Here is a 71,516-nt window from a genome sequence, read left to right on the forward strand (position 1 = left end):
ATATATCAGAGGAGCATGCCTATTATATTAGGTGCTGTGTGGAACACAGGCAGGATGGTGCTGCTGCAGTCGTCTTGTTTGGGGGCTTCCTAGAGGCCCCTGGTTGGCCACTGTGTGAACAGACTGCTGGACTTGATGGGCCTTGGTCTGATCCAGAAGGGCTTTTCTTATGTTCTTATATTACCTTTTTAAAAATTGAACACGTATGATAAATTGAAGCCTGTGAACAGCTAAAAAGAAACAGGCAGCAGACAAGCAGAATCATTACAAGAAGGAGAGAGAGAGAGAGAGAGAGAGAGATCTGAAACACAAAAACATATAATTTCCCTTGGAATAACAATAATTATTGCTAAAAAGGATAAATAAGAGGAAGATTCAAAGCTAGTAAGAAGACGTAGAATGGAACCCTGGGACAACACCCAAAAGCTGAGTGAAGACAGCACCATCATCTAGGATAATTAGAAAACTCAAGTTTTCTAGTGATCAACAAAATGCAGAATAACAGGTTAAAGGCATTGCGGCTCAGAAGTCAAGAGAAAATCAGTAAGAGAAAACTACAGTGATGCTGGTTCCCTTTCTGTAAGAGCACTTTAATCATCACTCAATCATAATGGCAGAGGGGAGGGAGGAAAGAGAAAAGCTTTCGACAAGGAGAAAAGCCTGTTGTGAGTCTTTTTAAAAGGGGTCTGAGAAATGGCTGCGCTAATCCAGTGGAGGAGGGAGTTTACAACCTTTAAAACTTAAAAGGGGGGAGGGTAAAGCAATGAAAAAGAGACATGTGCTTGAAACAATATAGTTGTGAAGAATAGCTAGCTTTACACTTTTCCTCCTTTTTAAAGGACAATGCAAACCAGTGCATTATTTACTTACTCAATTTACATCCCCCCTTTCTCGCTGGATCTGGAGACCCAGGTTCAATCCCCATTCAGCTGGTTACTCTTGGAGCCTAACCTACCTCACAGGGTTGTTTTGTTGTGAGGATGAAATGAAAGAGAGGAGATTGATGCACACTGTCTTGAACTCCTTGGAGGAAGGGCAAGATAAAAAATGCACTAAATAAATAAAATGTGGGAGAGGAAGAATCTATGGTGTTCTGAGATCCTTGCAAAAAGGGTGGGATAAAAATGTAATAATAAAACATAGGTAATGTTATTAACGAGGAGCCCCGTGGCGCAGAGTGGTAAGCTGCAGTACTGCAGTCCAAGCTCTGCTCACAACCTGAGTTCGGTCCTGACGGAAGTCGGTTTCAGGTAGCCGGCTCAAGGTTGACTCAGCCTTCCATCCTTCTGAGGTCAGTAAAATGAGTACCCAGCTTGCTGGAGGTAAAGGGAAGATGACTGGGGAAGGCACTGGCAAACCACCCCGTAAACAAAGTCTGCCTAGGAAACGTCGGGATGTGACGTCACCCCATGGGTCAGGAATGACCCGGTGCTTGCACAGGGGACCTTTACCTTTACTTTAATGTTATTAATAAAATAATAATGAGTGCTCATGCAGTACAGCACTTCTTTACCTTTCCATATATCTATTTATCAGCACCCTTACAAACAGATCCCTAGCTACACGGGTGCGGCAGAGGAGGAAACTGTACCTCATCAGCTTCTTCAACAGCTAAGGGCCCCACCAACAGATGCCAATGGAAGAGGCACCAAAACAGACTTCTAGCAGAGAAGTGCTTGCTCCGTTTCTGCAGGGGAGGCTTCCCATTTTAGGAAAGAAATTCCTCCTGAGGTGCTATGAAAACATAATGCAAAATTTACTAGTAACAAATAGGGGGGGGGAGAAGAAGTAAAGATTCACCCCACGCAGCTAAAACAATAAGAACGCTTGCAGCACTTTAATGATTAATGGCTTTGTTGTAGCGTCAGCTTCCAGGGGCTACAGCCCACTTTATCAGATGCCCAGTATCATCCATCATGCCCAAGCTAACCCACAAGGAGGACAAAGAGGGCTGATCTCTGAACCGAGTCCTAGAAGATCACACAAAGATACTCTGCTGATCTGCGTGCAGCAGGATGCTGCTGACCCCTGCTGGACGTTCAGGTTTGGAAATGTGCTCTTAGGACATCAGTATAGGGGCGAAAAACAACATAAAATGTTGCCCTTCGTTGAAATGTACGACAATCTCACACGGGTGATTTTCACTGCACACAGACATGCTGGAAAGCATGTCTATTTTGCTGCACGCACGCACAGAGCGCACGTGCTAAGAAGCAGTGGCCAACTGTTGGCCACTGCTTCTTAGCACGTGTGCTCTGTGTGCGCGTGCAGCAAAATATAGACACCCAGAATCATGACATGCTATTATCTATGTGCGAGTTGATTGGTTTTTCCTATACAGAAGTGTGTACGGTGTTGGAAAAGTGTAGCGGGCAACCCCAGGGAGAATGCTTTTGCAGTCTTCATTGCTTGGTTGAAGGGTTGACAGGTAGGGAGAGAAAACCCCAGAGCCGGTAGAGGAAGAACGGTGGCTTACCCAACCCCAGCCATGATGTGCTCTCTCTGTCTCTCTCTCATACACACACACACAGCAGAGGTTCAGTGTGACCCAGACACTGAAGTCCCTTACATCCTTGTATAAACAGAGTATAAACAGGCCCTCACCTAACTGCCCCTGCTGGCCTACGCATGCAGAAGAAGGAGGTGGCAGAACAAACTGTTGCTTGCCACTGTGGAAGCAGGGAAGCACGTGTTTAATGGTTCCCCCATGTATAACTTCTCTGCAAATTAAAAACAAATAAACATACATATAAGGGGGGGGAGAGCTTCTACCCAGCCTTTTGTATGGGACATTTCCCACTTATAAGGAGTTATTCATCTAGAGAAATTTTTGGAAAATGTAACCCTCTCACCTGTAGTCTGACACGGTACAGTCCAATTTTAATCTCATCACTGAGCCTCCTCCTTCTGCTGCATGGACTAGGCCTGATTTGAAGCAGCTGGAGGGCTAGGGTTGCCAGCTCTGGGTTGGGAAATACCTGGAGATTTGCGGGGGGGAGTGGAACCTGAGGAGGGTGGGGTTTGGAGAGGGGAGGGTTTTCAATGCCATAGAGTCCAATTGCCAAAGCATCCATTTTCTCCAGGGGAACTGATCTCTGTAGCTTGCTGATCAGTTAGCAGGATATCTCCAGCCACCACCTGGAGGTTGTAGTAAAGAATAGTAAGGGGCTCTCAATGGTTATACAAAATCACAAGTATTCAGTTTCACATATAACAATTTACTGTGTCAACATTACCACATTAAAACATCGAAGTGCAATGTGAATCTATCTATGTGTCACTAACATGTAACATACAAGAACATACAAAACAATATTACAATGGTTTGAAACCCAAAATTTGTTTAAGTCATCAGACTTTCATTTTTCTATATATTCTTAAACATTTAATTCATAGTATGGGTGAATTTATTTTGTTTAACCACCTGGAGGTTGGCAATGGCAACCATATGAAGGGCGCAGATTCCTATGCAGTACAACCAGTAGCAAGTTGAATGACGACATCATCCTGGGCTACATATAATGTGTATCATACATACCTGGTCACCATGTGAGGAAGACAGCTGGTGCAGATTCTACTAAGCTTCAAAACACGATTCCTCTTATCAGAGGCAGCTTGGCCATTAAGGCCATCAGGAAGAGTCCCAGTGGGATGATGGACTGGGGGCACCCCCCTGGTGGAGTCACCAGGGCTCACCCCACTGTCAGGGCTACCCCAGCCCAAAAAGAGTGTTAGGCGCAAGTAGGAGGCATGGGGAAGGAGGGCTCACCATGGTGAAGGATGTGGCTGGCTAGGGGTGCCAACTCTAGGTTTGGAAATTTGGAGATTTGAAGGTGGAGCCTGGGAGAGTGAGGTTTAGGGAGGGGAGGGACCTTGGTAGGGTATAATGCCATGCAGTCCACCTTCCAAAGCAGCCATTTGCTCCAGGAGAAGAGGAATAAATATTTTAAATAAATAATAAACAAGCGATTTATGTTGTCTTGAGATCAGTTGTAATTCCAGGAGATCTCCAGACCCCATCTGGAGGTTGGCAACCCTAGTAAGCACTAGGGTTGCCAATCTCCAGGTAGTAGCAGGGGATCTCCTGCTATTACAACTGATCTCTAGCCGATAGAGATCAGTTCACCTAGAGCACTGGTTCCCAACCGGGGGTCCGTGGACCCCCAAGGGTCCGCGAGAACTAAATTAAGGTCCGCGAAACAAAGTTATAAACCCATAATAAATTAATATTTTCAATTAAAAGTTCTCTATTATAAAAATATATATTCAAATATTATTCTAAGTTTAATGTTTAACTAACAGTTATGATTAAAGTTTATTTTCAAATTCTCTGAATTTTTATTTTGAACCTTGGGGTCTCTGCACTGAACAAAAAAGTCCTAGTGGTCCCTGGTCAAAAAAAGGTTGGGAACCACTGACCTAGAGAAAATGGCAGCTTTGGCAATTGGACTCTATGGCATTGAAGTCCCTCCCCTCCCCAAACCACGCCCTCCTCAGGCTCCACCCCAAAAACCTCCTGCTGGCTGCAAAGAGGGTCCTGGCAACCCTAGTGCTTGCCCAGCCTAGCCCTATGAAGTTTCATAAGAGTACACCGTCGGAATCTGCCATTTCCAATGGAGTAATTGGTATCTGTAGTCTGGAGCTCAGTGGTAACTCTAGGAGAACGCCAAGCCCCACCTCATGGTGGACAACCATACCAGTAAATAAGCCAAGCCTCTTGGCTTCTGTCAAGCTTCCAGAGAAGTCCCTTGGTATTAACTACCATCATGCAGTAAAGAAAACAATGCCTTTGCTCAGAAGCTTTTTGAGAGAGCTTTATTGCACAAGCTGTCGCCTTTAACCAAAGGCTTTGGTTATAATTAATCCTCCAAGGAGGCAATGGGTAAACACCATGCAAGCTCTGGAAGGTCTCCCAGCTTTGCAGGTGTACTGTTCAGGTAGTAGGAAGAGGTTGCTCCAGCACTACTGCGAAAGGGCATCATGAATGAGAAGGCACCTGTCTGCTCCCTAGCACAGGACGGAGAGTCAAAGCCAGCAAAGGCTGTTTGATGGGCTAGGCATGTTTACTCAAAAATGTCCCATTAAGTCCAGCAGCCCATCAAATCCTCAGGAGGTGTGCAAAGCATCGCAACCTTAGTTCTGCTAGTGAGCCACTTCTACCGATTTGTCGGGATGTTCTGCATACTTGCACATGTCCAGACATTTTCTCTTAATGTAACGTAATGCTTCCAGTAGCCTTTTCCCAGCCAGCAGACAGCAAAATTGATGCCGGGAAATGTGATTTAACACCCAGCTACTTGCATCCACTGCTTTTGTAATTGCTTCTTGGAACGTGATATGAGTATCACAGGGAACTACTGCTGCGGATTAGTGTTTGTGACATCACTACCGATGCCTAACTGGATTCCTCCCAGCTTTTCAACCTGACGGTTTTTAATTATTGTACGTATTGCTGGGCTGAGCAATTCCAGACTAGGGTAGTTTGGGGGAAAAATAAGGCTAATACCATCAACCCTACGCCTGCAGCAACACTCTAGCCGTTTCACAGGCTCTTCCCTTTTAATTTGTTCCTAGGCAATGCACTCTAATCTCCCGCGATTGCCCTGCTTACCAGAGCGCAGATGAAATGGCCAAAGACACCTTCAGGTAGGAACAGAGGGGCACACAGAAAAATCAGCCCTGTTGGCGACACGTAACTTTGATTGATGTAGCTGCTAGGGGAAAACAACAAGGGAAGGAAACAGAATTTGGAACGAAATAGACCTAGGGTCTGGTCCAGTCAATAAATTCATAAACCTACCCACCTACTTTCTGCCCCCTTATGCCAGGCTTTCTCTGCAAGCAATTTCCCTCCCTCCTCCTCCAGGGTACATAGCCGCTACAGGCTGAGATGGGTTGTGAGTAGGGTTACCACCTCCAGCCTGGGAAATTCTTAGAAGAAGAAGAGTTGTTTTTTATATGTCCACTTTCTGTACCACTTAAGGAAGAATCAAGCTGCTTACAATCACCTTCCCTTTCCCTCCCCTCCTGTGAGATAGGTGGGGCTGAGAGAGCTCTAAGAGAGCTGTGACTAACCCAAGGTCACCCAGCTGGCTTTGTGTGTAGGAGTGGGGAAACAAATCCAGTTCACCAGATTAGCCTCTGCCGCTCATGTGAAGGAGTGGGGAATCAAACCTGGTTCTCCAGATTTTGAGTCCACTGCTCCAAACCACTGCTCTTAACCACTACACCATGCTGGCTCTAGAGATTTGGGGGTGATACCTAGGAAGGATGCTTAGCAGGGATGTGATACCATGGAATCAATCTTTCAAACTACTTTTTTCCCCTCCAGGGGAACTGATCTTTGTAGTCTGTAATTCCAGGAGAACTCCAGGCAGGCTGCACCGAGAAACTGGTAACCCTATTTGTGAAAAAGCACACGTGTGCCTATTTTCCCTACTGCTTCAGTAATACGCATAAGGGAATGGCTGTGGATGAGAGGTTCAGAACCTGCTTTTCAGGCAGGTCGCCTGTTTAATCATAGAATCATAGAGTTGGAAGGAACCACCAGTGTCATCTAGTCCAATGCAGGAAATTCACAACTACCCCCCACACACCCCCAGTGACCCCTAATCCATGCCCAGAAGATGGCCAAGACGCCTTCCCTCTCATGATCTGCCTAAGGTCATAGAATCAGCATTGCTGACAGATGGCAATCTAGCCTCTGCTTAAAAACCTCCAGAGAAGGAGTACTTACCACCTCTTGAGGAAGTCTGTTCCACTGAGGAACCGCTCTGTTAGAATATTATTCCCCAATTAAAGGCTCTCAGGCAGCAAGTATTGAGAGGCCCCACCTTTGCTCAAGACCCTAGAGAGGCAGTCAGCCAGAGTAGGCTATACTGTGCTAGACAGATTAACAGCCTAACTCAGTACACAATTTCAGATATAATGGGGGAGATCGCATCACTTTCTAAAGCAGTGCTGGTTTGGCTGGAGAGTGCAAGTAGTTGTTAAATGCTCCTCTCTCAGATGGTATCATAAAGGTAAAGGTAGTAAAAAATGCGGACTTGATTACTAACAATTACTTTAGACTATGGGAAGAAATAAAGTAGGATATGATGATTTGAACTAATAAGAATCTGTCCCTGCTTGGCCGCATTTCAACAATACAAATGAATGTATTACCAAGACTATTATTTTTGTTTCAGAATCTTCCTATAATATCCCAAGTAAAGTATTTTAATACTTGGAAGAAAGATTTATTTAACTTCATCTGGCAAGGTAAAAAACCAAGGATTGCATATAAATACTTGGTGGATTCAAAAGAGAGAGGAGGCCTTGCACTTCCTAATTTTAAATTATATGCTGAGGTGGCTGCTTTAGTATGGCTAAAAGACTGGATGGATTTAAAAAATACACGTTTATTGGACTTGGAGGGTTTTGAGAATAGAAGTGGTTGGCACGGTTACTTGTGGTATAATAAAGTTAAAACTCATGCATCATTTCAACAACATATGGTTAAATCATCCCTTTATAGGATATGGATTAGATATAAACATTTATTAGAAACAAAAACTCCATTATGGATTTCATCACAACAAATTACGCCCATTAAGACCAGCTCAATTTGTAACATATCAGGATCTTTTGAAGTGGGAAGGTACAAAATGTTCACTAAAAGAATATGAAGAAGTTAAAGACTTATTATCTTGGTTCCAGTATCATCAAATAAACTCGGTTTTTTTACAGGATGTGAAAATAGGATTTTCTAAAACTAAATCAACTTTACAGAAACTTTTGCTGGATACAAATGATCATCTTATTTCCAAGATGTATAAACTATTGTTAGAACTTTATTGTGAACAAGAACGAATAAAACCTACCATGATTAGCTGGGCACAAATGTTGGGTCATGTTATAATGTTACAAAAATGGGAAAGGCTTTGGACGAGAGATTTGAAACTTATATCTTCGCAATTACTAAGAGAAAATGTATACAAAATGATGTATAAATGGTATTTAACACCGAAGAAACTAGCAAAATCATTTGCTTCAATGTCACCAAACTGCTGGAAATGCAATAAAGAAATAGGATCTTTTCATCATATGTGGTGGACTTGTGAAAAAGCTAAGAAATTTTGGGAGATGATACATAATGAAATAAGGTTGATTTTACAACAAAATATTCCTAAAACACCTGAAATGATGCTATTAAGATACCGGATACCATTTTTACCCATCAAACCTTTTTGATTTATGCCACCATGGCTGCACGATTGATATATGCGGCTAAATGGAAGACAGTCGAGATACCAGACAAAAAAGACTGGATAAAAAAGATGCTGGAATTGACTGAGATGGCGAAGCTTACAGCTTTGATAAACCAGAGTGATAATGTACAATTTTGGGGGGAATGGGAGGCTTGGAGAATTTACTGTGAAAATCAATTTTCAATGGGATCATTTAAAGGATATTCTTTGATCTAATCCCTTATCTATACTTTGTATTAATTTTATATTAGGTATTGATTTAATAATTGTCTACTCAGACCGGCAGCGGCTCTCCAGGGTCTCAGATGGAGGTCTTTCCCTTCACCTACTGGCCTAGTCCCTTTAACTGGAGGTGCCAGGGATTGAAACTGGGACCTTCTGCATGCCAAGCAGATGCTCTACCACTGAGCTACGGCCCTCCCCCAGCAAGAGTGAAGGGATGTAGCAGAAACCTGCAGGCATCATTGCCCTACTCAAAACATCTCGTCATTGTAAACAGTGTCCATGATTGCTATCCTTGCTATCCTACTGTCTTATATTTCCCCACCTGGCACAGGTGAAGAAAAAAGACAAATCTAGCATTTTTGAAATCAGAGTAATTGCACAAATTAAGTGATTTATGCACATCTTCTTACACGGCTCAACTTGATTTTAACATATACCTTTTTATTTCCTCAGCGTGCAGTTTGGATTTGGTGGGTACAGTGTAAGGACAGCAGCAGTTGATTCAACACAGATCTGTTCTCAGCAGTAGAGGTCTTGCGTTCTTCCCTCCCTCCCTCCAAAACTGGAACCCACTTCGGGAGGAAGCCCCCTTGATGTGGTTCACTCCTAGAAGCCCCTCTCTCCCAGCGGGCAGCTGTCTTCTCTTCTTCCTAACCTCACCATGTTAGACTGCACAGAAACCACAAATTCTCTAGTGAGGTCCATAGGTGTTTTATTTAATATGTAATATAAAAGACAAGTCTCCCAAAAGTACATGGAATATTCAGCACTTCACCCCCAACAAGCTGCTCACCTCCTAACATTTAACACAGTGAATGCTGTTTCCTTATAGTGTTCTAAAAAAAAAAATTCAACCCTCTGTTTGAAGAGGGATGGGCTATAGAGGGAAGCGTTAGAGGATGGCAGTAGAGAAGGAAGAGAGGCCATGATCAATGGGTCTTATGAGGTCATTTCAAATGAGAGTCTGCCTCATAGATGGATCTAACATCAAAGACAGGTCTAGGAAGGTTCTTGTACCACTGATGCCTCCCCTGCCATGAGAATGACAACTGTGCTACCCATGGTAAACTTGTATGACCTGCAGGCAGGATGCTCAATGCTTTAGATTTTGTTAGGATGCTCAATGCCAGCAGATGCACTCACGAGGTTCTTGCACAAGAGGGAAGGGACGTAGCAAAACCTGCCGGCATCGTTGCCCTACTTAAAACAGCTCCCTCGTCATTGTAAACAGTGTCCATGATTCCTATTCAGCCACGGGAGGAGAAAAGTACAGAGGGTGCAGAGAGCAGGTAAAAGGGGCGGTGCTCAGTTTCATAACTAGATGCAGCTGCTTGCGGGACTGACAGGAAACAACCATTGCTTTTACAGTCACTTCACTGGGAAAAGAAAGAAGAAGGGGGAAACTGAGGGAGAAGAAAACGACTTCAGCCACACAGGAGAAATCCCAAATCCACCCAGGTCCTCTTGACAAGGCATTTGGCATATTTGCAAACTCTTCCCACCACTTCCTTTTATCTCTCTCTCTCTCTCTCTCTCATGTCCCCCAGATGCAGCAATGATTCACCTAACCCCAAAGCAGCCTAGTAAGGGAGGCAGGAGGAAAGGAGAGAGGGAGGGGCCCCTGCCCCTACCCACTCCTCTCTTGCCCCCCTCCCCCCCCGTGGAGGAGGAGAGCAGTGCAGCACACAGGTCCTCTTGCAGCCACAGCACACCAGTCTGTAGGACGGCTATAAAGCGAACATCGTGTCGTCTTCCTTCTCTTTCTTCCGGTGAGGGCCGGAGCTGGTTGGAGGGGAAGGAACCCCAGCCGGGGGACTGGGAAGCAGGGGCAGCTGGTCAGCCACCTTTGCTCGCTCTTCCAGGAACTTGTCAAACTCTGGAAAGAAAGGCCACCAGGGAGAGTTTTAACAGAGATGAAGAACCTCACGAGAGCAGGAAGAGTCTGAGGGTTGAGTCAAGTACCCATGTAACTCACGTGAACACATGAAGCTGCCTTATCCTGAATCAGACCCTTGGTCCATCAAAGTCAGTATTGTCTACACAGACTGGCAGCAGCTCTCCAGGGTCTCAGGCAGAGGTCTTTCACATCACCTACTTGCCTAGTCCCTTTAACTGGAGATGATGGATTGAACCTGGGACCTTCTGCATGCCAAGCGGATGCTCTACCACTGAGCTACGGCCCTTCCCCCAAGCTTCCTGCCATTGAACACATGAAGTTGCCTTATGCTGAATCAGACCCTTGGTCCATCAAAGTCAGTATTGTCTACTCAGACCAGCAGTGACTCTCCAGGGTCTCAGGCAGAGGTCTTTCACATCACCTACTTGCCTAGTCCATTTAACTGGAGATGCTGGGGATTGAACCTGGGACCTTCTGCAAACCAAGCCGATGCTCTACCACTGAGCCACAGCCCCTCCCCGTTTGCATGGGGCTTTCCAGCTTATACAGGCATGGGAGCAATGTATCCCAACAGTCCTGTAATCCAAAAGCCCTATTAATGGAGCTCTGAAATTCACTGGTACACTGGGGGGAGGGGGCAGTGGAATGTGTTACTCATTTATACGTATCTTTTCTAATGCATGCAGACAATGCAGAAGTAGGCAGAGGCAACACATGCCTGCAAACATTAGCAGAAGCCTGGGCAGGGTAGTAGATAGCAGCTCACCTTCGCTGGTGACGCCTTTCGGATCCTCAGCCTTGTTTTCCAGAGAGGAGAGAACGAGCGGCAACACAGAAACAAAGAAAGATAAAATCAAAACTTATGAAGCATATCAAATGAGCAGGGGATTCTGTACTCGTCAAGATAGAGATTGTGGCACCCAGGCAATGGAGAGGGTGTGTATTTCCCTGCCTCACTTTACATCTCCCCTGTCATGAAGAGCAAGCAGCATTGTGTGTGTGTGTTAAGTGCCGTCAAGTCGCTTCCGACTCATGGTGACCCTATGAATCAATGTCCTCCAAATCATCCTATCCTTAATAGCCTTGCCCAGCTCTTGCAAATTGAGGGCCATGGCTTCCTTTATAGAGTCAATCCATCTCTTGTTGGGTCTTCCTCTTTTCCTGCTGCCTTCAACTTTTCCTGGCATGATTGTCTTTCCCAGTGACTCTTGCCTTCTCATAATGTGACCAAAATACGACAGCCTCAGTTTAGTCAATTTAGCTTCTAGGGTCAGTTCAGGCTTGATTTGATCTGTAACCCACTGATTTGTTTTTTGCAGAGAGGTAATGTATTGGGACATGGCTACCAAAACCTGACCTTCTCAAGCTATCAAGAGTTCCCACAGGCTTTCATTCTGCATCCATATCAAAAGAGACAGAGGGAATTCTCCAGGGCAGTGGCTTAAAGCAAGCCCAGTGGTTTATTGTTGTAGCTAATACATGATGAAGCTGATTTGTACAGCCGTGTTGTCTACAGTGGGCAGCTTTCATATGCAGCGTTAGCTCCCATTTTGCCCAGAGCAAAATAACCATAACTGAGGTCTGCAATGATGTAACCCTGGGTGGAAAAAAAATGTAATAATCTATCACAGGTAATGTTGAGGTGGAAATCAGCCCTTAGCCTCACACACCACAAGTAGTGAACGTTTACAGTAGCCCAGTGGGAAGGGAGAATGGTACCACTGGATATTCAAACAAGAACGCCTGAAGGCTGGCTTTGTGCCATTACAGTATCAATTAACACTCCCCATCAACTTGGTGCAAAAGTTCAGAGTTTACCCTAAGTAATGAGTGAATGCTTTGGTTCTCTTACTTACCGCATCAGCGCCGAGCCACTGCTCAATATCTTCCATGAGGGAGGCTTGGGGGACGGGAATCTGGCAAGTGGGGGGCGGGGGCGGGAAGGAAGAACAAGGCATATTAAGGTGCAGACTCGTTTCTCTTAAGCTCGACCAATATCATTTGAGCAACCCAACCCCCTTCTGACTATATATTGCTCTTCCTACACACTTGACACTGAGAGACACTGTCCTTCAGTGTTACTCCTCTGAAGATGCTTGCCACAGCTGTGGGTGAAACGTCAGGAAAGAAAATACCAAGACCACGGTCACACAACCCGGATAACCTACAAGAACCGATCATTTGAGCAGTTAAATGTTTGTCAGTTTCACTCCACACTGACAGATTCACTCTAAAGTCACAGAAAAAAAAGTCCCAGGTTCTGTATCATTAACTCCCAGCTTCCAAAGTGATTCTCAGAGATGATACATGGTTTGGCTCCAATGGCTGTATGGGAAATGGAGTGCGTGCTCCCATGTTATATTATTAAGTGGATTTTTAGCAACAAACATTTACAGCAGTGGTGGAAGGAGAAGTGTATTTATGCAACGTATTTCTGTGGCTGTAGAGTGGGAAAAGTGTATCCATACAACCATGAGATTGTTGGCCCTGTGGGAAGCTTCCTAATCACAGAGTATGTAATCCAATGAACATGGAAGTTTGAAAAACATCATGCAACAGCGATAAATCGGAAAGATTTTCAGATAGATATAAATACTGGCCAGTTTAGGACACAGCATCCTATTTTCAAGCTTTCCTCCATGAAGATGAATATCAGGAGTTTTAGATGCTGTGAAATTCTCTCTCTTCATTTTACATTTTGAACATCCACTCCTATGACCAAAATGTTTTGCTGTGGAAAAAAACTCTACTTACCAATGTCAATGCCGTTTTATGTTTTCTCTACAAGCTATTCATGTAGACATACAACGAAAAGTGTCAATTGGGATCTGGCATACCCATGCCCTAAGGCACCTTTATTCTATCCAGCCCCTCAAGCCCTTAAAGGGCAGCTTTCACTCTGGGAGAGATTCACAGTGTGTGCGCACAAGTCAGCACTTATGCAGCAAAGCCTTTCATATTCACACTTAATTCATTCATCCTCCCAACTGGTGAAAGGACTGGTGTGAAGTCCAGGATTGCTAGACATGGTCACCTTTGCATAGCTGTTAGCCTTGGACGGTTGTCAATGAAGGTGAATGGTTTTGGGGGTTCTCTTATTACACAACTGAATCTTAGGCATTCCAGCATGCCTCCTTCAAGCTCAGCCAGAGTCAAGAAAAACAGATCTATGCTGGGGAAGCAATGGCCAAGGATAAGCCTCACCCTTCACACCCTACTTTTGAAGTTCCAGAGGCAGCTGGTTGGCTACTGTTGGAGAAAAAATGATGCCCTAGATGATCCAGGAAAGCCTGTTTTTAAGAACAATGAAATCAAGGCCATGGCTGCATAGACAGGCTGGCTTTTCAGGTCAACAGCTATGCACATTCTACTGAGTGTAACAGGGGAATGTAACATAAATTTTTTTTGTCTCCACTCCCAACAAAAGATTATTTGGAATCACAGTGGCATTCCAGGAAATCAGGAAGAAGCAGACATGACAAGGAGAAAGGCTCATAGTCCCACAAAACTGGCCCCACTGCCAATTCAAGGTAAGGAAAAAGTGCTGGAGGTAGAGATAGCGGACCTTTACTCCCATAGCCAGAACTGGGTGTTTTTTTAAAACAGTGAGGGTCTTTCTCTTTCACAAGGGAACTGATCAGTGCAGAAAGAATGCTGAAGGAACCATGGATCAGCTCAGATCCTCAGACTCAAATGTGCAATGCAAAATTATCAAAATAAGCTTGGAGCAGCAAAGGATGAGGGACAGCTAGCACTCCCATAAGTTGTCCGAAATAGAGATAAAAAGCACTAGAGTTTACCAACCTTTGGTTTCCAAATCCATGGAGGAGTAAAACCAAAGCAAGATAATCCATCTCATCCAAGTTAATAATGCAACATCTGAGCTATCTTTGCCACGCTCTGTTCCCTCTGCTGAAGTAAAGCTCCCCTGTGCCCATCAGACTAAGAAGGGAAGGGATTGGCAAAGAGAGAAATAAGAAGATGCCGGCAAGAGTATCTTTGTCCTCAAATGAAGTTTTCATAAACAGAAAGCCAGGATATACCCAAGAAGCTGGAAAAGTGTATGGGGATACCTTGAACAAGGAATCGCAGGAAGGATTTCTAATCTTGTGGAGATTTTCCCTGACTGGTTCTGTCGTATACAGTGAACTTAGAATCTCCGAATCAAAATAACCAACATCTGGATCCCGTCCAAGCTGCTTGCCTGTGCTTTCCCTGAGTTGGCATAACAGGCCTTTTTTAAAAGATGAGGCTGGTGTGCGAAAGGACTCTGCGTACGCGTGGCGTCTGAGTGAAAGGGGCTGCTGCCTGTGCAGAACGGCGACACAAAAGGCATTGCTGTATTACAGGTAGTAGCCCGGTTCAAACAAGAGAAAGAATCAGCTAGGGTGGGGGAATCATGGAAAGGAGCTTATTACTGGGGTGGTGGTGTAGAAGACATCTAGGAAACTGTTGGCCATTTTGGGAGTATTAATTTCCTCCTGCGACTTGGGAGCATAACAGCTGGCCACTGCTGACACTTCTCACCTCATGGATGGTTTTTGACTCAGCGAGGGAAGATCTGTGTTATTTGAAAAAATAATCTATAGTGCGAAGGGACAGGTCAGCAAAGAATCACTGATGGAGTCTGTACAATGCTGACACAAGAAAAAGAAGATCAGTTGGTTTTTATACCCCGCCTTTCTCCACCTTTAAGGAGTCTCAAAGTGGCTTACAATCACCTCCTCCCCCCTCCACAACAGACACCTTGTGAGGTAGGTGTGGCTGAGAGAGTTCTGGCCCAAGGTCACCCAGCTGGCTCCATGTGGAGGAGTGGGGAATCGAGGCTGGTTCTCCAGATAAGAGTCCACCGCTCTTAACCACTACGCCACGCTGGCCCTCTTCCTGGATGCAACGCTGGTGCAAACGAAAGAATAGGCCATGTGCTGGATGAAACATCAAGGGTATGTACTACTGGATCCAGAGATCATAGTTTCTAATGCCAACAGGATTCAGAGAATAAAGGATTTAGGTGCTCTCAGCTCAATTTTTTCTATCATGTTTTCTTCCATTCCAGCACGTGGATTTACTGGAAGGGATTCTCCAGCTTCCATTGCCTGGTGTATCCCCATACACTCTTCATTGAGCACCACACCCTTGCTTAGCAGTGTCTGAAATCTATTTTGTTGTGCCCCCCGCCCAGCAGCCTCACACGTTCTCACCATTCCTTGCTGCATCATCCAATCTGAGATAGGGGCTTCTGGCTCCAGCTAGTTAAAAGAGAGTTTACTTTGAAAAGGTGCTAGAAAAGGAAGGAGTGGTAAGAAACACAGACACCCTCCAGAATGTAACATCCACAGGGTCAGCAAGGAGACCAGCACCTTCTTCTATGAATAAAAGATGACCGATGGGTTGATAAAATTCTTTCTTCATTCATTTCTTGGAGAGACTAACGGGGTAAGGGAGAACCCCGAACTGAACCAAGACCAGGGGTGTATTCCCTCTGGAGCTAGAAAGGAAATGTGTAACTCATTCTTTTTCCTTCTGTGGAATGGGACTCTGGGCAGCAGAAGAATGGCCTGCTGGCTTTCCAACCCAGACCCTGAAAGGGAGCATGGTTGGGGTGAAGACTATGACATCAGAATGTAGCACCCAACCTCAAGATGACGATATGCTTAGAGAGTCAGGGTTTTCAGCCTGCAGAGTTAACATTCATGTGAGCACAACTAGAGTCTCACCTCACTAATTATTTTAGTAGGTGGTTTCTTAGGGAGCAATCCCTTCAGACATTAGCATTCAGAGATAGGCAGCACCTACCCACATGGCTCTAAGTTATCCACTTTAACGTTGAACTGCCAGGGCCTGACCTCAAGATTTATACAGAACTATATAGAGGTCAGCCCTGACCTGGATGGCCCAGGCTAGCCTGATCTCATCAGATCTCAGAAGCTAAGCAGGGTCAGCCCTGGTTAGTATTTGGATGGGGGACCACCAAGGAATACCAGGGTTGCTGTGCAGAGGAAGGCACTGGCAAACCACCTGTTAGTCTCTTGCCATGAAAACCCCAAAAGGGGTTGCCATAAGTCGGCTGCGACTTGACGGCACTTTACATACACACACACACACACATATACGAAGGTCAAGGTAGTCTTTGCTGGCGGATCTTTGCTGACCCATGGGGTGACGTTACATCATGAGGGAGATTTCCTCCCTGATGGCTTTTTGAGAAAGGCTGAAGGGGTTTGGGGCCTTATAGAAAGACAGCGCTAAGGCTATCCAAACACCCCATAATCTCTCAGATGAGGGCTTCATAAGACTTTCTAACCTTTCTGAAAGCGCTTTGGCGAGAATCTCAGAAACGGTATTTTATCTTTTAATCTTTAGAGAGGATAAGGAATGATATGTATACATCTCTGTTTCTGATTTCATTTCCATATTCAAGTATATTTGGCATCAGGGATTCTTTCACATTTCCTCATTTCAAGAATGATTAGATTATCTTTTAAGATATTTATTTAAAACTAAACATGAGTGATCTTCGGGCTTGGACATAAGGTTTTCACCTGACGCCTGGAATAAATAATCTTCTGACTCCTCCTCCTCAGTTAAGAGGGCTGTAGCCTATAGAGAATGGTCATTGAACAGAGAAGCCATCTCATTATAGCCCTGTGATTTAGTGGTTAATGAGTTGAGAATCTGAATGAACAACTACCAACACCTCCACATGGAACTCATCAAGGCTCATGTATTGACTCACCGCTCCTGTATTCTGCTGCCTGGCATCCAGGGCTCCAGCTAGTCCTTTGGTTGCCAGAGGGTCTTCATACTTCACCCTGAACAAGAGAACCAAATTAAAGAGAGAGAAAACACCCCAGACAGATTGTATATGGCAGGGGTGCACGGTATACAGCCCAGCAAAACCAAGAGGTGCAGCCCCCTCCCATGACGACAGGGGAGGAAGGCATCGACATGGTGTTGTTCTGACCCCCCAAAAATACCTTTTTGCTGTATCTCAGCATAGAAACACAGCTGTTCTGAATGGATGGAAACCGCCTAGAGCAGACCTGAGAGCCCATTACGAGGGGAATTCATTATGAATTTTGCCAGCAGGGACTGTCAGAGCAAGTGTTGGCCTTTTTCCTGGGCTCAGATCCAAGCACAGGCATACACTAAGCCATTACTAGGAAGGCATTTCCCTTCGCCTCCAATTCTCCATCCCATAACATAAAAAAGGACTGAACTCTGAGTCTTGGTGTGAGATAAACATGAGGCAAGCAGATCTGCTTATCTGCATTGACCCTAAGGAAAGGGCTACATAGCTAAGTTATGAAAGGCTCAACTCAGACTTCATTGCCTAAATGTATCATCTACCCTGGGCTGCGTGTGTGTGTGTGTGTGTGTGTGTGTGGGGAGGGGAGTAAAATCCTGCACCAAGAAAATACGATTTCTACAACCTGTGTAAAGTATGCCATTTCTTATTTTGCATAGTTTGTCCTGAATTTTTAAAAATGTATTCTAACCATTAAGAGGGGGAATTATGGAAGATACCAGAGCCCTATGCTCAACAAGGGGAAATCTGGCTAAGCCACTCACCCTGGCTTCTGACATTTCTGCAAGCATCGTCCGCAAACTTTCAAGCATTTGTCTCCACAAGGCCTAGACACACGTCTTTAAATAGGCAAGTCAAGATTCAACAAAGGCTGAAATCTGTACCTGACACCACATTCAACCATCTTCTGTGCTCCTGCAGAACTGCAGCATGTACAGAAATCTACGTACACCTTTGCCCTACCTAAGCATGCGATCCCAAGACAAATTCTGCATCCTCTCACACTTCTACTTTGGTACATGCAGCCTTACATATCGTAGGCGGGCTTGGGTTGAGTTAATTGTTCTTGGCAATCAGTGCATGCCCTGCGACATCGATACCTCTGCATTCAAACAGAATCTCAAAGAAGATCTCCCACATAGCGCTATTCTCCCCCCCCCCCAGCAGAAGCCAATGGGTCCATTTTCTGCTTTAGAATGCTTCCCTCCAAAATAATCAAGACCGTTCTCCTTTGCCTTTATCCTTAGATCCATGCCGATTTATTTCTTACACCGGGAGGCCAGAGTTACCTTGTCCAAGGATGGCCCCCCCTTTCCAAGTCTCTGCCACTCCCATGATCAACGGGAACCGTTCCCGCTCCGGACCCCGGGCCTGGGCCACTTTTGCTCAAATTTCTCGAAGAAGTGTTTGTCCGTGAAAGGCCCGCTGTGCACAATGGCATCCAGGATGAAGTAGAGGGCCACCACCATGCAACTGATGAGGCAGAAGGGCAGGAACGGTTTGAGGTTTTGCCAGAAATTCTGCAAGCAGGTACTCATGGAGCGCTTGGGAGGCAGCAAAGCCCAGCTAGTGCGGTTGCCCACAAAAGTCCGGCAGTAGTGCCAAAAAAGATTGAAGCAAAAAAGAGAGAGAAGGCGTAGGAGTGTGCTGGGCCTTCTAGCACAGACTGTCCCAAGTTGTCTTGATGGCCAGAGAGCTGCAGGCAGATATTCCCGTTGGAGAATGAAGACTCAACAACACATGCCACTTTAAACAGTCAGATCGTGCATGCCTCTGTCGGAGGAGAATCAGGTTGTGCTGGAGAAGGTATGCTTCTCAGTTCCTCTGCAGCTACCCAGAGTGAGAGGGAGTGCCCATGCTGCACTCTTAGAGGTTGGGTTTCAGCACAAGATCAGCTGCTTCTGGCTCCTTCTCCACCTTCATTCCATCCACGACCCTCGGCAAAGAGCTCGTCGAGAGCGTGGCCTGCTATGGGCAGCATCTCTGCTTTTCCGCTTGGTGCGGCATCTCTGCTTTTCCGCTTGGTGCGTTGCCTTTCTGTTAGTGAATCAGCCAGGCTCTTTTGGGGAAGGCAGTTTCCAAGTCAAACGTTACAAGCCCTCCGGCAGCAGCAGCAGCGAGCATGGTGCCAGTCGACTCTAGAAGCACGCTGGCGTCAAGCCTAGCTTGCTAAGTGCTGAGCAGGCGTGTCGCAAACACAGCTGCCCACGCCCACAACAAACATCTGTTTCTAGCATCAGCAGAGGTCACTCCACAACTTACTGCAGGCTGAGGCTTCTCAGAAACACAGAGGCATATTTTGGACTCACAGGGCTGGGAGGGGTTAACCAAATACAACTGCAAGACAAGATCCTCCAGCATACCAGTCCTACACAGATTCACGGTGCCTGACATTAACACGTAGTGTTATTTGGAGCACTCAAGGCGCTTCCCATAATTCCCATCTCGGTAATCCATACCCATCACCATCTTGTAAAGTAGGTCAATAGTGTTCTCTCCCTATTGCAGAGAGGAGCTGGGGCCAAGAAATTTGAACCTGGGACTTCTTAGCTGGGTTACTTCAACCGGCCCCCGCACAACACCGATCTCCCTGTCCCAGGACAGCGGGAGCAAGAAAGGTGAATGACTTAAGGTGTAAGTAATGCCACATGATGCAGGGGAACATAAACACCCCCTCCTTGTAGGAAAATTCCTTCCTAGATGAAAATAAAATTAGGTCTGCACACGCATGACAGCTCGTTCAGATATGTGCAGGGTTTTTTTTCTGCCTGCCCCCCAAAAAAACTGGGAGGAAGGACTCACTGCAAAAACTTTAGATGTTTCCAGGGCAGTCTGCCTCTCTGTAATTTAAACATGATGCATTGTGAGACTTTAACTGAAGCATTAATCTTGGATTGGTGGTAGGGTTACCCATCTAAGCTACCCAGCATTCTGCAGCACAACTCTGCTCTTCATTTGGCCTGAGCTATTAAAAATAAATGATGCATTTCACTACGGCCACAACTCCCAGAGGCCATTGGGGAGCGAGGCTGGGCCAAGGATGAAAAAGGAGCGGTGGATCTAGTGAGTGCTAAAGAAGGCTTACATCTGCCCTCATTAGCTCCATGGAGATAAAGCACAAAACTGATCAGGGACTCTTTGCCTTTAACAATACACATCGTCTCCTCTTGAAATTCAGAGCAACAACCTGAAAGATGACTCAGACTTGGAGTTTAAAGATTATTACAGAGATAAAGATCCCACAGCCGTTACCGTAGGAGCTTACTGAGCGAAAGGTCAATGGATGCTGGTGAAAACACCTGTGACTACGTGGGCACAAAATGTCCCCCCCCACACACACACGCACAAACAGAACATGAGCAGGCACAGCCAACACAATCAGGAACATAAAGAAGAGTAATGCACTGTAAAAGAAAGAAGCACATTTCAAAAGAGGTGGGAATAGTTGTTTTTGTAGCAGCCGGTGGTTTTTACTGTCTGCAGACATTTGTCCTCTCTTTTTCTGCCTGTATCAGAATGTTTCTGTTTTACTGTTCTTTGCTTTAAAGCAATCTTTTCTGATTCGTTTTTATTAAGCAACATTTTAAAAAAAGGAACAGAAATGCCTTGGGAAGGGAAACCCTGCTTTCTCCCACGTGTCCTGGAGCTGGAACCCATGCTTCAGCTGCAGTGTGGGAGGCAGCTGGCTGCTTGAGTCAATTTGGTATACCTTATTAAGCTTAGGCTGCAACCCAAAGGATATTTTCCTGGGAAGAAGCCCCACTGAATATAGTCAGAAGTCTAACAGCCTTGCTTAGGATTGATCCTTTATTCTCAATCCTAGGTAAGGTAAAGGTAGTCCCCTGTGCAAGCACTGGGTCATTACTGACCCATGGGGTGACATCACATCCTGACGTTTCCTAGGCAGACTGTTTACAGGGTGGTTTGCCATTGCCTTCCCCGTCGTCTACACTTTACCCCCAGCAGCAAGCTGGATCCTCATTTTACCGACCTCAGAAGGATGGAAGGCTGAGTCAACCTCGAGCCGGCTACCTGAAACCGACTTCCGTTGGGATCGAACTCAGGTTGTGGGCAGGGCTTTTGACTGCAGTACTGCAGCTTACTACTCTGTGCCATGGAGCTCGGTTCTCTATCCTAGAGTAACCCCTAATTTCATTTTCATGGTTTCTTCCCTTTTCACTGTTTGTGAAGCGCTAGAATGTACGACTTAGCAACTCGCTTAGCCACACGGACAATACCCTGGGAGAGCGAGAGCCACAGCTTTCTCTTCAGCAGGGCCAGGTCCCAGTGCTTTGAAACAGCGGGTTCAAAAATTCTGCACAAAAAATACATTGCGTTTTGCACCGACCAAAGCTGAACGCTGAGACCGATGTAAGTTAACAGCAACATCTGCGCGGCTGCTCTTAAGCCATTCTGCAACGTTGCCCATAGCGGGTGCTGCCACTCACTCTTTGCGTTGCTCGGCCAAGGAGCTGCCACGGGTCAGGGCAAACATGTCAAACTCTTCTTCCAGTTTGCCAGAATGATCAAGCGATTGCAGCCCTGCGCTGACGCTGCCAGCACCCAGATCTGCAGGGGAGTAAAACATAGGAGGAACAGGCTAACACGGGACACGTGTTGAGGCCAACGATGCACAATGAAGACTTAGCAAGATAATGGGTTATTTATTTATAGGACCATCTTCCTCCCAGAAATCTGGCCCCAAGGTTGGGAGACAATGCAGGACCAACACAACAGAACAATAAAAATACAATCAAAGGTTATACCAGATGCAGAATACAAAGTCATGGCAAAACTATCTAATTTGGTGAAAGGAAGATCAATGAAAGAATTTCAGAAGAACTGGGCATCTTACTTTGATTATGTGAAATTCAAACTATAACTAAGTAAAGAGGAGCTGTGGTATATTTGAGCTTATTTGAAAAAAATAAAAAAATGGGAAAAATAATTGGAATAGCAATATTAGATTATATATTCAATGGATATATGATATAGGTTCTTGTAGGTTATCCGGGCTGTGTGACCGTGGTCTTGGTATTTTCTTTCCTGACGTTTCGCCAGCAGCTGTGGCAGGCATCTTCAGAGGAGTAACACTGAAGGACAGTGTCTCTCAGTGTCAAGTGTGTAGGAAGAGTAATATATAGTCAGAAAGGGGTTGGGTTTGAGCTGAGTCATTGTCCTGCAAAAAGTATCAAAGGTAATGGCTAATCATTGTCCTGTAAGTATCAAGATAATGTGCTAATGAGGGTGTGGTATGTTAATATGGAACCATTGTATCCTGAAATGATCTGTTAACATGTGGAATCCAAAGCTTATCTGCATGGCTATTGTGGACTGTAGTCTTTGTTAACAAAGTCATTACAAACTTATTAAATCAGACTGCTTAAATGGATCTTCCATATTCAGGGGAAATCTATCTGGCTGTCACATTTTTTATATATATATAAAAAAATAGGTTATACCAGATGCCACTCACAGACATCACGAAGGGGAGGCATTCTAAAAAGCCTCAGCGCTATCTTTCTACAAGGCCCCAAACCTCTTCTTCAGCCTTTCTCAAAAAGCCATCAGGGAGGAAACCTCCCTCATGTGTTCAGGGAGGCACTTCCATAAAATGGGGGCAACTAACTGAAAATGCCTGCAATTAAACTGTGGCTGACCATACAAGAAGGGAAGGAGAAAAGCCACTATTGTGATGACCAGCACTACTGCACGGGTTCATACAGGGAGACGTGGCCCTTCAGGAGTGATGACTACAGGCATCAGGTCTTGTTTTGCCTACTCTCAGCTCAGGAGAGCTATATGGATGGTTGTATGTGTCACAAAACCCAGCCTTATGCCGAATGGCCCCTGGACTATCCGGCTGTCCTAAACCAGGGCCAGGGCCTTTTCAGCTCTGGCCACAGTCTGGCGGAACTCTTTGAGACCCAGGCCCTGCAGGACTTAATTCCGCAAGGCCTGTAAGACAGAGGTGTTCTGCCAGGCATACTGTTGAGGCAGCAACAGTTCCATCAATAAACTGGCCTCCCCTCCATTCACCATCTCCCTCGTTCCATCTACTTTGGGCCCTCTGCCTACAACCTATGATAGGCTTCCTCACCATATGACAACTTTATTGTGGTTAGCTAGGTGTAAATTGGAGGGCCATTTTAATCTGTATTGTATGGGCTGCACACTGTATTTTAATTTATGCTTTTAACGTATATTGTATTATGTAATGTTGGAAGCCGCCCTGAGCCCATCTCAGAATGGGAAAGGACAGGGAATAAATAGAATAAAATAAACAAAATAAAACTGTTGTTAATCAGTGATGAAAATCAAAAGGTCGCCTGCTTCTTCACACCTGAGCCTGTTTCCCCAAATGCAAAGAGCTTGGAATTTTAACAGAAAGAAGGAGAAAATACAGACACTGGAAACAAAGGTCTAGGGACCAGAAAAGAAAGTTGTGAGGGTGATGGGAAGAAGAAAAAGACCTGCACAGCACATGGGGCACAGTTAGGTTACTCACTCATTCCTGCAAGCTGAGACGAGAGAGAGTTGGGGGCTTCAGACTCATTCCCTGCTAGTGTGGCACCAGGCCCCACGTCAATCAAACTGCTTGCATTTTCTGCATTGTTGTGTTGCTTTGAAGAGAGAGAGAGAAATTTACTTGCTGCTCCCACGCTATTTCTGGTCAGGTTCCGTTCTGTTTGGGAGGTCTGATATTTCATACAGATAGGGAACCACAAACACCACCTGTTACCCAAAAGCCTCTGAGAAGTAGCGTTGGTCTGTTTGAAGCAATAGAAAGGAGCAAGAGCCCAGTAGCACCTTAAAGACTGACAACATTTCTGGCAGGGTATGAGCTTTCGTGAGTCACAGCTCGCTTCTTCAGATACTCTGAGAAGTGTGAGTGTGACCCAAAAGCAAAGGCGCAGCCCCATGGAGCCCCAACCTGACCCCATGCATGCCAAGTGTCATTCATTTGATGGGTGTTCTTTCAACGCTTGATATTAACTGGAGGGCACAGAGGGGTGTGGGCACATTTCCAAGAAAGGCATGCCTGCTTGTACTCCACTGGCTTGAAATGCTTAACTCACAGGGGTTCAACGACATTCACAAAACACAGCCGCTTCCCATCTGGATTGTGCCTTATGACTTTTGATTTATTTTGCAAGGGAGGCTGGCTTTGATGTGGGGTAAGCAACAAAGGGGTCCCCAAACGGGAACCTGTGACCCTAAACAATGAAGACTCTCTCCCTAAAATTACCCTATGAAGTTCCTGCTGCCTTCAGCTCTTTGGAGCTCTGTGAAATTGAGGTCACATCGCACTACAGTGGAATGTCATGAAAACAGGGCAGAATCGCAAAGTATACAGCATACATGCCTAACAATGCATGCAGCTGAAGGAAAAATGGTGTCAAGGGGCTGCTGGTATAAAGAAAGCCAATGGACCAGACATTTTGGCAGCTAGCAAGGTCCCAGTAGCTTTCCCCCCTATTTCCAGTTAAGAAGAAGAAGAGTTGGATTTTATATGCTGACTTTCTCTACCACTTAAGGGAGAATCAAACTGGCTTACAATCACCTTCCCTTCCCCTCCCCACAACAGACACCCTGTGAGGTAGGTGGGGCTGAGAGAGTTCGGAGAGAACTATGACTAGCCCAAGGTTGCCCAGCTGGCTTCCTATGTAGGAGTGGGGAAACAAATCCAGTTCACCAGATTAGAGTCCACCGCTCATGTGGAGGAGCGGGGAATCAAACCCGGTTCTCCAGATCAGAGTCCACCACTCCAAACCACTGCTGGCACTACACCGTGCTGTTAAGACAACAGAGTGGGGACAAAAGCTTGAATATGCTGGAGTCTATCAGAATCCAAAGCACAATCTGAGCTAGACGCCTGTAGAGTAGGGTTACAAGATGCCTACAAAGGATTAATTTGGCCAGAACAATGTTAAATTCCTAAATCCTATCAGCTATTTGGAGTAATGGGGGAAAAAAACTTGAAACCAACACAGTAAGACTTGTACTCTGACTTTAAAATGTCAAAACAGCAATGATGTATTCCACTTTATCTTAATCTACATAAATGACAAAAGGCTATCAGCATGCTTTAGAGCAGGGATGGGGAACCTCAGGCCCGGGGGCCGTATGCGGCCCCCGAGGACATTTTTTGTGGCCCTCGGGAGCTCCAGGGCCTTGTTGCAGAGGAGCGGCATAGGGCGGCCCTCCCTGAGGGTGTTCCTGGGGCCACGGCTTGCAGGGGTGCTGCGGCGCCCTTTGGACCTCCTCTCGCCGACTGACGGCTGTTGGTCGGCGAGAGGAGGGAGAGGGACGCTTCCCCCAAGGTTGTCCCCTATAGCCGCAGCGTGCAGGAACGCCAGGGCACACTGTAAGCCCCTCTTGCTGTCTGTTGGCTGTTCAGGAGCAAGGGGGAGGAAACAGGCCCGCGGCTCCCGGCGGCAGAGCATGCGTGCAGGAGCCGATCTGGCTTCAGGGGGCCTTTTGTGGACTCTGGGGCAGGGAGGGCATGGAGCCTGGGGCTAGGTCGCGTGGGGCCAGTGTGTGTGTGTGTGGGGGGGGGGGAGGAAGGCTTTTCTCTCTCCCTCTCTTTCTGTCTCTTTCTTTGTCTGTCTCCCTCCGTCCTTTTCTTTCTCCCACTCTTTCCATTTCTTTCTCTTTCTCTCCCTTTCCCTCTTTCTCTGTTTTCCTTCCTCCCTTGCCAATCGACGGCGGGCTGCACCTCCCTGGCACCTCGTTTGCTCGGGCCCACCGCTGGCTGCCCTCCCACCTAGGAGGGGTGGAGGACCGGGGGAGCCCTCCAGGCCTTCTCTGCGTGGCCTCCCCTGGGGTTGCCAACCTCCAGGTGGTGGCCGGAGACCTGGCAACCCTAGCCTCTCCCCCCCCCACCGGGAGATCTACACCTGGTATGGCCCCCGAATGATGTTATAAATGTGCAAATGGCCCTTGGCAGGAAAAAGGTTCCCCACCCCTGCTTAGAGGGAAGGAGCGTCGAATCACCTTAGCTGGCTGTCCTGATCGGATCCGTTCGAACCTACAAATACAAGAAAAAGGAGAGGAGCTTAAGTGGAAGAAGGTGGGCTGCTCTGCTTATGGGAGGGCTGGGGAAAGAGTAGGGGAAGGGGGAAGGGGACTCAGGAGTACCGTTCATGGCGCAGGAAAACGTTGTTGAGGTTGTCATTGACAATGAGCAGCTCCTCTGTTAGCTGTTCATTGAGGATACGGGGGATCAGCTCCAGAACACGCTGCTGCATCGCTTTGCACGTCCGGTTCAGTTCCTACCCGCAGCAAGAGAATGTAAATTGTGAACACGGAGCCAAGGAAACGGGGCTGAGAAGCGGCAGCGAGTAGCCACCCGGGGCTAAATTTTATTTACTGATTTATTTTTCAAATTTACAGCCCGCCCTAATTCCCAGCAAGCCAGGCTCAGGGCGGGTAACAACCATTAAAATACATAAAACCATCAAACAGCAATAAAACCTCACTAAAACATCATAATGCAATCATAAGCAGGTGGCCTTAAAATTTCCCAGGTGCCACCGTGTGAAAGGATTTTAGCAGGTCAACTTCCTACAGATGTCAAAGTGAGGGGGAGGGATGGGGAGGCCAGTAATGATGGATGGATCCACTCGAGGCAGTTATAGGCCTGGCAGAATAGTTCAGTTTTACAGGCTCTGTGGAACTCCTTAAGATCCCGCAGGGCCCTGATGTCACCAGGAAGACTATTCCACTAGGCCAGGGGCGAAAAAGCCCTGGCCCTTGTTGAGGACAGCCATATCCATTCCTACCAAACAGGCAAAGGGCACGAACAGGCAAAAGGCACGATGCAATTACGTTGGTTGGCTTCAGTCAAGCCCATCCTCATCACTCGCCGGGGTGAACCAAATCAAGTTGCAGGACCGAGAGAGTCTCCCAGCGGACAGACGCACCAGCCATTTCCTACCTGGAGCAGTTCAAGGTCAGAGGTTTCAGCCTGTCCCGGCACCAGTTCCGTCAGCATCTCTGACATCACCTTCACGTTCCCGTTCACCACTTCCAGCTCGCTGCGTAGCTTCCCAATCTGAACGCCCAAACAAACATGTGTTAAACCCAGCTGGGCTTCGTCCCAGCTACAAAAGAAGATGATCAGAAGAAATGACAGGCTAGGGTGGGTGGACCCGGGACGCTGCCTTAGACTACTGCTACAGCTTGCCCACTGTTGCCTGCTTTGTCGGTCAGTGGATCTCTGGACACTTGAAGAGAAGTAGAAGAAGAAGAGTTGGTTTTTATATGCCGACTTTCTCTACCACTTAAGGAAGACTCAAACCGGCTTACAATCACCTTCCCTTCCCCTCCCCACAACAGACACCCTGCGAGGTAGGTGGGGCTGAGAGAGCTCTAAGAGAGCTGTGACCAGCCCAAAGTCACCCAGCTGGCTTCATGGGGAGGAGTGAGGAAACCAACCCGCTTCCCCAGATTAGCGTCCTCCGCTCATGTGGAGGAGTGGGGAATCAAATCCGGTTCTCCAGATTAGAGTCCGCCACTCCAAACCACTGCTCTTAACCACTACACCACGCTGGCTCTCTTTTCTATGCTGCAAAGAAAGATCCTTTCCCTAAAACTGCTAGGGATTGAACTTGGGAGCTTCTACGAGCAAAGCATGTGATGGGATGGGTGCAGGTTGCTTCCTATCGCTCTTGCTGATGACCGGGTTTGCTGCCAGCACCACTGGAGCTCGGCTTGCTCCTGGCCAGCAGTGACCCTCCAGGTCAGCAGCCCACCAGGGACCTCCCCGGTATGACAAAGGGCCAATCCCAATGAACCGTGAAGGAGCTGGAGCTTCCTGCAGTGAAATAATCTCCTTTCCATGTGCGGAGCTGAACGGGTGACAAAACTGGAGAAACGTCAGGCAGATTCTACTGCAAGAATATTGCTAGACTTGTGTTACTCTTACCTGCTCTGGAGTAGGTGTAATGGGAGCCTCGGCTGAAGTCCCTGGAGCTCCTGGCAGGGACACAGGGTGCAGGATAGACTCTACTGTCTGAGAGGAATCCACCGCTGGCGAGTTCTGCCCTGGTGGGGAATCTGAGGTATACACAGTCTAAAGAGAAATCCACAGGAAAGAAGGAAAATGGCTCAGTAACAAGGGAGGCCCCTTCTGGATGCACACCTTAACGTGGTGAGGGGGTTTGTGAGTGTCAGGGAAGCTGAGAGCAATACCGTAAGGGGTTTAGACTCTATCAAGAGACTAAACTCCTAGCAGAGTCACTCAAGACGGAATGGTCACAGCTGAGACACCAGACGAAGATGCATCCACCCCCTTAAGGGATCAATGGCCACATCCGCAGAAGAGAACAGGCAGTTCCAATGGGGATGGGGGTAGAGGAATCCCTGAAGGTTAGCTACTGGGCAGCAGCAGTAGTGGAAGGTGACACTGGCGGAAGATCTTTCGTAGACAACGGCAGTGCCACTACGGCTAACTCTGGTTAGTACTGCGCAGAAGAAGGCACTGGTAAACCACTTCTGACCAACCTTTACCTTGAAAACCCTATGATGAGACAAACCAAAATGAAAAAAGATATAGTGCTGGAAGATGGGACCCCCAGGTCGGATGGCACTCAATCTGCTACTGGGGTAGAGCAGAGGACAAGTACGAGTAGTGCTGTTCTTAATGATGCGATTGGACTAAAGCCGAAAGGACGTTCAGTGGTTGACATGAATAGATGCAAAAGGAAAGTCCGAAGCTGTTCGACGCATAAAATAGGAACATGGAATGTGAGAAGCATGAATCAGGGTAAGCTTGAAATTGTTAAACAAGAAATGGAACGTATGGACATTTCAGTCCTGGGAATAAGTGAATTAAAGTGGACTGGATTAGGACATTTTCAATCAGAAAATTACAAAGTGTTTTATTCAGGGAATGACAAAAAGAGAAGAAACGGAGTTGCTTTAATAGTGAGGCAAGATATAGCAAAGGCAGTCAGGAGCTATAATGCAAAGTCTGACCGAATAATATCAATCAGACTTCAGGGAAAGCCTATCGACATAAGCATCCTTCAAGTTTATGCCCCAACTACAGATGCTGATGAGGAAGAAATTGAAAGTTTTTATGCCAGTGTTCAGGAAGAAATTGATCACACACCTAAACAAGATATGCTGGAACGCAAAAGTAGGAAACAAAGCAGAATCAAATGTTGTTGGCAGATTTGGGCTAGGAGCACGGAATGAAGCAGGAGAACGCCTCGTAGAATTCTGTGAAGACAACAATCTGTTCATTGCAAACACATGTTTCAGGCAACCAAATAGACGATTGTATACATGGACATCACCAGACGGCCAGTATAGAAATCAAATAGATTATATAATTGGAAGCAGAAGATGGAGAAGCTCTATTCTCTCGGCCAAAACAAGACCAGGAGCCGACTGCGGTACACAATCATGAATTGCTAATATCAAAAATAAAGATAAAGCTTAAGAAAAACACCAAAACATTCATAGCACCAAAATACAATCTAAGCAATATTCCGGAAGAGTTTAAAGACCATGTAAGGAACAGATTTGCATTACTAAGTTCAAGTGAATGTAAACCTGAAGAACTATGGGTGGAAACTAGAGATATTATCAAGGAAGAATGTGCAAAGACTATTCCTGTAGCCAAAAGAAAAGAAGAACCTTGATGGATGTCTGAGGAAACTCTTAAAATTGCCAGAGATAGACGAGAAGCAAAAGTAGAAGGTGACAGAAATAGAATCAAAAGTCTAAGTGCAACGTTCCAGCGACTAGCACGTAGAGACACAGAGACCTATTATAATAGCCAGTGTAAAGAAATAGAAGAGAACAACAAAAAAGGAAGAACAAGAGATCTGTTCCACAAGATCCAAGAAATCAAAGGGAAATTTAAAGCACGGTTAGGCATGCTGAAAGATCAGCATGGAAATACATTAACTGAACAGGACAAAATAAAGAAAAGGTGGGAACAATACACTGAAGAACTATACAGAAGAGATGAAAGGATAAAAGATTCTTTCCAAGAAGAATCTTTTGAAGAAGAACCTACAGTTTTAGAAAGTGAAGTGAAAGCTGCATTGAGAGCAATCGGGAGAAACAAATCACCAGGAGCAGATGGGATATCAATAGAGCTATTCCAAGCCACAGAAACGGAGTCCATCAAAATCTTGACAAGAATATGCCAACAGATATGGAAAACAAAACAATGGCCCACAGACTGGAAACAATCCATTTACATTCCAATTCCCAAGAAAGGAGACATCAAAGATTGCAACAACTATCGGACCATTGCATTAATTTCTCATGCAAGTAAAGTGATGCTCAAAATCTTACAGCAAAGGCTGCTACCATATATGGAACGAGAAATGCCTGATGTTCAAGCTGGTTTCAGAAAAGGAAGAGGCACTAGAGATCATATTGCAAATATACGCTGGTTACTGGAGCGTACGAGAGAATTTCAGAAGAAAATCAGCTTGTGTTTCATAGATTACAGCAAAGCTTTTGACTGTGTGGATCATGAAAAGCTATGGCTGGTTTTAAAGGAAATGGGTGTGCCACAACATCTGATCGTTTTGATGCGCAACCTGTACTCTGGACAAGAGGCCTCAGTTAGAACAGAATATGGAGAAACGGAATGGTTTCCAATTGGCAAAGGTGTCAGACAAGGATGTATTTTATCTCCCTATCTCTTCAATCTATATGCAGAACATATAATTAGGAAAGCTGGATTAGATTTAGATGAAGGTAGAGTGAAAATTGGACGGAGGAACATTAATAATTTGAGATATGCTGATGACACTACATTATTGGCAGAAAATAGTGAAGATTTGAAACGACTATTGCTGAAAGTTAAAAGAGAAAGTGCCAAAGCAGGACTACAGCTGAACATCAAGAAAACAAAAGTAATGACTACAGGAGAATTACACAACTTTAAGGTTGACAATGAGGAAATTGAAATTGTTCAAGACTTTCTATTCCTTGGCTCCACCATCAACCAAAAGGGAGACTGCAGCCAAGAAATTAGAAGGAGATTGAGACTGGGAAGGGCAGCCATGAAGGAGCTAGAAAATATTTTGAAGTGTACGGATGTGACTCTGGCCACCAAGACTAGATTAATTCATGCCATCATATTCCCTATTACTATGTATGGGTGTGAAAGCTGGACAGTGAAGAAAGCTGATAGGAAGAAAATAGATTCCTTTGAAATGTGGTGTTGGAGGAGAGTGTTACGGATTCCGTGGACTGCCAAAAAAACAAATCAGTGGGTTATAGATCAAATCAAGCCTGAACTGACCCTAGAAGCTAAAATGACTAAACTGAGGCTGTCGTATTTTGGTCACGTCATGAGACGACAAGAGTCACTGGAAAAGACCGTCATGTTAGAAAAAGTAGAGGGCAGCAGGAAAAGAGGAAGACCCAACAAGAGATGGATTGACTCAATAAAGGAAGCCACAGCCTTCAATTTGCAAGATCTGAGCAAGGCTGTCAAAGATAGGACATTTTGGAGGACTTTCATTCATAGGGTCGCCATGAGTCGGAAGCGACTTGACGGCACTTAACACACACACAACAAGGGAGGGAAAAGGCACAGGAAATCTGCACTTATTCCTACTCAAAGAATGCATCTAGCAGAGTCTCAGGTAAATTCTCTTCCTCTCATCCACCATGGCTTTTATATGACATTTGCTGCCTCCCTGGAATATAATCTCTCATGCTTTCCGGACAGACCCCTCAAGCTTTTCTGTGGCCTCCAACGAAAACTGCACTCACTCCTGCGTATCCCAACCACTATGTTGACTGCAACAGTAGACACACATAGCCCATGCCTCTGCATGTGCAGCGAGGAATCTGGCGTGATGAGAATCCCCATTTTAGTTTTTTTTTAAAAGCAGTATGTTGCTAGTCCTCATAGAGGAAAAGAGTTATATCACCCCAACAGTTTCAGTTCAGAAAAGAAAGACAGTCTTGAACAAGGCTTATGGTGGTTAGGAAGCAATAATCCTGATCTTTGCATAGGCTTTGTTAACACAGAGAAGGAGATTTGAATCCATTCCCTTTGAAAAGAAGCTTTAATTCTGATCTGCTTAGACAAGTCCTTTTCCCTTTTCACGTGATGTCTAATAAACTTTTCCCCATAGTGTTTACTTATAAGGAATAAATACCTGATTGAATCAAAATAGAAATAAGGAGCTAGGTAATATAGGTTGAGTATCCCTTATCTGGACATCCAATATCTGGACTGATCTGAAAACTGGACCTTTTGAACCGGCATACAGGCATACATTATTCACAGGCCCTCAGCAGTGCCATTGATGGTTCAATGTACACAAAATTATTTAAAATATTGTTTAAAATTACATTTGGGCAATGTGTATAAAGTATATATAAAACATACATAAAGCATAAATGAATTTTGTGTTTAGAGTTGGGTCCCACCCCAAGATCTCTCATTATTATATGCAAAAATTCCAAAATATTCCAAGATCCGAAATACGGGCCACTTCTGGTCGTAAGCAGTCCGGATAAGGGATACTCAAACTGTATTTTCATTTTAACACTAAACATCTCATCCAAGAAAACATTTACATTTCCCCAAGAATCCTAATTTTGCTACATTTTATGAATTAGTGCAGAAAAAACTAAATATTACCTTTGAAATCAACAGCAGCATATACATTACTGTTGAAAATGTTGGAAGCAAGCATAATTTGTGCAATTTATCTTGGTAACATAGAATCTAGAGTCAGATTGAAGCTAATTTCCCCTCTCCTTAATCTGACAAAGGACAGCTCTGAGGAAGGGAGTCTGAGGAATCTCCTATGGGAAGGGTCAGCCTGACGGTGAAACAAGTAGCTAAATTCTGTGCTGCAATATACAAGATCCATCAGACAAAGCGGGGGCTTGGCAATCTAACCTAAAATGGAAAATGTGATATTAATCTGAGGTTTTTAGCTAATAGTAATTTGTTTAATTTATTTAATAATTATATATGCCATAGTTTTAGATATTGCATCTTTTAATTCTACCTTGTAATTGATATGAAATGTTTAATGGCTTTGCCGTATTAATAATAAATCTGAATCTAGAGTCCCATTCTGAGTTTTTGGGTGTGCGAATAACCATCTCTGCTCCCTCATTCTTTCCCATTATCTATTTATTTATCAAGAGTGGGTAGATCTGTGGATAACTAAATCTGCAGATCGGGCCCACACTGAAAGGAGACTTTTCTCCAAACTTGGGGAACCTCCCAGTTTTGCAGAAAAATCTTAAAGTTCTAAAAAAATGCATTGAGGGGGTTTAAATCCCCCCAAAACAAAAATGTTATCTGGGCACACGTGATGTCTCCCAGAAGCCCTGTGGCATCTCCTACGTTGCTATGGAATCTCCTGGGGGCTCTGCACCTGCCACGGTGTCTCCTGGGGGCCTTGTGGCTGGCATGGCATCCCCTGCTGCAGCTGTGGTGCCTCCAGGGCAGGTTCTGTCACAGCAGCTCCCAAAGTAGGGAAAAAGAAGAGGGGAAGAGATTGTCTGGGGGTGAGAGAAAGAAAACGAAGGGTGTGGGGCGGAGATTTTCTGAAGGAAAGGGGAGAGTAAGAGCGTGACAGAAACCCTAAAACTTACTATGGCTCAAGAGTGCCATGTAGAGTGTCTGGGATCTTGGACCCCTGGAGATTCCATTAGAATGACCCATTCACTTCCATTCCACATTGGGCCATCCTGGCAGACTTAATCCCGTTTGGACAGGTAATTCGGTTTGGGCCAGATCATCTATTTGTTGTGGAAGTTCAGAGCTATTTCCAGTTTAATGGAGATGGGACTATATCATATATGGCTCTGATTGGTCAAAGTAGCCTCTGAAATCAGAGATGGGGATTTGCATGGGATTGGAGAAATCAGCTTGTCATTCTCAGAAAGGAGGCTGGCTTAGGTTCAACACCATTTACAACAAGTATCTGGACCTTTTGGGATTTTCACTTGTCGTCAGTTTTCAGTCTTCAGGGGAAACTGGGTCTACAGGAAGTTGGGTAGGGGTTAGGACACCTTCGACTTCTTGCTATTGCAAGGAACTCTGCACATGCTCTGAGGCACCTGCTACAGTGTAGGAAGTGTGTGTTTAGCTCAGCTAGTTCAAGTATATTGCTTTTCGTTTGAACACCTCTGTGCTGTTGCTGCTGTGGGCTTTTCTGTGTATGTTGCTTTGCCTTTTTCCTACCCCTTTTTGAATCCAACCACACTTTCCCTTTTTTCTTCTCTCTTTTGCAATAAATCTTTTTATAATATTGTTGTGGCTTCGCTTAGTACAATCTATTTCTCTGGGATATTTCTCTTAATTGCTTTCCCATGTGCTAGACTGCATGGATGCTACCATTGGTTATATGTCCCGTTGGTTATAATGTATTTTGCCATTGCTCTAGTATTGCGCTTGTAAACAGCCTTCTCAGCAGGTCAGTCTAGATGTTCTCAGGAGGTCATGAGTAGGGGCAGCTGGTATGAGGTATTTTTCAGGGAACCTTTGTTCTAAGGGAGTTTCCTAGCAAGCAAAGGCACCATTTTCTACTTCTTACCATAACAAAGAGAAAGAAGAGGGGGGGATTGACATACAAGGGGTGAGGGGAGAAAGGTGGGATAAGAGAGGATTGCAAGAGAAGGGTGTGGGGGGAGAGAGGGGGAAGACTGACAGAGAAGGGGAGAAGGGGTGAGGGAAGATTGATAGATAAGGGGTAGAGGCAGAAAGAGAGAAGGGGGAGGAAAGAAAGCAAAGGTGGGGGGGAATGACCCCTCCCTGCAAGTTTCTTGCAGGTCGTCACTTGTAGTTTTCTAATAGCAACACACCTTAAGAGACCCCCCCTGCGGAAGAGACATTAATTAACTTTACCCTCTGTGGTGTATGGATGGGTGACAGCATATCCAGGTCAGTCATGGGAAACTCTAGACCTTTTCTCCTCAGGTCCTCATATACAGCTACCACTCCTGTCAGGTCGGGTGAGCTGCGGAAGGCGTCTGCCCAGGACTGGGGAAAATAGGAAAAGGTGTCACCTCCAAGTGTTACAGTAAACATTGTGACCCTTATTAAAAATAGCCAGGATGGTAGAAATGTTGCTTTTTGGTAGGAGCACAAGAAAAGTGCAGCAAGTGGTTTAAGGCAAGTTCCTGAAAAAAAAAATCAATTTTCTTTCATTATATAAAAAAGCAAGGTTCTAGTCTTTCTGAATGATAAAATATACTTAAATGTATAATCAATGCCAATGTAAATCTTAAGAATAAGATTTCCCTTCTTGCCTTCCCTCAGGACAAGTGACTCTAGAATGAATTATGCAAAACAGAAAAAAAATGCAGGACACGTTATGCAAAACCGAGCAAATGTGCATAATATGTGCATAATATAACAAGTCACAAAATCCAACGTTTCTTGAGACAGAACGTTAAATGTTTTTTAGCATGGAGTACATTCAGTCCATAAACCAATCCAGGTATGCATCACAGCCCAGGTTCAGGCTCAAAATAGTTACTGGTGGGGGTCAGAGCTTCATTACCAGCCCTCAGAGCTTAACTAGGAGTACTCAGAAAGAGATACGAAATCACGCCTTTGGGGATAACAGCATTTGATTATTTGCCATCGCAGGAAGAACTGCACAGTTGCAGGACATATAAGCGTACCCACCTGTATGAGGGTCAGCACTTTGTCATGCACAATGGCAGGAGGATTGTTTTTTGGGAGGATGGTTCGGACCAGCACGCCTTCTACAAAGTCCTGGCTAGAAACCAGCACATGGAAACGGTGGCCACAGTTTTTGACGCATGTTTCAAGGACCTGTGGAGACAAACCAGATGTCAATGGAGAGGGGCTTTTGGTTCCCTACCGCTGACCCTCACGATCACAGAAAAATTAGCAAATTCGCACACACAGCGCCCACCCCAAATTGAAGGCACAAATCCCTACACCGTAAAACCCACAACAAATGTGCCTTCAGGGAAAGGGCTGTGGATCAGCAGTAGAGCACATAGAAGGGTACCAGAATCAGTCTCCAGCAGTCCCAGTTAAAGGGTATCGGGCAGCGGACGTTGGGAGAGAACTTTCTGAATGGCAGCAAGATGCTACCGTTCAGACTAGACAATGCTGAGATAAATGGGCCAGTGATCTGCCTTGGTATATATTCTTACATAAGGCTGCTAATGCAGCCAGGTACACGTTTAGGGCCCATCAAACTTGGTCAAGATAACAACTGCTTTGCCGTCCACTGTATTTCGACTTCCTTTCCTCTCAGTACGGATTTCTTATAATCCTTTGGTGCTTTCTCATTACTTAATCCAAGATTAACATTCTACCTCGGAGACTGCCCCTCTTGTCCAGAAACAAGCGGGTTCCAGAACGCCGTGCCGTTTGCCCAGTTGCTGAAGTCTACTGAATGGCGTAGTAATGGGGATTACCACACTTTGTATTCCCAGCGATGTATTAAGAGTTTGAAAATGTTGTAAAAAACATCGCTTTAAAAGGGGTTTTGGATACCACAGCTTATAAATGGTTGGAAAACGCCTTCACAGCTAAAGGGGCCAAACAAAGTGCAAACAGTATTTTTTATAACGTTTTCAAACTCTTAACACATCGCTGGGAATACAAGTGCGGTAACCCCCAATGAAATGCACTCCCACCCATCGGCTAGTAAGAAACAATGAGGACTGGGGAAAGTGATGCTTCTGGGGCTCTATGTCACCAAGAAAGGGTCCACACTACTCACTGTCAAAGCCAGCATCACCTCGTGGAAGTTCTTATTCCCCACGATCCTTTTCTTTATGGCTCGAAAGGCATCTTTGGGCCTGAGTGCAGATGATAAAAGCGCTGGTATTATTAGCATGGAGGCCAAACACACAGCTGCAATTTATCTGTCAATAGTCAACTTTAATTCCTCAGTCACTAACATTTTGGAGTCTTGTGACTAACCAAGTGAGCTAAGCTGGTCCTTCCCTCAATGCCAAAAGCAGACATTTCCACACCCCTAAATTTAATTTTCTTTAACTAGGAACACGGCTGCACATGTGCCATAGGATCAATGAGAGTGGAGTAAGGAAACAAGGAGACACAGAAACAGGGAATGTGCAAGAAAAGGCATTTTTGGTGAATATTCCCTGTCTGGGCCAAGTCCTATGCCACTGGCTGGTGCAAGGAAAGATTAACATCCACCACATGCCAGAAAGGGACAAGGAGCACGTTGTCTGGGCAAGGTATAAAACAGCCTACCAGCAGAAGAACCCTTTTTCAAAGTTTATTCTACACTACTGAGAAAAGCCCCACTACTATATTGTTTTCTGTTGCCCCAGAAGGTAGGAGCAGAATCAAGGGGTTGAAATTAAATCAAAAAAGTTTCTGTCTAGACATTAGGAAGAATTTTCTAACAGTTAGAGCGGTTCCTCGGTGGAACAGGCTTCCTCGGGAGGTGGTGAGCTCTCCTTCCTTGGAGGCTGTTAAGAAGAGGTTAGATGGCCATCCGTCAGCAATGCTGGTTCTGTGACCTTAAGCAGATGATGAGAGGGAGGGCATCTTGGCCATCTTCCGGGCATGGAGTAGGGGTCACTGGGGGTGTGTGGGGGGGAGGTAGTTGTGAATTTCCTGCATTGTGCAGGGGGTTGGACTAGATGACCCTGGTGATGCCTTCCAACTCTATGATTTTACATCTACAGGCAGAATAGAGTATGTGTTATCTGTTGCTTGCTCTGGAAAACAGAACTAAAACATACAAACCATATCACCTTCTTAGCTCTTTTACAGCTCTCTCAATGCCCAATGCCTATCGATAAATTACGAGCTTGGCTGCACAGGTGGTAATCCAACATCTCTGCGTCACTTTTTATATGGAGGGGGAAGGTGGAATGAACACACACTGCAGTGTAAAGACCGAGGAGCAGAGTTGGAATAACAAAGACAGAGGTGGTCTCAGGTGCCATTAAGGGCACCAGAGAGGGGGACAGGATCCAACCAGGTCATGCTCGTAAGTAAGCCCCAATGAAGAGAAGCAGCGCACAACAAGGCACTTGTACAGCTCTTATTCACTCTATAAGGCTTGAAAAAGCGAATGGGTGTGTTGTGTGAATGTGGATTTTGCCCTACTTTATTTAGCATGGCTGTCTCCCCCACCCCCACCCCCCCAGGCACCAAAATGTCTTGGGCTGGCTCTTCACAAGGCACAATGAAAAAGAAGAGTTGGTTGTTTTTTTATGTCAACTTTATCTACCACTTTAGGGAGACTCAAACCAGCTTACGATCACCTTCCCCTCCCCTGTGAGTTAGGTGGGGCTGAGAGAGCTCTAAGAGAGCCATGACTAGCCCAAGGACATCGAGCTGGCTTCGTGTGTAGGAGTGGGGAAACAAATCCAGTTCACCAGATTAGCCTCCGCCGCTCATGTGGAGGAGTGGGGAATCAAACCTGGTTCTCCAGATCAGACTCCACCACTCCAAACCACCACTCTTAACCACTACACCATGCTGGCAGACATGCAATACGATTGTATGCAATAGGCACAACAACATCTATGGCCCTTTCAACATTCAAAGTGCTTCCCAACGTTCACCTCATCCATCCCCACAATAAATTTAGGCTGAGAGATGCCAAGTGGCCTTGAGGAGCTAATTTAAGATGGGAATCCACTCTCTCCTAGTTCCAAGTAAATTATACGAGCAATAAACCAGATGTGCAAGAATGGAATTGGATATAGTCAAGAAATCGGGGGGGGGGGGGGAGAAGGAAATACACTATGGAGCCAAGTTGGACACATATTGGGACTAAGATGTGAGGCTGGAACAGAAACAGAAGGTGGGGATAAGATATTTTTGATGGAAACAGATGGCTTGGCTTCAGATTTTACATGAATGGAAAGTGCTTAGAGGCTTTCTTCTGTGGGGACAGTTGCATCCACATAACCACAGCTTTGCATTCCATGGAGTGCCACTCCTAGCACATGCTATTCCTGCCTTTACTGAGGTCACCAGCTAACCCACGGCACATTATTTATAGGAGTCAGAATCAATGGGGTAGGCATTCCCCAAGGTTTCTAGATATGCCAGTACTGTGTTTCCTAGTATATGTGTGTTGGAGCAGAGAACATCAGGGGAAATTTCCCTTTCTTTCCAGGTTCACCTCTTTAATTTTACTGTATTATTAATGTTCCGAAGAACAGAACCCCAGCTGGAACTGGATATGGTCAGAGGATTTTCCAGTCATTAGTATGGAGAGTACATCACAGGATGTGTTCACAAGTGTGTCAGCGGACACGTCCAAGCGCACCGATAACATCACCCTTTCCTAGCAGTATCAGCTCCCTTACCCTTCCTCTGTCTCATTAATGATGTCACAGATCTCCATGTTGAGGGCCCAGTCTTCGCCTTGCAGGGAGCCATCAGTAGCTTTTTCTGAAGGAAAAAAAAAAGAATTAAAAATAAAACAGCTAACAATATCCCTGGATGTCCCTTTGAAACACAGTGAAGTACCTTTCTCTGTTGTTGAGGTGTTCACTTAAGAGCGCAAGAGGTGGCAAGTTTATAAATATAAATATGCTCTCAAAGAATCTTAGGACTAGTTTACACAGTAGGCCTAAAAAGAGCCACTACGCGATCAAAATGCTCTGCTGCCTGTAGCAGCAGGTGCTACGTTAGCCAGAGCATCCCATGCCAGCTCTCTTTCCATGCCTCTGAATGCCCACCCTTACCCTCCAGGAACACAAAGACTCTTCGCCCCAGAGAGGAACAAGGAAGATTCTGTTATTCCCCGCTACAAGAGAAACTGTATCCAGGGGAAACTGTGATGAAGCTCTTTGCCAGGAGTGTAATCTCCAAGTACAGAGAAGGCAGACACTGAGAATAGCCATCCCCTATATTTTGTTTGTTTAAACACACGAACACATGAAGCTGCCTTATACTGAATCAGACCCTTGGTCCATCAAAGTCAGTACTTCCAAGACCACGGTTACACAGCCCGGATAACCTACAAGAACCAATGAACTCTGACCGTGAAAGCCTTCGACAATATTTTAAAGTCAGTACTGTCTACTCAGACTGGCAGTGGCTCTCCAGGGTCTCAGACAGGGGCCTTTCACTTCACCTACTTGCCTAGTCCCTCTAACTGGAGATGTCGAGGATTGAACCTGGGACCTTCTGCATGCCAAGCAGATGCTCTAACACTGAGCCTCAGCCCCTCCCTAGTTTAATGCATTTGTATCGAACCTTTCGTCCAAGGAGCCCGGGACTGTGTACATCATTCCCCCTCTTCCACCCTACCCTCACAACAACTGCGCGAGGTAAATGAGGCTGAAAGAGTGTCTGACCCAAGATCACCAACTTAGCTTCATGGCTGTGTGGAATTTGTACCCAGGTCTTCCAGATCTGACACACTAACCACTACACCACATTGGCTCATCTCTCTCAACATCCTGCTTCTGAATTTCTTGGGTGACCTTGGGCCATTCACACACACTCACCCTAGCAGTTAGATCTGAGTCCAGTAGCACCTTAGAGACCAATAAGATCTCCGGGGTATAGGCTTTCAAGAGTCAAAGCTCCCTTCATCAGATACAAAGCTTTGGCTCTTGACAGCTTACCCCCTGAAAATCTTGTTGGTCTCTAAGGTGCTACTGGACTCGAATCTCACTGTTCTACTGCAGACCAACATGGCTGCCCTCTGGAACTCTCAGCCTCATTTACCTCACAGGGTCAGCGTGAAGATGAAAATGGAGAAGAGGAGAACAACGCAAGCTGCTTTGAGCCCCCATTGGGATGAAAGGTAGAGTATCAGTGAAATAAATTAATTCCCAGAAGCCAAATGGCTGGCTGACACTGTGCTAAACTGTGTGTGCATTAAGTGCCGTCAAGTCGCTTCTGACTAATGGCGACCCTATGAATCAATGTCCTCCAAAAACATCCTATCTGTAACAGCCTTGCTCAGGTCTTGCAAACTGAGGGCTGTGGCTTCCTTTATAGAGTCAATCCATCTCTTTCTTGTTGGGTCTTCCTCTTTACTTGCTGCCTTCAACTGTTCCTAGTATGATTGCCTTTTCCAGTGACTCTTGTCTTCTCATAATGTGACCAAAGTACGATAGCCTCAGTTTAGCCATTTTAGCTTCTAGAGTCAGTTCAGGCCTGATTTGATCTATAACCCACTGATTTTTTTGTTTTTTGGCAGTGCTAAGCTAGCTGATACTTTATTTATATTCTTATGACCACTACCACAAAGGTCCCATCGGTTAGATCAAATCAGGAGCAAAAGTATATGTACGCATAAGAGAGAAAAGAAATGAGCTGGCCATTTGTTTTTAATATAAGTTCTGCCCAGTGAATGCCCTGCCAGGAGACAGAAAGGGGCAGCCCACTTTAGAGGAGTATTTTGGGATACCATTAAAATACAATGGACTGTCAATGGCTTGGTTTATTATTGGGCAAGGGGAGAAATCTGTATGTTCTGACTCAGGGATCAAAGTGTCCTGAGCTCACTCCGATCCTGCCAAAATGCAGTAGCCATTTCATTTTTAGAAGGTTCTTCAGAGGGATTAGCGGAAGAGACATCTAAATTTGCAGAATGGGTAGCACACTCATGTGAGGGCCGATCCAGTCCTTATCTGTAAATGTCCCTATTCAGTTAGCAGTTCTTGCACTAACCAGGATTGTTACTCATGGCAAAAGCACTGAACACCAAGTTCTTATTTCCAGTGTTACCAGTGTCCCCACCCTGTAATCAACTCAACCTCAACCCCCATTGACAAGTGGACCAAGTCAGTCCAGATAGGAGGATGGTCAACCTTCAAAGGAAAAATGGGCAGCAAGCCAGCAGGGATCATACAAAATAACAAGCTGCAGGAAGAGGAGAGCCGAGGAGGCAACTTAATCCATAGTTCAAGGTAGCATTTGCAAGACCACAGCAGCCAATGGAGAGACAGAGATTGCCAAACATTTAATCTAGAAGTACAGCATAGGGTTGCTATTTTTCTTGGCAACACTTGTTTGCCTTTCATAGCGGCACAAGTCAAAACGGGACACTTCCTGCCTTTTCTCATCACCACTTGTGAATGGCATGAAAAACTTCCCCTGTATAATTCCTGCATGTTTGATACAAGAGTCGGGGAGATGGACTGCTTTAGCTCCTCTTTCCTTCACACACCTTGAAAGACTAACCAAGGGTGTCAACTCAAGTGAAAAAATGCATGTGCCATCTATTTCTGGTCAGTTTCATGGTCGCATGGTTTTCTGGTCAGTTTCATAGCAGCAAGGCTGGTGGCTAATCTTGCATGTTTGATTTTTTTTTTTTTTAAGGAGTGAGGAAGTCCAGGTGGGCTTAAGTCTCATCATGGTAAGTTCCAGTTAAGACCGGTCCTGGAGTGTAAACCAGATCTAGGCATTCTTCAAACACAGTGCTACATAAAGGACATAGACGAACCTGGATGTTATCGAGCTACGTGCAATTAAGAGTGGAATGGCCATAATTGGCAAACCAACGTAATCTGGTAAAAAGCATTCCATCCTGGCTATTAGATGGCATTCAGCGGCAACCTCTTCCTCTTTGGTAGACACCATTCTATCGCAGTGGCTACCATGTGTTACCCAGAAGCAAAAATATTTATTTATTGCATTTTTAAATTGCCCTTTCTCCAAGGGGCCCAGGGTGGCATGCAGGGTTTCCCTGGCCTGTCCATGTTTTAGCATCCTAACAGCCTTGTGAGTTAGGCTGAGTGCCAGCAAAGAAAACCCAGGGAGGTTTACTGCTGACTGGGGATAGGAACTCAGCCCTTCCCCATCAGTGTAACACTCTGTGAACTATAACATATTGACTCTCTGGAGTCAGCAGACAGCAACAGCCATTATTCATCATACGCTCAAAGGCCCTCGGTTCTTACTTCACACTTTCTAGGGATGAACTCTGGCACAGAAAGTAGGTCCTGAGCAAAAGCTCTGGCTCAAATTAAACCCTGCTTGAGCCCCCAACCTGTGATAAGGGAGGGGGTCTCTCTACCAGCCTCTCCCTCTCCATTTCCCTCCGCCTGGGTTTTATAGCATCTTTGCTAACCTTTGCTCCAATGCAAAGGGATTCTGTCAAGGTTCCAAAACATTTACTTTGTAGAAAGGAATGCAAACAAGCTGCATATACTCTTCTGGCTGCCTGGGAAAGAAACTTAGATATAAGAAAAATAAAACCCCAGCAGAGACACAGCCAAATGGCTATAACACCAGGCAAAGACTACTAAGCCACTGAAGTGGGATCCAATTTCATTCTGACTAGCAACAGTGAAAGGTGAAAATATTCCCAGTACTTCGCGGCATTGTAAGTGGATACAGAAACCACAATGGAGAACAAGGGAAGGGAGTACACAGTGGAAAGAACAGTCTGATTAAGAAAGAAGGCCAAAGAATTAAGAAAGCATGGCATGGGAAGGAGCCGCCTGACAAGAGTATAAGCAGAACTGGGGTGTGATGTACATCCAAAGTAAAACCTACAATTCTGCTCTCTGAATAAATTACGTACATTTTTGTAATGCAAAGGAGGTGGTAAAGAAACAGGAGCTACATATGGAGACTAAGTGCATGAGCTGGAAGCATGCAGATTATCAGGATGGAATCTGTGCCATGGAAGCTGCGGTGAAGTACAGGACAACCTGGAACTGAGCTCAGCGGCCAGCCTGGGAAGAGGAAGGCCTCCATCAGAGTCCTGGGAGCTGAGTAACTCTTTTTCTCCTCTCCGATGGACAAGGAACAAGACTTATTCTCCATGAGACAGTTATATAGAGATGCCATCCCCACAAACAACTTTAAAATAATGTAGGTTAAATTAAATTATCGCAACAAAAATTTAATGTATGTTATTACTTCAGGTTATTAGGTTATGCAGGGGGTTGGACTAGATGATCCTGGTGGTCTCTTCCAACTCTATGATTCTATTTTGTAATAACGGCTTATAAAAGGTTAGAAAAAAAGCTCTCTTCCAGAGCCAAGTAGGGGGTATCTTATCATTCTAAGTCCACTTACCATCTTTCTTTGGAAACTGTCGATCGGATTTACAAAATAACTGGCACGCCTCCCAAAAGACCTCTCAAGCTCAGGTGGATGAGGCGGGAGAAGAGATGCACATGTGGATAATATGACACACTGCCTGACAAGCTGGTTTGAGTCTAGATCGAGGTTTTTCAGTGAGCCAGCCTGCATAAGTAAACTGAAAACCCTACAACAGGCCACTCAGCTATGACTAGGTTATCCCACAGTTGTTGTTCCTGCTCTTGGTGTACAATGAACAGATGAAAGGGGGGAAGGGGGGAAAGAACTGCTACCTGGGATCACTTGGAGAGACCCTTCATGGACTCCCTCCCCATCACCCATAAGAGTCATGGGCTTGCAGCTATTGAGAGTACACTGGGGGGGATGATTCTGCCTCCTGATCTCAGCTTGTGGGAGAGGGAGGTCAAGGGGTGTCTAGGTTTGTTTCAGCAATTTCTCACACCACTTTAGACAGTGCATCACACTCTGCAAGAACCACTGGTGCCATGCTAGTTTGTTCTATGGACCTTTTGTGTCACTGTGCCTGAACATGTAAAGATCATCCCCCCCCCTTATTGTACATTTAGACTATTGCTTCAGCATGGTGTAAGAGAGCCAGCCTGGTGCAGTGGTTAGGAACAGCAGACTCTAATCTGGAGGACCGGGTTTGATTCCCCACTCCTCCATATGAGCGGCGGAGGCTAATCTGGTGAACCAGGTTGGTTTCCCCACTCCTACACATGAAGTCAGCTTGGTGACCCTGGGCTAGTCACAGTTCTCTCAGAATGCTCTCAGCCCCAACTTCCTCACAAGGTGTCTGTTGTGGGGAAGTGAAGGTGATTGTAAGCCACTTAAGAGACCCCTAAAAAAAAGGTTAAAAAAAGTGGGATATAAAAACCAACTCTTCTTCAAAGGGCTAGACTTTGATAACCTCTCCCGACTACCTAAACAATGCTTCTTACTTTCATAAATCTCTGGAATGGATTTTGAGTTATTGAGGTTTTTGTAAGTTTCATTAAAATGTGGGGGATCCTGGACTTTACTCCTTTAGTGAAGCTTTTCAGAAACACAAAGGCTATTCATTGGTCACATGAAAGATCTAAATGCTGAGCTCAACTACTGAAGCTGTAACTAGAACCATCCACACCTCCTGAAATCTAACCCAGGCCCGCATGACTTCTGCACAGAAAGGGTGACTTCGACACCAGGCACAGAAGCATGAAGTCAACAAACATTCCAGACAGTAGGGCTATCAAACAGAGGGCTTAAAACTAAAGCCAGTCAGTAACTTGCAAAGTCCTGGCTGACAACATGTGTGAGCATCTCTGGCAAACTTCAAAGTCAACTTAGAAGGGTGCCTCCAGGGTGTGGTGACGATACCAGCAATCAGTAACATAATATTAAAGCATTACGTTTTACAGGCTGGTCAGGTTATTTCAGATTTCAAGGGGTTCTGGTATGCTCTACAACTGAAGTGTTTGCTCTGGGTTTTCAAAAGGAAAGTGACATGGAAAGTGTCAGTGCAGATTTTCAGGGCTACTAATAGCATTTAGAGATTAGAACTGAACATCAGGGACTAAACCTAATGATATCGTTACAAGCAATTTATGTGCCTCTCCTGAATTAGGGCAACGCTTTTAAATTGGCTTTTACAGAGTGGCTTGTCTCAGAACCCTCACTTACACGGAAACACAACCATGTTTCATTCAGTCAATTAACTGATTAATCATCAAGAACAACTGGGTGATCTCCAGCAGGCTAAGCTGTTTTGAACAGGAACAAAGGCTCTTGCTCATCCCTTGCCATTTTTCCAGTACGGGGGGTTAGAGATCTTCTAGTAAAAATTTCAGACTGCAAGCTTATGCACAGGTGTTTAGAAGCAGACACGGATAAACAAAGTGGGACACGTGTGAGTGAACATGTACAGGACTGGGCCGAGGCAAGTCTGACCGAGGTTAAGTGAAACCATGAGGGCCACTACAGGCAGAAGAGAACTATCACAACATATTCCATCTCTTGCTCCAGCTCCCAAGCTCTGATCCTTGATCCATCACTAGCCCGAAGCGGCTCTCCATCTGAACAAGTTTCCAATGAATAGAGAGCGCACACCTGTAACCAATCCGCACCCATAGGCTGCTCTCAACAATACATGATTATTAATCCAGTCAATGACACTGATTGTTGGGAGCGTTACCAGATTCACATGGGAATTAGTAGGCTGCCATTCTTGTACACAGAGGAACAAAGTACTCTAAATGAATCTCTGACTGCCAATGAAGGGAAGATCACTATAGGTAGCTATGTTAGTCTGTCTGTAGCAGTAGAAAAGAAAAAGAATCCAGTAGTGTGACTCACGAAAGCTCATACCCTGCCAGAAATTCAGTCTTGAAGGCACTATTGGATTCTTGCTCTTTTCTAATGAAGGGGAGAGAATGACAGTGACTAGAATATTCCACTACTGCCCAGTTGTTAAACTAGCTAGTCATGGATTGCCAGAAATTTCCAGTGACTCTACACATGTGCAGATTTTGTGTTATAACACCACATGGAAAGAACTTATTTGAGCCAGGGCATGACGAAATGAGGAAGGTGTTGGTCTGCTGAAGCAACACGTGAGTCACCCAGGGCCTGCTTCCACCTATTATACCACCAATACATGCACAAATTTTAAAACATGAAAGTCAGTACCCTCCTTGGAAGCTAAAATAATCTCTGGAGGGAATGTATATAGCCTCTCTTCCAATGTAATTCCTGAAATCAAAAAGCACCCAGATCAGAATACCTTGCGCCCTCATGTTGAAAAAGCACCAGGCAGTGCAGGCTCTGGTCTAAAGAAACCCATGGACTGAATCTGGAATCAACTACCCTTCCCCATTACATAGGCAGATTTGGTGGTCCACTAATTGTTATATGAAATCTATTTTTTCTATAGTAGAAAAGAGCAAGAGTCCAGTAGCACCTTAAAGACTAACAAAAATATTTTCTGGCAGGGTATGAGCTTTCGTGAGCCACAGCTCACTTCTTCAGATACCAGAAAGCTCATACCCTGCCAGAAAATATTCTTGTTAGTCTTTAAGGTGCTACTGGACTCTTGCTCTTTTCTACTACTGCAGAGAGACTAACACGGCGACCCACTGTGAATTACTTTTTCTATATCAAGGACAAATATTTCAGAGTGATATTTAGGACTGGCTTTGTTACCTTTAGGGCTCTGATCATCAATTAGTTTTTTTTCTGGAGAACCAGTCTGAGAAGACAGTCAAGGGCGGTAAAGCAACCGCCTAAACCTGGCCTATGAACAAATTCGGTTGCAACACGTGTTACTTCCTGGACGCCACTATTGCCTGTAGGCCGAAAAGAACCGAGGGGGGAATGGAGGTAACACTCGGCGGTTACCCTCAATCCTGCACAAACGCTCTGCTGATTCAGGCCCACAGTGAGCAGCCCTTTACAGTCTCATTCTGAGGGGGGGCGTGGCTCTATTTAAAGGAGGGGAGCGTCCCCTTTAAATAAGCAAACTTTCTTCTGGCCTCAAGACCCCTCCCCACACCAGGATTGGCTTAGGAGGGCAGCCCCCAGGAGCCCACCTCCTTCCCCACTCCCTATTGGCTGTCGCGGCCTGTCCGTCAAAACAGTCCCGCGCCCTCATTGGCTACAGGCATCAACACGCCCGCCCCCGGCGGACTATAAGCACCGCCCTGTCTCGTTCCCCCCTTCGCCCGAGGGAGAAACTCAAGTTGCGAAAGGGCGTGAGGGGAAAAAGCAAACGCGGGACGCGAGGGGACGGCTAAGCGCGGCCGCCTTACCGACACGCTGGCCCACAGGGGAGCTGAAAGGGTTGCCCAAGAGGAACTCCATCGCCGCCGCCGCCGCTGCCACAGCTCAGCCGATATCAGCTGACGCAGCCGCGAGAGCGCCTCACGTGACCGCCTCGGGATCGAGCGGGGCGTGCCTCCGGTCCTCTCCTCCCGCCCGTGACGTCAGCGTCCGGCGCGTTCCGAACCGAATTGAAAGGGCGGCGCGATGGCGCTGCAGGCGGAGGCGACGAAAGGGTTACAGTGGCCTTTCTTCTCTTCTCCCCCCCCCGCCCCCAAATCCTCGCCTCTGGCCCGTCTAGGCGCCTCCTGCAGATTAGAGCCTGTCGACCGACGGCGGTGAAAAGGCTGCTGTCACAGCGGGTCGCCCACGTGGCCGCCTCCGTCACGGAAGTGGCTGCAGCTGGTGCACGAGGGCCGCTCTCCAAAAACTGGGCGCGGCCGGGGGGTGGGTAGGTGGGTGGGTGTGTCTGCCTCCGCTGTGCCACTGCGAAGGAACCCTTTGGCCCGCGTTGTCCTGCCGGGATCGCTAGCACTCAACCTATTCCCTGCATCGCTTCTTGGGCAAGAGCCCTTCTGATGCTCTTTATGCGAAGGGGCGTCCCCTCTGCTGCCCTTTCCTGGCCCTAGCCAAGAGGACGAAAAGGGGAAGCGGTTTCTGCGGCTCGGGGGGAAAAGCCTTCCGATGAGCTGCCCCGTGTGTGACCGAAGGGCAGTTTAACTTGGGTAGAAGCGTTTACATTTTGCTACGGCAAGGTTTGGCGTTTCCTTTAGTTCCAACGTGACGTGAATCATAATCTCTTTCGAGCTAGTAGAAATCAAGCAAGGTATTACAAAAGATGACAAGGATACCCAATTGGGAACAGCGGAAGATGCTTGAAAGCCCATTGGATATATTGAGAGTGAGGAATGCCAATGGACTTGCATGGGCTCTATTTTCATAACAGCCCCCAAAAGTTACAATGAAAAGATGGAAAGGATTTCAAGAAACTTGCCCTGGGTGTCCTTGGTATAAGGGACTTTCCCAGCAAGGAAATGCACTCCCCCCCCCCCCCGCTTCCTCTATAACACTTCCCAAAGCATTTTACCCCAAGGCTACTGTTTTCCCATTTTTTAGAAAATTATATAATTTATCTTCAAAAAACACCTTCCATTTGCTAATTCTTTTAAAACAGGACATATAAGCAGTGGTTTGCCTGGTAAGTTGAAACATATGAGAACAGTCCACAATAGCTTTGGATTCCACATGTTAACAGATCATTTCAGGATACAATGGTTCCATATTAACATACCACAACCTCATTGGCGCATTATCTTGATACTTACAGGACAATGATTAGCACATAACCTTTGATACTTTTGCAGGACAATGACTCGGCTCAAACCCAACCCCCTTTCTGACTATATGTTATTCTTCCTACACACTTGACACTGAGAGACACTGTCCTTCAGTGTTACTCCTCTGAAGATGCCTGCCACAGCTGCTGGCGAAACGTCAGGAAAGAAAATACCAAGACCACGGTTGCACAGCCCAGATAACCTACAAGAACCAATGAACTCAGACCGTGAAAGCCTTCGACAATAATATGAGAACAGGTCTTCCAGTTTTAAAATCTCCCTGAAACTTATTTCAAAACACTGTAAGGAAGTATCTAGCCAAGAATGATTTAAGTATTGCATTTAGCAGCATCAAGCAGTATGGAGAAATTGCACACAAGTGTTCTGTAGCATTCACTGGCTCAAGTCTCAAGACTAGAAAATGTAGCACCCTGAATCAAAAGCTATTTGAATCATGATACCAATGTAGTACCATTGTGACTAAACAGTTCTGGGCTAAGTTCACCAGGAATTGCTGCTTGCTAACCTCCAAGTCAGTACAGTGCAATAGATATTCCACAAATAGTCAGTTACAATCAATGGGTTTTCATTGCAGTTCCTGGTTTACAACGGACAAATCTGTGATGAAATGAATGAAAATAAAGGTATGGTTAAGCACTATTGCATGTTGGACAAGGTATGTAGAAAGCTACATGTAGATGTAGCTGTGGTGAAAAATTCACAGGAATTCTGTCACTAGCTGAATGCAAAAGGAATAGTTTACAGTACTGATGGTATACCAAGGCAGCAACACAAATCTGAAATGAATTGAGACACAAGTTTCAAATTCTTACAAAGTTTATATACATTAGCAAAAAAGTCTATACAATACAATTTTCAATAAGTGGCAGGAAACAACAAATTAAAAAAACTGCTAGAGTCTCAAGTCTAGATGGTGATTATACAAATATGTACAAATTTTAAATAAGAGTAAATGAATAGGTCTTTTTTGTTTAAAAACTTCAAGTTTGCCATAGCGCAGATGACACAACTGAAGCAGATTGCCCTCTGTATAATCTGAGATTTATATATTTCTGTATGGAGAATTAACATTGCTCTCCATAATTAAAAATCTGAAATCTTAAGCCCAGGTATTGTGTCTCTAGAAAGAAAGCTGTTGAGACAATTGTCCAGCTTCAAGGAGTTGCACCAAGATTCCTTTCCCCTCTTAATACTGCTGAAGACACTGTTCAGATAAATATCAAGATCAGAATAAGATCTGTAAAAACTAAAACATCAGCCAACAGCACGTAGGTTAATTTATAGACTAGCACCTATTACAGATAGCCTTGTCCTCATTGGGCTTACTAAGGGGGGAAACCAGAAAAGGGGATCTTCAGTTATCTAAATGCTTCCACACAGTACAGAGACAGATTTAAACGTTTCTTTGAATTCAGTCAGTCAACCTAACTACTACCAGGGAACAACTCAATTTTGATATGTGGAATTAAGTCTTGGAAGCGAAAGTATTCACCTTTTTGCCATTACTGGATCTCTACATTACAAGTAATAAAGGGAATCAGGGCAGAATAAGGTTTTTGCGCTTTCATTTCCATTGATCACAAAAATCCTATTCCTACTTTTTCTTCTCATTCTGAGCCTAGGCCTGATCCTGTAGAGCATTTAGATAATAGCAAGCTCATGTTTTCTGTATGCTAATGGTGGAATGAAAGGTTTTGGTTTGTAAATTACAGCTATATACAGAAATATACAATATAAATTAATCTACTACATACAATATATGAAAATGCAAGTACACATGATAAGAATGCAACACTTAAGATTATGTGTGCAAATGAAGTGCTACCCCAAAGAGGGTCAGGCACTTTGAACACCCCTGTATCCTGGATACAGGATCTGTCCACTCGGTGTCTGTCAGCAACAAGCTCTTTCATTTCATCTTAATCACTACATCTAAAACATGTACAGCAGCACCATGAGAACAGGAGGTCGTCCGTTTACCGCTGGTGATACGCGTCTCTAAATACTGAAGACAGCAGAGTAGACGATCTGGGAAGAAGCGATGTGTTTCCACCAAGGTCTGCTGCTCATATACAACAAGGACCCCTACTTTCTCCAAAGAATTTGAGAACGTCTAATTCAGTATTGTCCTCCTCCCTAAATACCTGGGAGGTTTAATAAGGAAGCTGAGGTTTACTGGTGCCAGCCCAAGCCCTCAGGAAAAAAATAGCATTCTTCTCCAGCAATAGCAAAATGCAAGTCAGCTCTTCAAACAACCCCTTTCTCCATCCCATTGACTTCCTTCAGAGAAGTAGAAAGTTTTTACCTAAGACGTTTCTTAGAAAAGAGTAGTGTTTCATGTGTAACACTTGTTTAGCTTGATGTTTCCAAGTAAAACACATTTCATTTCTTTATGTCTTCCAAATTAAGGCTGATGTATCAAAAGGCTTCCTAACTGTAGACAATATATAAGTATTCAGATAGGAGAAAACATGGATTCTCCCAAATGTAGCTTCACAACTGTTCATAAAACCAAGTGAAATGGCTAACAGTTCTTTTTATGCATTACAGATTGAAACTTTACATGTTTGACCCCTTGAAGAATGCCAGCATACTGCATTATGCAAACACACACACTAGTTACTCGGTAGAAGGTCATGTCCCAGGATCCTGTTCCTGTCAGAGTCCAGGCATTATATAGGCAATGTTGTCCAATGTGTTTGACTGGAAAGAGAAGAACAAATGACACACTGATTTAACCCAGCAGCTTATAAAACAAATAGACTTTAGGCACAACAAATGAATGGAGGGAAACACAGTCCATAATAACATACACTGGGACAGATCTGTTGACCTGCTGGTGCAAGGATTGTGGCTCTTCCCCACTTTTTCCTGCTCCAAGCAGCCATTTCTGACCCCAGGAAAGCTGATTACTGGAGCTACAAAACCCATGTGAAATAATAGCTTATGTTGTCAGTGCACTGCAGTGAAGAGAAGGTGAAATCGCTCCTTTATCACTCTCTTCCAACACTGGAGCTCCAGGCAGCACTGATAGAAGAGGAAGGAGAGGTGACTTGGAACCCTCTCCCCCCCACCTCAGTTCAGCCCTTCAACCCACATGGTTATTGCTCCATGCAGGTCTCCCAGTAATGGGGAGGATCTACAACTGCCAACACTTTTTGCTGATAGTTTGCTGGATCCAACCCATATCCTGGTTTTTAGTATATTTTTTAATTTGAAACACTGGGTTTTAATTTTTAAAATTATACACTGCCTATGTATCCCAGAAAGTCAGAATATTAATGACTTAAATAAGTCAAAGACATTTTTGCTAACACTGCAAGGGGTGAACAAAATCTCTGAGTGGCATGGCCACCTGCTGATAAAAAGCAGAAACTACAGCTTGTAAGAAGTACAATCTTTTAATCTTTCAACAACATCTTATAGGGACAAGCAGACTGGGTTATATGAAAGGTCTTTCTACACAACTGAAGCTGTAGTTTGAATCACACTTAAAAACATATGTAAAAAACATAAAAGCACAAAGTTACAGTGCAATCCTAAGGGGGGGGGTAGCAGAGGTGCCCCTGGGGATGGCACAAGCGGGCTGCCTCCTAGTTTGCAGCTGGGCACAGCAAGCTGGAAATGTTATTTTACTGAAAACCCTGTGGAACTGCTCCATACAGCTCCACACGGCTGGGCCTCCCTTTTTGCAGGCACAAGTTAATACTGGCAAAAGGGGGTGTTCCTGGGCGACAGGGCTTAGGGAGCTGACTAAAGTCAGCCCTGCCCCCGGAAATGCCCCCTTTGGCGCTGACATAAGCCCTTGCGCTGGGGAAATGCTGCTGTGGCGGCTGTTCTAGCACCCACGTGTGGCACTGTCGCGCAGCTCCCCAGCGTAAGTGGCCCCACTTATTTTGCTTGAATATAAAGTTAAACATCACTTAGTTTTTTCCCCTAATCTAATAATTCAAGTATTTGCTGTTATTGGGAATCATGCCCGTGAGAAAGGTGGCTATAAATGAAGCAAATAAATACATTTTAAATTTTGTTGACATCAAAACATGCTGGATCACAGTTGGCATTTATTTCAGGCATCAGAAAAAAAAATTTGATTCATTTCCCCCCCTGGAAAATCCACACCATTGCACACAACTCACCAAAACATGTTTGGGGCAGCCGTTGAGCTCAGGCAACTGGGAAGTCAGGCATGCTAAAGGGCCCAGGGCACAGATTATTGAATCCAGAAGCACCGACAAGCTTCCTGATACAGCCACCATCCCCTAGGAAGCATGAAAGGGGAATGAAAGATTACTAAAGAAAGCAGTATGAGTGTCAATCTATTCCCTGTCTTAAGAGACAGCACATATTCTCCAAGCGGCTTCCTTAAAGGTCTGACAACTCCTTTCTGTACAGACACATCATGAGCAAGATATGATGAACGCCAGTTAAAGAAAAAGGGGGGAAGTTGGCCCATTTAAGTCCCTGAAAGTTTAGAGGGAGAGGAGTTCCAAATGGTTTATTTCTTTGTATGCCCCAACTTTTACTTCTCATAACTGAATACCTATTGTGAAAGCAGAAAATGGTGCCCACCCACAGACAAGGGTGGTCTTTCTTACTTGAGGGATGCCCTAGGAATGCAGAAAAAATTAAGTTTTTAAATAAGAAAATAATTTTCCACAAATGGCCCAATGAGGAGTGAATGTGGCCCTTGGAATGTTGCAAACCGTCAGCGGGGGGTGGGGGATTGGGAAACTGGACTGATCAAGCCCCCACTGGCTGACAGTAACCTGGTTAGAGAGATTGAGGTTTGGGGAGATTTCATTTAGCTTCCCCTCCCCCACACAGAAATTCCTCAGGGGCCCTCAACTTGTTCTGCCTAACAGTAACCTTCACGATTGAGCATCTTTCACAAAGGTAGTAAAGGTATGCAGAAAAACTGTCCTTAAAAGACCCCCCCCACACACACACACACACAGGTCTGAGCATGCTGGTTGTTGTTAGAATCCTGACAGCAATTGTAGGGGGGGTTGTTGTTGTTTTCTAAACAGGAAAACAGAGGAGAGGGGAAATCAGCTAGGCTGAAACAATTAAGAGATTAAGAGCTTATAAATTTATAGTATCCTACAAAGGGAGATGGGGATGTCCCGGTTCCCCCCCACCCCCCGCTTTCCCCTACAATTTATGAAGAGGACCAGACTTGTACTGTTATAAATAAAATAGCTCCATTAGTCAATGAAAGTTCAAACAGCACCTACTTCAGTCTCCTGTAGCCTGTGGCCAATGAGGCTTAGGGATTCGCCCAGCAACTGTAGATGTGCAGCAACATCAATTGGATCTGTTTCAGGAACTTTGACGGGTGAAGAAGGTAAGACCACAGTGCTAGATGGGGACTTCTTATGGGGTGACAGCATGCCTGTTAGAGAAGCTGCAAGTTCCAAAATAGGAGAAAGGTAGGATGTAAACAAAATGTCATATAAGCAGACATCCCACACTATGTATCTGAAGAGTTTTCTAATGTTCAGTAAAGGCGGTGACCAGAGCACTCCCAACTAAAATGCCCAGGTTGCTAGTCTTGGTCTGAGGCAGTTTAACATGGGGGGGGGGCACTTTTGAGATCTTAACATGTGTGCAACTACATCAAACTGAACCCTGTAACCCATGTCATTGTTTTACAGGCTTTGGAACAAAGCCTATGGATGTTCATTTAGTTTTCAAATTTATAACCCGCCCTCATCCCCAGCAAGCCAGGCTCATAATTGAGTCAGAGCGGCTTTGCAACCATTAAAAAGAAAAAGCATCAGCATACTACAGTAAGTCATAAAATGTCTTAGGAGAAAACAGCACTATCCAATTTCTGGCTGTAGCTAGGCAAAAGACTAAGGATCAGTTGAACAGAGCTGCTTCTACATGGTGCAAAAAGGTGCCCCTGCTGCAAACAGCACTAAATGAGTATTGTGTCTGGATGCGCCATTTCTGCGCCTCTCACTTCTGTCCCCACCCCTGTGTCACGTCAGGCCCCCTCCTAGCTGAGCCATAGTTAAAGCTTTAGCATGGCTCTGCTGGGGACAGGTAAAAAAAGCCCTAATAGGCTTTTAAAAAGGAAAAATGAGGAAACACAGAGCTAAGTTCTGCCTTAAAAATCACAGAGCTAAGCTTCACATTCCCTTCCACCCCCTTCTTTGCACCACTTTAACAATGTAACTTTCAAGACAGAGTTTAGCTTTGCTCCTTCCTAGATTGGCTGAAGGTAGAGTGTCCAGACGGACACTTCCACATGCAGTCACCCCACATTTCCTCCTCTGAACGGTATCGAAGGAGGTTTTCTCTTTGATTCCAATGAGAAAAACCCAGGAACCGCACCAGTTGTGCTTGGAATGAACATGATGCCATCTGGAAGTTCCAAAACAAATGTGAGGGCATGCTCTGTTCAATGTGGAGAAAAAACCTTGTGTGGAAACAGGCTTAGATGTTACCTTTTAGCTTAGGGGCACCCTCTGATGAGGTTGCTTTCCTCTTCACTGTTGTAGCCTCTGCTTTATTCTGCTTGTGTTGCAAATACTGAGCCTTCTGCTTCCAAACCTGGAAAGAACAGAGAAAACGAAATATGTTTTAATAATGTCACATCAGCTGTCACAAAACTCACAGGTGAGGAAAAAGAAAAACTATGTACATTTCATGAGCAGATGCCAAATATTACTTAATCACACACACAGACACACTAGTGAGAAATATGCAATCTCAATGGGGAGGAGAATTAAAAGTTAATGAATGTGAACACCATGGTGGCAACATGCCAGGACCAAGGCAACTCATTACAGGTGTAATTTCAATGGAAACATATCATATTTACCAGCTTATCCTTCTCTGGCAGCTGTTTCCAAACTTCTGCCAGCTTTTTGCTCAGCTCTCCGAAATCTAGCAGAAAAAAAGAAGATAAAAGATTCAGAACAACAACAAAAAGATTTTCCAACTTTCATGAAGTATTTGGCCTACGTACTTTTATATTCTAGTTCATGACTATAAATCATCATTTAAACTACACAGTACATTAAAAATAAAACTATCTGCATTGGTGAAAAACCTATCTATGTAGAAGGGGCTAAGGGTGTGCAGGAAAACAGGGTGCCCATAGAATTGGACCCCGTGTCCCAAATGTCACCAAACTAGGGGGTTCTTCTAAGGAGAGTCACCAGCAGTTGTGCTGCAAATTTGGTGCCTCTGAAAAACACCCCCCCTCCAGAGTCATTGGAACAAAAAAATTTCCCAGCCCCCCCCCCCATACAAGTCAATGGTGGAAACTTTTTTCCACAGATGCTCAGGTGTGACATTGGCCCATTAAAGTCTATGGGATTTTTTTGCAGGGCTCTGAGGGGACTGCTTTTCAATGTAGAAGCACCAAATTTGCAGCACAGCTGCAGGTGACTCTCCTTAGAAGAACCCCCAAGTTTGGTGAAGTTTGGGTTAGGGGGTCTAATTCTATGGGCCCCCAAAGGGGGTGCCTCCATCTATCCAATGGAGTATTCAATTGTTTCCAATGGAAGATGGGGCACATAAGAAAAGCCATGCTAGATCAGACCAAGGTCTATCAAGTCCAGGAGTCGGTTCATGCAGTGGCCAACCAGTTGCCTCTAGGAAGCCCACAAACAAGACAACTGTAGCAGCATTATCCCTTTGGGGGACCATAAAATTGGACCCTGACACAAACTTGGAGGTTCTTCTAAGGAGAGTTACCTGTCGCTACGCTGCAAATTTAGTGCCTCTACCTTGAAAAACAGCCCACCCCCAAACTCCCCATAGACGTTAATGGAGCCAAAAATGTTCAAATATCCAAAAAAGCCCATTTACTGGTATCAGTATATTTTCGGGTCCAATAAACCTGAATCCGAAAAATACCCCAAAAATGGTGCACAACCCTGGAAGGGACTTCCAGGTGCACAACCCTGGAAGCCTACTGCAGACGTTTCTATGAGATGCTGTAATATGTGCTACATTGCTGCAGCTTGGGCAAAAATTGGCATAATCAGCAGCCAAGGAATTCTCTGATCTAGAATCTAATACTTAGGAGAGTCCAAAAGCTGAATGAGAGACAGGTGAACTTGCAGAAACTGGTTTTGCTCTCATTTTTCAAGACACCATAAATGATTGGAAGTGTATCAAAATTCTCAAGGCAATTTAATGACAAATGGGCATCTGAAATTTAATACCCATGTAATCCTAACATATCGTGGTTGCCAGGAAAGTTTAAGAACAAAATATTTTTCCTCCCGCAAGCAAAGTTTGGCACATCAAGTCTGTTCATAACAGCAGCAAGTACTCCAGTACTGAGCCAAGCCAATGCCCGGATGGGATTGAATGCTCATCCTTCACACATAGGGGGCAGCACCAGACAGGAGGAAATGTCATGCCATCCAAAGAGTTCCAAAATAGAATGAGCCATGGCTATATATTTTTCTCTGCTCACATACCTTAAAAAATTCACATAAGGGAAAGAAGGAGTTCCACTTGGAGGCAGGAATCTAGCAATGTTTGCAGAATGCAGGATGAATATACTTTGTACACACACAATGCCCATTTTAAGTGAATAAAGTGCCCAACTAATTGGAGTGGTCTGTATGACACAGAAATGTTAATGAAAAGAAATGGGAATGTAGGGGACCACATGAGTTTGATAACTGCAGCTACAACGATGTGCTATTGACATTAAAAAAATAAATGTATGTGCCACCTTGAGACATGCTTGAGGCAGCTCACAGAGTAGAAACAAATATAATAAAATCATATTAAAATATAATATTGATAAAAATTATCAATCCGAGAACAACATTAAGCAGCCTAAAATGATGTTCATAAAACAACCCTCATGTCGTATGCATATGTGAAGATAACAGACCAATGTCAGATACGGCACAGTCAACAGAAATGTTTGGTAAGTCCAACTTTGCAGTTAGGTGGAACCATCCTAAATCTGGTCATATAACGAACCACTACTTCTGTTTCCTATATAAGATCCACACTTTAAGTCCGTAAAACAACACTATAAAGGTCCAAATCGTGCATATGGATTAGTTGTTAACAGAACAAAAGCAGAAAGTGAGCTAGTGATCAACTTGATTTATAAGGTCCAGCTTGACAAACGGGGCCTCCATTTTAAAGGGGGAAAACTCCATTCTGGAAGTCAGCAAAGCATTTCATCCCATTTGTGTGCATCTAGAGGCATTTCCTTTATTTCCAGAACTGCTTCTGGGTCTGGTGAGTATCAAAACCCATGTGGATCAATGCCATTTTGGCCTCTTTGAAAAAGCATTAATAATTGAATATGCAAGTTTTGGAGGGCCTGTTTAGTAATCCTGTTTTAGCCAGCCAGTAGACAACAAAGTTAGAACAATATAAGGCAGCACGAAGACTCAACACTAAACAAAAATGTATTTACAAGCATAAAACACCAAATAAACAATACAAGTGACAGTGGAGTAAAGGTAAGAGAACACAAACAAAATACCATCTGATCCTATATGTACATAAATATCGAAATGTCCAAGAAACTGCGTGAAAACGCTAAAAGTCCTTGTGCAGTTCACAATACCGGTAGATAGATTAGGCCAGTAGACAACAGCATCTTTGTTTTAGTACATTTATGCCATTTTTTGCCTGCTTCTTCTCTCTAATACATTCTTGTATTGGGGTACTGAATAAGGGAATAAAGCTCTGTATCCATATTTTATTTAAAAGATTGCTTGGTACCTGCTTTCTTGAAAAGGGATTTATGATAAGATTAGCAGCCTCAGTTGGAAAGACTGGATTGTCTCAGACCTCAAAACAAATCTTTCCCACAGCTAGTGCTTGTGTTTTGTGATGTCCAGAGTGCCATACGTCTGCGTTGGTAGCAGTTATAGAGAAATGGTCCGTATTAACAGCTTTAAATATTTAAATGGGCTTCCACCAAGTGTTTCACCCCTGCACAAATGTGTCCCAAGTGCTTAAAGGCAGTAAAAAAGAAGTAGAATAGAATTATTCTCTTATTACCTATCCCTGGATGTTCAGCAACAATGTTCACTCGATATTCCTTACAGAATACTTGGTAGGCAGACATATTCTTCTTCTTTGGCTAACCGCAAAGGAGGAAAGGAAAAAAAATATGATGTACATATTTTAAAACAAACTGTAACTTTAGAAATACCTGGAGAAACTTTTCCTATTGTTATCAGTGGTTTGCTTCTGCACTCCTTTTCTGGATGGAGTGTGTTAGTTAGCTGCTTGTATCGAAAGCTAATGTTGGCTCAGTATCAGATGCCTTCCAGAGGAAAATGGGCACTTTTCCAACATGGAGAAGTTCAGTGGCTCTCCGCAGGTTGGATTTATATATTACATTCATATTTTGAAAAGTTTTTTTTTTAAAAATAAAGCAACAGTAAACACACTGAAGTTTCTTGAAATGAAAAAGTTAATTCTGATTACAGGCTTGGGGCTTAAAAAAACAGGTTACCCTCCTAGAAAAACAATTCCATTTAATTAGTCATCATAAGCATGTACCAGTTTGTTCAGTGGTTGCTTTTTACCTTTTCTTTTTCTGATTTCTCTGCCTTTTCTTTTTCTTCTTTTTTCTTCTTCTTCTCACTCTGGCCATCTGTGTGAAAAACAGGAGGGGGAGGGGGAGGTGGAAGAGGGGGAGGTGGAAGAGGAGGAGGAACGGGAACAGCAAACTGTGGACTGGCTGGAGAAACTGGCAGCGGCGTTGTTACTTCTGCTACCACCAAAGAAGACAGCCCAGAGCTCTTCTTAGACTTGGAGTGCTTCTTTTCCTTGTGCTTCTCCTTGTCTTTGTCCTTCTTCTTTTTACTTTTCTTTGATTTCTTCTTCTTCTTCATCTCATGGTACGAGTCATCGATCACCAGTTCACCGGCTTCCAGCTCACCTCCAGAGGACGAACCGGATTCCAGTTGCGGCTCCAAGCCTAGAAGCTCAAACTCACTGCTCTGGCCTTCTGGGAAAAGGGGAGTGTCTGGGCCAAAGGTCTCAGCAACTGGAGGGGGATGTGGGTCTGGCAGTGTCTTGTGCTTCTTTCGGGATGACTTCAGAAAGCTCTGCATATCGTGGCTTGGGAGGAACGATCCGTGTTCATCCCGAGATGACTTTTTAGAGGATTTTTTTGCTGCTGGTGGCGCTGAGTGTGGAAAGGGCTCTTCTACTGTGCTCCCCGCCTTCTCCTTTGGTGAAAGGATGAGTTTCATCTTTAAGCCATCAGGTTCACGCAAGGTCAATGTTTCAGTGTTCACATAAGGGGGCTTCATCTTTTTGGACTTGTGTAAAGTACCATCATCCAAGGACAGGTCACCACTGCTCCCGCTTGGCTTTTTTTTGTGATGCTCTCTCTTGGCCTCTGAATATCCAGCAGGAGTGAGCGAAGAGTGAGATGATTTTTCAGATGTCCTTTTAGAAGACTTGGAGCCTGTGGCCAAAGGTGAGGTGATGGCCTTAAGCAGATCCATGGCAGTATCGGCAGAGGAGGGACTAGACACTACTTTTTTCTTCTTCTTTGAAGAGGGCTCCAAAGGAGGGGATAAATCAAAAGGAGAAAGATCTGAAACATCCAAAGGAGAATGATTAATGGAGATATGTGCATACCCAACACCAACACATTCCATCACCGACATGTCAGCTGAGAGCCTTCAGGAGCGATCTTTTGCAGCCAGTTGGCCCTGGAGCAAGTAGCTGCTAATCCCTATCGAGCAGGACTGTCATCTGTAATTGATTAATCAGTGGGGGCCAATTCTAATTGATGGGGCTTAAAAAATAAGGACACATTTAGTTTCTGAGATTATTTTGGTTCTGGCGCACCACTACGATAGGGAACAAAGGGAAAATATTAAATAAACATATAATGACTTATTTCAGTTTTGCTTTAGGATGGAAAAAGCATTAGTTGCTCTAGTGAAGGATTTCTGACTACAGATTGATAAAGGCAGTGCCTCTAATTCTACTGGATCTGTTTGCAGCTATAAAAGCCACAGAAAATTATATTGGTTAAATCATTCGGACAGCAGAATAGATGTGAACGGATTGTCTGTCTGCACATGTGGTATCAGGTCCTTTCCTCAATGGTATTTTAGCATTTATGTTAGACCACTGAATGAGATCATATATAGTGTTATATGATCTATATTTTTGCAGTTCTATATTCTAGAACCAGCTGTCTGCATCCCAGGAGCTACGGTAAAGCAAGTCAGAAGGAACAAGTTGAAGCTGAATCCCTACAAGATGGAGTTGATGCTGGTTGGAAAAGTGGCATTGGCAACCTTTGATGGACCAGCCCTCTCCTCAGATAGTGAAGAGACATTTTAACCCAGATCTACCACTGGATAAAAGTGTCTTCATTAAATTGCTTCTGAAGATTAACTTCCCTCCTAGAATCAGCTGATTGAGGTGCCCTGATTCATGCCACTGCAACCTCAAGATTGGATTACTTCAATGCGCTTTGCAAGGGCCTGCTCTTAAAGACAACCTGAAAACAGTTCATTACAAAGCAACCCAACTTCAAAGCAAAACAGATAATTTCCACTGCATTATGCCTATTTTAGAATGGTTATATTGGCTTCGGATTGGTTTCCAGGTTCAAGTTGAGGTGCTGGCTTTGACTTTTAAAGTCCTTCACAGGATCACATCTCTGAAGAAGCATCTCTATTAGCCTGTACAAGAACATTGCTCCTCCTGCCAGCTTCTTCTCTCTGTGCCCTCTCACCAGAGAGGTTCAATCTGTGAAGAACTGCTCCAGGGCATTCTTATCTGAAATGGGATAACAATTAAGATGTCTATCCCCACTGTATTCACGTTCTCAAGAGTAAGCAAGCCTATATGAATCTGCAGAAGAGTTGGTTTTTATACCCTGCTTTTTCTCTACCTTTAAGAAGTTTCAAAGCAGCTTACAATTGCTTTGTCTTCTCCTCCCCACAACAGACACCTTGTGAGTAGGTGGGGCTGAGAGAGTTCAGAAAGAACTGTGACTAGCCCAAGGTCACCCAGCAGGCTTCATGTGTAGGAGTTGGAAAACAAACCCGGTTCTCCAGATTAGAATCCGCTGCTCATGTGGAGGAGTGGGGAATCAAACCTGGTTCTCCAGATTGGAGTCCACCGCTCTTAACCACTATACCACGCTGGCCAATTGGGGTACCTGATTTTACTGCTGCCTGTATGGATTTGGTTGTGGGATGCTATTTATTGAGAGGAATGTTGTGCTAATACGTAATAGTTAGGTACATTTGCATCCCTTTTATAGTCCACTATGCAGGGACACAAAAAATATGGCTCTTCTTTTTAATAATGAGATTATAAATTCTGTAATTCTTCATTTAATGTCTCAAAAAGACCTCCATATATGCAATTGAGTTATATTCCACTAGTCAATCAGCTGGTTAGAAGACAAATGAATAAGCATCCAAAATTTCTTAAACTGATCGACAGCCACACTGTATCCTCTTTCACACTGGAAATAAAACTCATCAAATCACATGAATTTTTTTTCTAAGAATGCATCCTTTCTCTTCACCTTTTACCCCAAAATTCTCTTTTTTCAATACAAATGTGTTATGTAAAATTGCCAAAACTTGTAAAGCATCTCTCTCTCCATTCAGGGAATGGACTGTCTCAGTGGTACGTGCTTCACATGTAGAAGGTCCCACATTCATTCCCTGGTATCTCCACCTATAGGATCTCAGGTACCAAGAGCTGAAAAGACCTTTCTTTGCCTGAAAACCTGGAGAGCTGCTGCCAGTCTGAGTAGAAGATTACTGAGCTAGATGAACCAATAGTCTGACTGTACAAGATAACTTCCAGTGTGCAACATGTCTCTTCCTTGTGGCCTTTGCTACAGTTTTCCACCCTTACCTCTGTAATAGTGCTCATTAGAGGAGTGCTTCCTCTTCTTCTTGTGAGACTCTGTCCCCAGTAAGAAGAGGTCACTCTCCTGCCACACACAACAGATTAAAAAAAAAAAAAAAAAGCAAGGCAATGAAGGAAGACTTGGTTCTGATAGAGAATATTCTGAAACACACATATGCCGATGAACACGCTCTCTAGGAAACAGCACTTCATTGCTCCAAAACTGAAGGTGGCCTGTGTATAAACGTTGGAAAATACACTATCAAAAGACAGCAGAACTCCCTCCCCACAGCAGAAAATAACACTTCCTAACAGAAGGAAACGACAACAACAATCATCTCAGGAGTGATCGAAATTTCAGCTCAAAGGGGAATGTTTTGTGGAAAAGCTTTAAGTGAAACATCCCCAAGGAGTGAATGAGGCAGGTCACGCCTCAAGAGATATTTTTTTCAGGCTATCTGCTCCATTAGAAAGACAACAATGTTATCCGTTTGACTTCTGCTGACACCCCAAGGATTATGTACGTACTCATAAAAATATACTTCTAAAATGACCATTCAATGTCTTATCTGTGGGAGTTTTAGCCACCTTTGCAATATGAGTTCAGCACACAAGACTTCTTAAAGCTGAACGGGAAATAGAAGATCACATCCATCTCCTCCTCCTGGTTCTACAGAAATTTAGTTTTACAAAATTTAAAAGGTCCCTGTCTTCTCACAATGGGAAAATAGCAAGATTTGTACATCCACCTTCTACGGTCCTGAGTCCTATTCTCTCCTCAGTTTCACAATGATACACAAGCCAAAGTACAGTGACTGCCAAGTAGTTTAAATGGCTTTAAAAGAAGATTGGAGGACAAGTCACATCCATAAGCCATGACAGCTAAAGGAAACCCCTAACTGGTAATATATTCCTGAGCAGCAGAAACCAAGACCAAATAGCAGGAGGTGGGGATTTCCAGTGTCCTTCTTGCAAGCCTCCAGAGGCATCAGGCTGGTTATAATTGGAGAGAATGTTGGAGAGGACCACTCTTGAACCGATCCAGCTATGCAGTTCTCAGTTCCAATTCATTTTATTTGTTCTGCTTTACTTAACGGCAGGAGGTGAATCCCTCCACTTATAGATGATCATAACTGAAACTAACCTGTATTCATTTTTTCTATTAATAACTGTATTTTTTAAAAAATATGCATGTATATAAGAAACACTGCCTATTGCACAGATTTTCTAAATGTTGCGTAATGCATTCTTGATGACACTGCTGCCTTTTTTTGAGAAATAAGAACGGCAACTTTCCCTTGTTTTGTCTCACCTTTAGCTTCTTCTTTGAATTCTTCCTGACCTGAGCAGCTATCTCCTCCTCTTCCCGAAGCAGATCCTTGTAGGAGCGTTTCTTCTCTCGCTGGGTTCTCCCAGCTACCAACCCCACACCATCAGTCTGGTCACTCTCTACAGAATCTGAAGGAAGAAACAGAATTGTTAGAAAGTGAACTAATTAACATACAACACAATAATTTTGGCCAACGATAAAACACAAGGCACAAAATGAAGCAAGCACACGGACAAAAGGACTGAAGCTACAGCACTGTTCCTCTCCACTGGTGAACTGTACAGTGCCTTATACTGCCATACAGAAGGCTTCTTTCCCCCCCGTTCTTACAGTGCATTCCTTTGCAGAGATACGCCAGTCTAAGGCCACTAAAATCAGTGGCCTTAGACTGGAGCACCTGCATAGGACTGCATTGTTTTCTTCTTCCAAGGGAAAGCAGAACAGTGAAGATTGCTTAAGAGTGGTGTGCTGTGCAGAAGATCTGGTTTCAATCCAAATCCCTATTCCATGGAGCTGACTAGAAAGCAGAGTTATTCAGCACTTTGAATTACTATTTGTGAGACTCATGTTCCAATCCTGGTTTGCTCAAATCTCTGATGGGGTGGGGGGAGATCTGAAATGCTGCAGAAACCCAATCCATGCAGGACACTGGCTTTCTTTCTTACTTTCTCACTCCAAAGGATAGCGATGATATGCTCATTGTAACACCTCTCAGATTATGAAACAATCCTACCTTCTTTTTTCTTGGAGTCATCATAAGCCATGGCGGTCCTGCAGGGGCCTGGGAGTGTGTTGCCACGTCTGGGCTCCTGCCCCCGTTCCCGTCTACAGGACAAGGTCTAAGAAACAGAGAAGGAGAATAACCCTCCCATAAAGTGGAATCATAATGAAGAAAGGGTCTGAATGAAGATGAAATGGGAAGGAGGAAGATGAGGAAGTGTGCCCTGTGGGCAGTTTTGTGATTAGCCTTGGAGAAAAACACTAAATTCTAGGGGCAGCTTGTTATAATGGATTTCTTGTTGGAAATCAGGGGAGGAATGTTTCCCCCCCCCCTAAAATGGCAATCAAGCCCCTGTTCCAGTAATGTCAAGTTGATGTTATGTATTTTAATAGTGCACAGGGAAAGTGACTTTTGAGTCCTTGTTAAGACTCACTTTGGGTTTTGCATTATTGCAGGAACTTTTTAAAAGTGAGCTGGTATTGAGCATCCTTTAAGCAAAGGACGTATGCACTGGGATAGGGCTGAAACAGTATTTCATTCTAGGATAACGGATGAGAAGAATCCAGCTTAGCAACTGTTTTATGCTATCTATTCATTACATTTTTTTAAATCCTAACCTTTCTTCAAGGAATGCAGGGCAGCCTACCAAGGATTCCCTCCTCTCAACTGATGTACAATGCTGACAATCTTTAGGGAGGCTACCGGAAGAGTGGCAACAGCAGGCACCAAACTTACATCTCCCCTTCCCAGGTACTGAGTGCTATCCTGAGGTAGAGAAGTGGTGAAGAGGAAAGGAAAGAGTAGTGGGAGGAAGAGAGAAGACTGAAAGAAGCAGTCCTTTTCCCAGGGCCTCTGCAGCATTTCCAGCCTCTGTCACCTCAGATGTTCAAGATTTCCTCCACCTTGCTCATTCTTGCCAAAAAAATAACATAAAATAAAAATGATGCTAGCATAGGTAAGGGGGCAGTTTCTACTAAGGAAGAATTCACTCTCCCTCATAAAATGGCACATATCAACTGCATGACAGGCATGCATTCTCTCACTAAGGATAATTGCAGTTTTTTTAATTTTTATTTTGAGTCTCACAATATTTTAAGAGATTCAGCTCCTGGACAGAGTTGATTTTTTATCTCATTTGCCCCTTTATGAGCAGCAAATTAGCCTTCCACTTTTAAATGCATTTATAAGCAGCAGCCATAACATACTAAATTAGAGTTTGTGTTCTTGGGATTAGAAGTATCTTTTGTGCTCACTAACAATAATGTATTTTAACAAAAAAAACACCATGTATACTAAAATATCAACAAATTTCAGTTGTCGGTTACTTTAGTAATAAAACATGATGGGTAGCCATGTTAGTCTGTCACTAGCACCAGAAAAGAGCAAGAGACCTGTAGCACCTTAAAGACTAACAAAATTTCTGGCATGGTATGATCTTTCATGAGCCACAGCTTAGGTGCTACTGGACTCTTGAGTCAATTACGTATGGCTGTTTAGTCTCTCTATTCTCCCAGGAATGCAGCGAATCTGTAAAGTTGAAACACACGTCCTTTTATCGCGTGCACAACCCACCTCCTATTGCTACATTTCTGGGTTATCCAGGTCCTGGCTTATTGCCCCACAGAGTTGAAGCAGCGAAGTGGCGGCTGGAAGTGGTGCAGGAAGGAGCTGCTGCCACCTCGTTGTTTCAACTCTCAGATCGTCGGGCTCCCAGCAGCAGGCTGTGAGGTGGGCTAAAACGCCGGCTGGTGCTGGGGAGAGGCGGAGGAGGGCACGGGAGTGGGAGGAGAGGGAGAGAAAGATGTGCGTCTCCGGGGGGCTGCTGCTGCCCCTTCCTCATTTGTTTGTCCCTGTCCCGTGCATTCGAATTTTTGCACGCGGGATTCGAGGCGTGAGATAGGGTAGGGAAACAGCCATGCATAATCGACCTTGCTCTTTTCTACTCTTAGTAATAAAAGTATAATTGAGAGATATTTTAGATACAATTCAGAGAACAATCTTCCATCTTATTTAAAGAATTCTTACAATTGTATATCCAACAGCACAGTGATAATTTGATGCTACTGCTGATCAGGACAGATTAACCAAGCAAATAAAGGTAGCTTAGAAACTCTTGTTTGCACACAAGCAAAAAAGTCAAGTCCCTGCTCCCAGATACACTTATAGGCAAAAGATCAGATTTTGCATAGATAACCAGGCACATGCAGCAACCCAGCAGAACTACTCCAGATGCAGAGCAGAGGGTAAGTGGATTGCAAAGAATTCCAAAATGGCAGTGGAGGATATAAAGCCCCTTCTGTCATCAACCCTCTTGTTTTGTTCCACATCAAGCAGGGGTAGGCAATGTGCAATGGGGCAGACGAGGTTATAGCAGCATCCTGTGTGTATGTGTAACCACAGGCCTGAAAAAGAAACATGGAAGTTCTCTGGATTTCACATCCACAGCCCTAGGTTAGGAAAGGAAACAACTCTGCATAGTCATGGCTCTCTTTATCCCACAGGTGGGACTGCCACCCTTTTTCTCTAGTGGCTCTACTCTTGTGCCTTTAACAGCAGCCTTGAAGTAACAGGTGAAACGTTGCCTGGCATGAATATAAGAGACACATGTTCATGTCAAGTCTATTGCTAACACATGGGACAAGAAAGTTAGAAACTCCTTCCCATAGCTGACAGAGATAATTGTTTTATTTACTGTATTTACAGCCTGCCTTTCTCACTGAAACTCAAAGCAGATTACACTGTGTAAACTGTTATCAGTTCATACAAAGACTCCATCTAATAAGCACAGTGTATGTCATTACAGTAAGTATGAGGTATCCTCTTTTGCGTCTGCCTTCAACTTTTCTGAGCATTATTGTTTTTTCCAGTGACTTGTCTTCTCATGTTTCCAAAGCACAATAGCCTCGATTTAGTTGTTTTAGTTTCTAGAGACAGTTCAGGCTTGATTCGATCTAGAACCCACTGATTATCTTTTTGGTGGTCCACAGTATCCATAATACTATTCCAGCACATTTCAAAGGACTCTACTTTCTTCTTGTCAGCTTTCTTCACTGTCCAGCTTTCACACCTATGCATAGTAACAGGGAATACTATGGCACGAATGAACCTGATCTTGGTTGCCAGTGACACATCCTTACGCTTAAGAATCTTTTCTAGCTCCTTCATGGCTGCCCTTCCCAGGCTCAATCGCCTTCTGATTTCTTGGTTGCAGTCTCCCTTTTGGTTAATGATGGAGCCAAGGAATAGGAAGTCTTGAACAATTTCGATTTCCTCATTGTCCACCTTAAAGTTTCTGCGAGTAATTCTCCAGCAGTCATTACTTTTATCTTCTTGATGTTCAGCTGTAGTCCTGCTTTGGCACTTTCTCCTTTAACTTTCAGCAGTAGTCTTTTCAAGTCTTCGCTAAATATATACATAGGTGAAATCTATGGCACAAAGGATGTTCTGCAATTAATGTAGTTTTGTGGCCCGACTAGCCAAAGAAGGCATAAAAGAGGCCCTTAAAATTTACTAGAGTTCTGCACCTCTGATTTTTAAATTAATTGCTAATGCTACAGAACCTGTAGTATTGGAACTGAAAGAATGAGTCCATGATGACAGCTGCTGATGATTGTCAAATAATCTACTGCTGTGTCATAAGTCCACCAATTTATTCCTATTGCATTCACACAATGGTTAGTGCACAAGAATGTCTCTGAGGCAGTCAACCCATCAAAAGAATACATACAATCAAACCCAACAGCAATGATTAGCAACATCTACAGTGCATGGGAGAATGAAGTATCAAAAACAGTAAGAGAACTGCATAATTCATATAAAATTCACCAGTATTTACTCTAGTGTTCACAACAAGTGCAATATACATTATAAATCCTGAGATTTTCTCTTCTGGGAAGGCATACATGATTGGAAATGGAAAATGTCACTGCTGTTATTCCTTCAGTAATGGTGGCATTTGTGTTTGTGCGTGTCCATACAGTAAATGGAACTGGCTTACTAGCAGTGCAGTCCTAAACAGAGTTACACCATTTTAGGCCTGTGGCCTTAGAAGGGTGTAATTCTCCTTAAAGAAATTGCAGAGAATAACCAACATCCTACTTATTACAAAGTGCTGCTGCTCCACGAATCAAGGCACCACAGCGTCAGCATGTTCTTGAAATTTTTATCTGCAGCCCACTTAATTTAAGATCTTTCATTTTCACTGTGTAGCTGCCAAGTTCTCTTTATAACAGGTATCCCTTGGCACATGCATTACGTCACACCTTAATAAAACCAAAGAGACACCACATGAAGATACCTCATACTAAGTCGCTGGACTACTGAGGTCAGTGCTATTTACTGTGGTTGGCTGGAAACAGATTTTTGTAGAGGTCTTTCACATCACCTACTACCTGACCCTTTCCATTGGAGACACTGGGGATTAAATGTAGGATTTTCTGCATGGAAAGGTGGTGCTGTACCACTGAACCATGGATACTGGCCCCATAGAAGACACTAGAAAATAAGACACCAGAGTTCCCTTTGTTTGGGCAATGCTGATGTAACAAAAATAAAATCCACAAACCAACAACTTCGCTGCTGCTCAATTGATTGCAGGGAGACAATTATTGGATGACCATGTTAATCGTTTCCTGTAAGGAACGGAGCCCTGAACGTGACTGCCCCAGTGACCAGGAAATAACAGCGGATGGAGCCTTTGGCCCCGCCACAAAACAGCACCCAGCTGTTTTCTCGCGTGCAGCTGATGCCCGACTCTGCCCACATCTGTCTATTGTACCTGCCAGACAAACGCCCTCTGCAGGAAGACCCGGCTCGCCCTGCCCAAGCAATTCACCCAGAGCGCATGCGCACCGTCCTCGCAACGTACAGGGGAGACCTCGTGGGCCCCCCCCTTCCCGCCGCCTCCGTTTGAACTGGCACGGCCGTTGACCGCCCAGTTCCCTCGTAACCCTGCTCGCTCGCTCTCTCACCCAGACGGACTTCAACTCGCTGCTCCGCCTCGGGGTACAGAAATGTGTAGAGGCGGCGACGAAACGCTGAGGAAGGAAGGAAAGGCTCCCTCCTCCCCCCCCCTTCAAGCGGTGTCTACGCCCCGCAGCGGAAGGGGGGGTTGGTAGCTTCACACCAACTCGCCGCTACCAACGGCCGCCATCTTGGTGTGGGAAAGAGACGCTCGCCCGTTCTGAGCGGCCGAGGGAAACTAGTCGATCACCGAGCGCCTCTGCCTGATTCAGAGAGAGGGCAGCGCAACTTGTAGCCGAGCGCCGAGCGCCTCGATTCCCAGGTGAAAACGGAGCGTCCTGTCTGTTTCTTGAGTCCAGTTGAAGGGCGGGCCGGAGACCCTTAGCAGCGTGTCCTGAAAGCGGCTGTATGCTGGTTTCTGAATAAACAACGTGGAAAACTCCCCCCCACCCCCCACCCCGATCTTTCCTTCAAGGATTCTGCAAGATTTTAGTTTTTCTTCAGCTCTAACTGATTCTCACCATTCCATGTTCCTGGAGCGCGGGTTTGTGTGTGTGTTTTCAGGAGGGATGATTGACAAGGTCATGTTTTTCTGCGTATTAGGGTGTCCTTCAGTACGAACACTTTTTAGAGTTGCCAACCTCCAGGTACTCAGCACGGTCAAAGTACAAAATTACAAAATTATTATTAGTGATTAGGACAAATTACAACACGTGCTATACAACAAATACTTATCCTACTACTATAATGCATAAGATTCTCTTGATGTCAACCATTCAGGTGTACAATTATTCTTTGTGTTATAGATGCAAATATGCAATTTATCTTTATAGTATGGTTGAGAAAGTCCAAGTAGGATATCCAATCATTGGTATAATCCAAAAGGAATTATACCAATTATTGGCTATCCTACTTGAATTGGACTTTCTCAAGTAGTCTAATTAGTATTATCACTAATAATAAATTTATACTTTGTAATTTTGACTTTGTGCTGATTTCCAAACCTATCTAGGTACAAGCATAGTGATGCCTTCATTTGTTTGCTTTGTTAACCTCCAGATAATAGCTGCAGATCTCCTGCTATTACAACTGCTCTCCAGCCGATAGAGATCAGTTCACCTGGAGAAAATGGCCGCTTTGGCAATTGGACTCTATAGCACTGAAGTCCCTCCCCAAACCCTGCTCTCATCAGGCTCCGCCCCCAAAAAACTCCCACCAGTGGTGAAGAGGGACCTGGCAACCCTAACACTTTTGCCTTGTCGCTGGCTGATTTTGCTGTTTTCTAAGATTAGCAGAACCCAGTACCA

The 71,516-nt window shown here is 44.6% G+C and overlaps 2 protein-coding genes across 3 annotated transcripts; both read right to left on the reverse strand.

The window, feature by feature from the left end:
- Positions 1-10,103: 10,103 nt before the first annotated feature.
- TOM1 (target of myb1 membrane trafficking protein) lies at positions 10,104-48,071 on the reverse strand. Its single transcript, XM_056846099.1, has 15 exons — positions 47,975-48,071; positions 39,482-39,566; positions 36,901-36,979; positions 35,826-35,975; positions 35,040-35,174; positions 28,110-28,256; positions 27,120-27,236; positions 26,321-26,454; positions 26,177-26,210; positions 23,688-23,802; positions 21,628-21,748; positions 17,108-17,183; positions 12,228-12,287; positions 11,138-11,168; positions 10,104-10,350 (listed from the first exon to the last, which is right to left on the reverse strand). Exons 1-15 carry the CDS (start codon positions 48,024-48,026, stop codon positions 10,202-10,204), a joined length of 1,485 nt encoding a protein of 494 aa, XP_056702077.1. The 5' UTR covers positions 48,027-48,071; the 3' UTR covers positions 10,104-10,201.
- Positions 48,072-51,949: 3,878 nt separating this feature from the next.
- On the reverse strand, positions 51,950-65,455 carry HMGXB4 (HMG-box containing 4). Of its 2 annotated transcripts, none has more exons than XM_056846753.1 (10): positions 65,260-65,455; positions 64,509-64,654; positions 63,203-63,281; positions 59,881-60,902; positions 59,348-59,429; positions 56,175-56,239; positions 55,798-55,903; positions 54,580-54,749; positions 53,482-53,604; positions 51,950-52,045 (listed from the first exon to the last, which is right to left on the reverse strand). In XM_056846753.1, the coding sequence occupies exons 1-10, from the start codon at positions 65,288-65,290 to the stop codon at positions 52,001-52,003; spliced, it is 1,869 nt and encodes a 622-aa protein (XP_056702731.1). In that variant the 5' UTR covers positions 65,291-65,455; the 3' UTR covers positions 51,950-52,000. The 2 variants fall into 2 exon arrangements, with proteins under 2 accessions (XP_056702731.1, XP_056702732.1); XM_056846754.1 differs by having other exon boundaries at positions 64,539-64,654; positions 65,260-65,454.
- Positions 65,456-71,516: the final 6,061 nt, after the last annotated feature.

Source organism: Euleptes europaea, chromosome 3, assembly GCF_029931775.1.
Source record: "Euleptes europaea isolate rEulEur1 chromosome 3, rEulEur1.hap1, whole genome shotgun sequence".
Lineage (NCBI taxonomy): Eukaryota > Metazoa > Chordata > Lepidosauria > Squamata > Sphaerodactylidae > Euleptes > Euleptes europaea.

Excerpts from the sequence above, each read along its gene's own strand:
- TOM1 (XM_056846099.1), bottom strand. The coding sequence starts at position 48,026 with ATGGAGTTCCTCTTGGGCAACCCTTTCAGCTCCCCTGTGGGCCAGCGT. Across the intron at positions 23,803-26,176 it reads GATCAGGACAGCCAGCTAAG|CAACACAACAATGCAGAAAA; the intron begins GTGATTCGACGC and ends CTCTCTTCAAAG. Across the intron at positions 11,169-12,227 it reads AGTGGCTCGGCGCTGATGCG|GCTGAGGATCCGAAAGGCGT; the intron begins GTAAGTAAGAGA and ends CTGGAAAACAAG.
- HMGXB4 (XM_056846753.1), bottom strand. The coding sequence starts at position 65,290 with ATGGCTTATGATGACTCCAAGAAAAAAGAAG. Across the intron at positions 63,282-64,508 it reads ATTCAAAGAAGAAGCTAAAG|GAGAGTGACCTCTTCTTACT; the intron begins GTGAGACAAAAC and ends TGTGTGTGGCAG. Across the intron at positions 55,904-56,174 it reads TGCCAGAGAAGGATAAGCTG|GTTTGGAAGCAGAAGGCTCA; the intron begins GTAAATATGATA and ends TGTTCTTTCCAG.